The sequence below is a fragment of the Candoia aspera genome, chromosome 3 (assembly GCF_035149785.1).
Source record: "Candoia aspera isolate rCanAsp1 chromosome 3, rCanAsp1.hap2, whole genome shotgun sequence".
Lineage (NCBI taxonomy): Eukaryota > Metazoa > Chordata > Lepidosauria > Squamata > Boidae > Candoia > Candoia aspera.
The window spans coordinates 51549994-51621824 of NC_086155.1; the positions used below are offsets into that span (position 1 = coordinate 51549994).

The 71831-nt window shown below is 40.0% G+C and overlaps 3 protein-coding genes across 6 annotated transcripts in view; all 3 read left to right on the forward strand.

Annotated features, from left to right (window-relative positions):
* Positions 1–4820: 4820 nt before the first annotated feature.
* Positions 4821–16360, forward strand: LOC134493256 (EF-hand calcium-binding domain-containing protein 4B-like). Of its 2 annotated transcripts, XM_063297655.1 has the most exons (6): positions 4821–5983; positions 8864–8945; positions 10482–10596; positions 13032–13133; positions 13853–13929; positions 15357–16360. In XM_063297655.1, the coding sequence occupies exons 1-6, from the start codon at positions 4834–4836 to the stop codon at positions 15442–15444; spliced, it is 1614 nt and encodes a 537-aa protein (XP_063153725.1). In that variant the 5' UTR covers positions 4821–4833; the 3' UTR covers positions 15445–16360. The 2 variants fall into 2 exon arrangements, with proteins under 2 accessions (XP_063153725.1, XP_063153726.1); XM_063297656.1 differs by lacking the exon at positions 4821–5983 and having other exon boundaries at positions 8705–8945.
* Positions 16361–19445: 3085 nt separating this feature from the next.
* On the forward strand, positions 19446–47443 carry C3H6orf89 (chromosome 3 C6orf89 homolog). Of its 3 annotated transcripts, none has more exons than XM_063297658.1 (8): positions 19446–19555; positions 23262–23468; positions 24137–24302; positions 36177–36328; positions 36430–36569; positions 40965–41091; positions 42096–42219; positions 43238–47443. In XM_063297658.1, the coding sequence occupies exons 2-8, from the start codon at positions 23280–23282 to the stop codon at positions 43321–43323; spliced, it is 984 nt and encodes a 327-aa protein (XP_063153728.1). In that variant the 5' UTR covers positions 19446–19555; positions 23262–23279; the 3' UTR covers positions 43324–47443. The 3 variants fall into 3 exon arrangements, with proteins under 3 accessions (XP_063153728.1, XP_063153727.1, XP_063153729.1); XM_063297657.1 differs by having other exon boundaries at positions 19452–19625; XM_063297659.1 differs by lacking the exon at positions 19446–19555 and adding an exon at positions 19711–19729.
* An 11093-nt stretch (positions 47444–58536) lies between these two features.
* Positions 58537–71831, forward strand: part of PI16 (peptidase inhibitor 16) — a 21717-nt gene continuing 8422 nt past the window's right edge. The window contains exons 1-2 of the mRNA XM_063297650.1: positions 58537–58749; positions 70303–70521. Of these exons, the coding sequence (XP_063153720.1) occupies positions 58582–58749; positions 70303–70521 (387 nt within the window). The 5' untranslated portion in view covers positions 58537–58581. The remainder of the gene's footprint in view (positions 58750–70302; positions 70522–71831) is intronic.

Sequence of the window (71831 nt, forward strand, 5' to 3'; positions counted from 1 at the left end):
GCGGCATTGGTGCCTCTCTCTGGGTCTCCTCGCAAGGTACTCGTCCCGTCGCTCGGGGGGGAGGGCGGGGGGTTCTCCCTCGTTCGGGCTCCTGGATCCAGGCTCCGCCGTCGCCGTCGCCGCCCGCTTGGTCGTCCCTCCGCCTCTCAGCCTGGCGCATCTCCCGTCGTGGGGTGGGCTCCTGGGGCCGGACGCCGCCGCCGCCGAGGTTGTCCCGCCGTCTCACGTCCGGGCGCGCCTCCGCTCGTTGGGTGGCCTCCTGGGGTCGGGTCCCGCCGTGGTCGCCGCCATCCGCTGGGTCTCCACCCCGCCTCGCCTCCCGGTGCGCCTCAGGTCGTCGGTTGGGCTCCTTGGGTCGGGTTCCGCCGTCGCCGCCGTCCCACTCGCCCTGCCGCCTTTCGACCGGGGTTGCCTCTGCGCCTCCTCCGTCGCGGGGTCCCTGTGCCACCGTCAGCTGTTGGAGCATCTGCCGCACCGCCTGCATCCCCTCCTCCAACGCGCCGAGCCTCTCTGCCATCCCTGGCGTCCCGCCGGGGTTTTCGCCGCTCCGCTCGCCCTCGCCGTTGGCTGAGGTAGAGGACGGGTCGTCCCTCGATCCCGCCGCGGTGCCAGGCGCGCCCTCGCCTTCGAGCGCCCAGGGTGGCGGTTCGTCTCGCGCCTCCGTCGGGGTTGCCTGTAAGCTTGGAGAGGGTCCCCTCGTCTCGCCCCCGGTGCCTCGCGGGCTCCGGGGCACCGGGGTGGGTCCCTCCCCCGCTGCTTCCCCCCAGCTGAGTTCCATACCTACCGGGGCGTTGCATCGCCCGGACCTCAGCTGCATCCCGCCCTGCGAGAGCGGGGCTTCGTCGCCGGGCGCCGAAGGGTTGCGCCTCCTCGGTTCCTGGTTCTCCATGCCTGGCTGGGTCCCTCACAAACGAGTTGGATAGGTGCCAGGTGGAAAAAAAATTTTTTGGGGTTCCCGTTTTTATGTCAGGGCCAGCCTCGCTCCGCAATAAGACACAGACTCACTTAATGGGCATTAAGGATTTCTGGTTTATTGGAATGATAGCTGACAGAACGAAAAACGGGAACGGGGTAGGTAGGTGGGGGTGCCCCTTTTATACCCCCCTGTATTGCCCCGGGCTTCCCCACCCCTAAATGGCCTGATTGCCCTTGATGGTCTTCTTGATGGCTGTATGGGCGTTTTCCCCGGTCTCCTCTTTGTCTTCCTGCAACGGTTGAGTTCTTTGGGGCACCATGTGCTCCTCATCTCCACTCCTCTGACGTCTCTCTTTTCAGTTGCTGATGGGATCATGGGTGTGGGTGTCCTTGGGTGCTTGGTTTAATTCCTGAAAGATTATCTCCTTCCTCCTTTTCCTTAATGATCATGATCCACGTTGTGAGGCTCTTTGTGCCTTGCAACGAGGTCATGACAGTTCCTCACTGTCCGCCGGTACTACTCGCTCACTGCTAACACCAACATTTTCTTCTGAATTAACATTGGAGATGGTTTGCTGATAATAGCCAAGATTTATTTGGTCATTTAATTTAATAGGACACAACATCTGCTTTCATAAAGCCTCATTCCCTGTGTTTCTATGAGTCAATGTTTGCTTTGTGTATATCTTTTGATTAGAAGGAAACTCAGAATAGGTTCTCTTGCAAGTTAATTATTCTGCTTTGTGTCTGTATAAGGATTGATTCAGTGATCCAGTCAGTGAGGATGATGACAGCTTTTCTCATCTTTGCAGTATTGATACAAAAAAGCAGCAAGTCTTGTGACACTTTATTAATGTAACTTCTGTATTCCTGACTTCTGAAGTTTCTTAATGGCTAACAATTTTTAAAAAAAAATCATATAAAAGAACTCCAATCTTAGTAAACCCAGCATCCATAGCAATATTTCTTTCAGAGCTCTTAAAAGTGTAAAGATTAACACATTTATTCCTGCATAAGCTTTCATGGACTACAGTTGATTCATCATGTGTACGGAGTGTCATTTAGGTATTTACTTACTAATTTTTTTAAAAACCACAGGGCTGTTTTCAGATTATATCTAAGATGTTGAACTAAAAACTGCAATGATATGTATACAGAATAATAAACAGCATTCAGATAAAATATTTTTAAAACTCAGTTGCAGCACCAAGATTAAATAATAAAATTCTTTAAAAATCCCAGGCCGGTACTGGAAGGATAGTAATGTGGGTATCAAGAGTGCCTTCCAATAGAAGAGAATATATGTAGCTCAGGGTTGAACTGTGGAGTCCTTGATGCTCTCTGAGCTTGGTTATTTGCTTGCAGACATTTGTTTATTTAATTTTTATCCTGCCTTTATTATTTTTATAAATAACTCAAGGCGGGGAACATACCTAATACTCCTCCCTCCTCCTCTTTTCCCCACAACAACAACCCTGTGAGGTGAGTTGGGCTGAGAGAGAGTGACTGGCCCAAGGTCACCCAGCCGGCTTTCATGCCTAAGGTGGCACTAGAACTCATAGACTCCTGGTTTCTAGCCCAGCACCTTAACCACTAGATCAAACTGGCTCTCTTTCATTACCCAGCTAGGTAACATCATCAGTGCTGGTGGGTGTGGGGTTTGCTCCCTGTTTATATACAGTAGCTTGCCCTGCCAGTGTTGGAGAAAACCACACCTATACCAGTTTAGCTGAAGTATATGTCTAGGCCAGTGTTTCGCAACTTTAAGATTTGTGGACTTCAACTCCCAGAATTCCCTAGCCAGCATGCTGACTGGGGAATTCTGGAAGCTGAAGTCCACATATCTTAAAGTTGCCAAGGTTGAGAAACACTGATCTAGGCTTCTGCTATGCCTGTCTTTTGTAGCTGTAATCAATAAAGTTGTAGTCATCTTCAAAAAGTGTGTCTATTTTGTCTGATTCGTCCTATTGCCGTGCTACCTTCTAGAAATTATGCACATGGGTACTTCATGGTTTCATTTATTATGTCCAGAATGATTTTCAATCCTATACATACTTATCAGGAAGTATGTTTAATTGAATAGTATGATACTCATTTCTAGCTTCACAGGTGATTTTTAAGCTTTAATAAAGAATCTTAGGCAAATCCAAAATTCGTTGCAGAGAAATGAAGTGCGCTACTGAAAATGTTAGAAATTTCCTTATAGGAATTGCTTCTAATAGAAGAGGTCAGAATAATTTTCCCTTATGTTATTTTCTTATAAAGCATAATAAAACTTGAAAGACTTATTATTACTTGCTAGAGCAAGGAGTGTATGTGAAGTACTTTAATTCAGTGGAAGGTTATATTGCTGCTTCAGCTCTTAAAAAAGTCCTTGAGCTCTACTCTTTTGCATTTGTTCTCCATTGGTCCAAGTTACATCAGAAATAAAAAAGCTGCAGAACTGTCTCTTTAGAAGTTGGGGAAGCCAGAGTAGTAAGTCATGCAGAGTAGCATTAGCATTCTCCTCCATAACTGAATACAGAATGAATCTTAAATATTTTTCTTCTTTCCTTTCTTCCTTCACTAAGGATCCTGTGAATTTAGATGAGATAATCTGCTCTCAACAGGAGATGAACATGGAGTACAGTCTGAATGAGGATAAAGTGGACAGCTCTATACAACAGTAAGGGCCAAAATGCATCTATAACAGCTTTTATATGAAGATAGGATTGAAGGAAGGCAATGGTTTTCTGTATAGGTGGGATCAGGAGCTTCTAAGGCAAGAGTGAAGTGACAGGTGTACTTAAGAACTCAAAACCCAATTTGAATTCTCAGCCTCCATTATCCATTAACTCTGGTGTTAGAAAACAAAGGAAAGAGCAATTCAGAACACACTCTGTAGCTAACAAACAAAAACGCTTAAAACTTTTTAAATTAAATGAATCTTCTGCAAAAGTGGATATATTCGCTCCCAACCTTCCGGACGGGCTTGAAGACCTGGTTCTGCTGCCTCACCTGGGATGGGAAGGGCAATAGCTCTTCCTGGGGGTGGCTGGTGATGTACAGTTCTCCCTACAGAATGGAAATCTCCCACTTGAATTCTATATTTTTATTTTTATTATTTTAGTATTATAGCTGTTGATCTGGTGATTTTATGATGTGAGGTTTTAAGGTGAATTTTATTGTAAACTGCCCAGAGTCCCCCTTTTAGGGGGAGATGGGCGGTGATAGAAATGTGAGTAATAAAATGTGAATAATAAATAAATATATACCTTCAGTACAGAAAATCATTACTGGATGAACTGGGCTCAAAACTTCTTGCTACTACTGCTGCTGGTAGAAAATAGAAGCTCAGTTGTTTCTTTTCCATACTAATAGAGGTAGTCCTCGGTTAAGAACCACTTGTTCAGCGACTGTTTGAAGTTATGACAGTGCTGAACAAGTGGCGGTTATGACAGGTCCTTGAAGTTCCGGCTGTCCCAGCACCCCCATGGTCGCATGACTGGCTTCACATGGCTTCCCCACTGACTTTGGTTGTTGGGAAGCCAGCAGAAAGTTGTGAGGAGGTGCTCACTTAACGACCCACAATTCTCAGAATGACAGCAATGGGACTGCAGGGATTATCATTGCTAAGCGATGCGGTTGCATGATGTAGTGCTTTATGACCGCATTGCTTAGCAACAGAAATTCTGGTCCCAGTTGCCATTGTAACTCAAGGACTACCTGTACCATCATGGCAAGGAGAGTTAAACCTGGACTCATTCAATAGTAGAGAAGCTAAAGGATAATTAAGGCATGTAGGAACCCCATATTTCTGGTAGATAGTTTTGCATTATTTGAACTCAGTGTTCTCTAGGATCTGTGTCCTTATGAACACTCATGTCTTTTTCTGTGTATTGTTGATGATGTGACAGGGCATCTGATGATGTGACATCAATGACTGAAGCTAATGTAGAATCCAGTAGAAGAGTTATTTCCATTGAAGAGGATCCTTTGATAGAGCCTTTTGTAGATGATGATCAATACTTTCCACATGAGCTTTCAGACCAAAATTCTTTGTTTAAAGAGTTGAATGAGGCTATTGCAGCACTGAGCAAAATGTCTGGATCCCATTACCAAGAAATAGATGACTTTGGTTTTCAACAGCAAGAGCCCTTGGATCAAATTAAACATCATGAAAGTTCTCAACAAAATATAATGCTAAATAAAAGACCTCATTCTCCAGGAAAAGGATGCTCAACAAACAGTGCTGTACAAAATAGAGTTTCTGAAGTGCCTAGTGATCAGGCTACCTCAGAAGCAGGAAGTCTTCTTAGAGAAGGACCAGTTCATATACAAGTCAGAGATCTGGAGATGAAGAAAGCCAACATTTCTAAATTTAGAAAGGAAGTCAAAACGCCAAAGCTAATGCTGAGAGAAAGTTTTGTTTCCATGATTCAACCTCATGTTTATTCAGACTTGGCCACACAAGTCAGTGACTACAAGGAAAGCCTAGTAGAAAAGGGGATTCTGGTTTTAGAAGAGGTTACCCAACCTGAACATGAGAAGAAAATTTTAAAACACAGTGATAGCATCAAGGATCAGCAGCTGTCCACTGAAGAAAGTGTGGCAAACCAGTCTGCAGAAATGAAAATAGTAGGTAGAAAGATATCCCAGACGCAGCACCCTCTGCTGAAAAATATGCCACCAGAGTATTTTCTGCCCAGGGTAGCTCTACCCAAATTACATGCAGGGCATAATCCAAGCAGTCAATTACAGAATATGTTTGGGCCAGAAATGCAGACCCAACTTGCTGAAAGACTAGAGATGTGCTCATCAGAAGACCGAAGAGAAGGATGGATTGGTCCATCTGAGTGTAAGAAGAATCAAGAGGTCAGTGCAGAATTTAATGAAGAAACCAGTGTTAGACCAGAAGTTCGTGATTGCCAAATGAATAAAGAAACTTCTAAAGACACCGCAGTTCTGTATTCTCATCCAGATCACTTGTATAACGTGCTGTTTGTAGGAGACTCAAATGTTGGCAAAACTTCCTTTTTGAACAGGTTGCAAAATGATTCTTTTGATGGAAACGTGACTGCAACTATAGGTATGAATCATGTGCTTGAAAATAATGTGATAAATGTATGGGCCTTTCCTGTTGAAAAGTCTGTTTTGGCTTATTTGTTTCTTTGATTTTGCTTTGATTAGGCTTCTGCTAATAGGGCTATCAGATCTGGGATGCAGAAATCCAGATGACCAGTAGATGACAGCAAATGTATAGAAAACTCCAGCTCTGCGCTGTCAAGTAGTGGTCATCTGGATTTTTTTAGCCCTATTTCTTAGGCTTGTCTACAGAAAGGAGGAGCAGTGACACAGTTCTGCTTACAAACCTACTCTAACTCAGTGGATAAAAAATGGAATGGCTAAATATCGATAACAACAGAAACAATACCAATAATAAGAATAGTACTTTAATAACAGCAATAATAATAGTTGTTTTTATTGTTCAAAGGTAACTCAAGAGGATGCAAATAACTTTTAGTTGGAACTATTCTATAGCAAAGCAGGATTTTTTTAAAAGAAAAGATCAAAGTTTAAGATATAAGAAGCTAAACAACTCCTTGAGTATCTTGAATGATTTCTTGGGATTTTTTTTTTTTTAAATAGGCTTATTTTGTGCTTACAAAGAAGAAACTCTTTATAAATTGGTAGGTTTTGATATGTGCTGCGGGTTGCCTACTACTAATGCTGGCCCTACTTCCACCTCTTCCTACTGCCTCTGTCATAGTCCCCGATAATTAGCTTTCTCCACATAGGAGGCGTCTTCCAACTAGTATGGCCCTTTTAAGTGCCAGAATGTGCTGTATAATGATGCAGAGATAGAGTGAATTTATTTATTTTATTTATTATTCAAATTTAATTACCGCCCATCTCCCCCAAAAGGGGGAATCTGGGCGGTTTACAATAAAATCAAACTATAATCATAAATGTTAAAATCTCATAAAACCAGACACATTACAATTGCAATAAACACACATAAAATCCAAGAGGGTATAAAATTCCAAGCTGGTGGGAGGGCCTCTAGGGTGCGAGCCACCCCCAAGAATGGTTACCCACTTTCCCGCCCCTGGCAAGATGGCAGAACCAAGTTTTCAAGGCCTTCCGGAAGGTCAGGAGTGAAGGGGCCTGCCTCACCTCCGGGGGCAAGATGTTCCAAAGGGTGGGGGCCACTGCAGAGAAGGCACGTTTCCTGGACCCCACCAGATGATGTTCTCTTACAGGCGGGGTCTGTAACATGCCCCCTCTGGATGATCGGGTGGGGAGGGCCGATGTAATGGGGATGAGACGGTCCCTCAGGTAACCTGGCCCCATGCCATGTAGGACTTTAAAGGTGATAACCAACACCTTGAATTGGACCCGGAAGCAAACTGGCACCCAGCGCAGCTCATGCAGCAAAGGTGTTATATGTGCCGACCTAGGGGCACCAAAAATGGCCCACGCGGCTGCGTTCTGGACCAGCTGAAGCTTCTGGATACTCTTTAAGGGTAGCCCCATGTAAAGTGCATTGCAGTAGTCTATATGGGAGATGACCAGGGCATGAGTGACTGTTTGGAGGGCTTCTCGTTCCAGGAACGGGTGTAATTGGCGCACAACCCAAAGTTGCGCAAAGGCCCTCCTGGCCATGACTGCCACCTGCCCTTCGAGCAGGAGTTGTGAGTCCAGGAGAACCCCCAGATTATGCACTGAGTCTGTCTGGGGCAGTGCAACCCCATCCAGAACTAAAGATGACAATTTCCCGGAAGGCGAGGCGCCATCAATCCACAGCCACTCTGTCTTACCAGGGTTCAGCTGAAGCCTGTTGTTCCCCATCCAGACCCCCACAGACCCCAGGCACTGAGAAAGGGCAGTCACTGCATCACTTACCTCACCCGGGATGGAGATGTATAACTGGGTATCATTGGCATACTGATGATACCTCATCCTGCGGTGATGGATGATCTCACCCAGTGGTTTCATGTGGATGTTAAACAAGAGAGAGAACTGAACCCTGCGACACCCCACAATAGAGGGGTCGAGGGTCGGATCTCTCCTCTCCTATCATCACCAATTGGGATCGGCCTTGGAGGAAGGAGGTGAACCAGCGCAGAACTATGCCACCCATCCCCAACTCCCTGAGCTGTCCCAAAAGGATACCGTGGTTGATGGTATCAAAAGCCGCTGAGAGGTCAAGGAGAGCAAGGATGGATGCACTGCCTCCATCCCGCTCCCGCCAGAGATCATCCATAAGTGCGACCAATGTAGTTTCTGTCCCATATCCTGGCCCTAAACCTGACTGGAAGGTGTCCAGATAATCCGTTTCATCCAGAATCCTCTGGAGTTGTAATGCCACCACCTTCTCAACCACCTTCCCCAAAAAGGGGAGGCGGGAGACTGGACGAAAATTGTCCAGCACAGTTGGGTCCAGTGATGGCTTCTTGAGGGGGTGCACCAGTGCCTCCTTGAATTCCTTTTGTCTTTCACTTCTGTCACTTAAGTAGGACTTCTGATCAATAACGGAAAACATTACTTTTTCTGTATCTAATGTTCGTTCCTTCCTTGTATTATAATGAACCTGCCACAACTTCTTGCTTTAAGTTGAACTATAAACATTTTTAAAGTAAAACACATGCAGGACGTGCACCTTCTGTACATTACTCATTTCTCCTAATAGGGTTTTTCATAAGTTTCAATTTCCTTTTTTTTTTTGTTAAATAGTTAACATGAAAGAAAATCCAAAGTCATTCTGTGTCAGTTTTCTGAAGGCAAATAATGTTAGGTAAAATCTTGATTTTATTAATGCCTGCAAAATGATTGATCTTCAGTGTCCTATTCTTAACTGTAAAATTCCTGCTTGCATTCCTCAGGGTGTTTTGTTTTGTTTTGTTTTTTGATCCAGTTTGAGCCTTGACCTGAATTTCCTTGTAAATGGTTGCACTGTATTCTGCAGGAATGGACTATCGGATCAAAAACCTGCTTTTGGATAACAAACACTTTGCTTTACGTCTGTGGGACACAGCTGGCCAAGAAAGGTAGTATAACGACTGCATTTCAGAAAAATAAGGACAAAACATAGGGGACTTGGACTATGCTCAAGGCTTGTGTGGTTAGTGTTGATGGATGATGTTTGCTCCCAGAATTGTTATATGGCTTTATGACAGCAAAACCCTTTTTGAAGGCAAACTCCCATCAGCAGAAGATGATTCATGCAACCATTCATGTCATTTCAGCCAGTCAGTCCAATTGCTCAATCAGTGCAAGAAGCCAGATCATAGCATCTCTGCAAAAGTCTGTCGAAGCTTTATATGAATATATCATGAAAACATATTTGTTTCCCTGGGCAATTAGTTCCAATGTTGAACTGTCCGTACCTTTAGAATATTTTTCTAATTTTGTATCCTACCAGTCTTCCTGTAATTTGAGATCATCGTTCTATGTCTTTCATTGTGGGATAGAGACACTTTGTCAAGTGGTTGAAAAGTGCAGTCATAACTCCCTTATCTCAAGGCTAAACATACCCTGCTCCCTCAATCCCTTTTTATAAGACTTAGTTTCAGGTCCTTGATCATCCTTGTGGCTCCTCTTTGCCACTCTTCTGCTTTTTAAGAATCTTTGTTAAAGTGTGTTCCCCAGAACACTGTTATGTGTAGTACTTGTGAAGCCTTGACCATATACTTCCTGTGATTTGAAAATCATCCATTCATGCTAAAATTGCTGCATGATATATTTTGTGAAATCCATAGCTTTGGGTACTTTAAAAGATGGCTGTAATATCATAGTATGTGGATATATGCATAGAGCACTAACAACAACAACAACAACGACATATTAAACTTGTATGCTGCCTGACTGTCATGGCAAACAGTTCTGGGAATCCACTCTAATATACAGTCTCAAATTATAAGGCTGTGTTTATAGTCAGTTTGGTCTAGTGGTTAAGGCACCAGGCTAGAATCCAGGAGTCTGTGAGTTCTAGTCCCGCCTTAGGCATGAAAGCCGGCTGGGTGATCTTGGGCCAGGCACTCTCTCTCAGCCCAACTCACCTCACAGGGTTGCTGTTGGGAAAATAGGAGGAGGAAGGAGTATTAGGTATGTTCCTCACCTTGAGTTATTTATAAAAATAATAATAAAGGGATAAAAAAAATTTAAAAAATAAAATATTGCTATATTGTTATATGCCTTTGCTTGTATATGTGTGTTTTAATTTGCATACAGTTGTAACGTCTTCAAATTGCACTTCTGGTGACTACATGGGCCTGTGATTCTCTGGTAGTTGCCTGTCCAAGGTCAAGCTCTCTTAGCTTTATTGAGATCAGCCAAGTGGTGTTAGATACTATTGCCAGCGGAACACTCATGGTAGAATGGAAACTGCTGATACCTTTTATCTAAAGACCTTCTCCCCCCTATTTAAACACATTCTAAGTGTTGTTAAAAGTAAATTAGGTTTCAATAAATTGAAAAGACAACATATGATACATTATAGAGTTTAAAAAAAAACACGCAGATGCACCAATATGTACAGTATGAACACAGACACAGATTTGTGAAAAATACCTATTTTCTGACAGATATCACAGCATCACCAAGCAGTTTTTCCGAAAGGCAGATGGAGTGGTGCTGATGTATGACATCACCTCAGAATACAGTTTTGCAGATGTGCGGTACTGGCTGAACTGTGTCCAGGTAAAGCTTTATAAAGCTTTATAAACAGCTGTGTTCCACTGTTTAATCTTAGTTTTTTTTTTCATTTGGATCTTGATGATTCTCAGAAATTTGAAAACCTGTAGCTGAAAAAGGGCTAGTCAGTGGTGTGTGTGGTTACTTTAAGTCTGCATCTGATGATGTTTATTCCTTTTATAAATACATTTAGGATTGCAGCTTAATCTCTTACCAGGTTGCTCTAATGTAGTTCAGAGAGCATGTCGCATGGAGCAGCTGATGCATGGATATAATAGCAAAATCTTTTAAAAGCATGTGTGCTTGAAATTATTTTAGGTAGATTGTATTGTTAAAATAGTCATGGAGCAGAACTTTGAAATTTGTATATGTTATTTTTAAGTGTGGGTTAAGGTGCTTTTGGATTATACTTTTATTGTACATCCTCCTTGCCTTACTGAATTTTACAGGGTGTCGAAACATCCTTCTTAGTCAGTAATCCTTCTGTATTTTCCTACAACTTCAAAAAAAAAAATTAAGGACAGTAGCTTGTCTGATTCATTGCAATGAACAAAACAAATATTTAATACTTTTTTAATTACTTAGGCTGAATATGGACAGAGAATGTTCTATTTTGGAGCTAAAGGCACCTTTCCCTTATATATTATTTTATATCTCATATTTTATATCTTTTCATGGAAATAAATAAAAATTATAGTTACAGAAAATAAAAATAAAGTTTTTTAAAAGAAACCTTTTGTAATTCTTAAATTATTTGTGGTTCTTGAAACCATGAAATACCTATTTTAAGGCTTACACTATTTTCCCACTGTAAAATGGGAAGACATTGTCCATCAGTTTTTATCAGTCAAAGTTTGAGGATGCTACAAGAACTGGAAAAGAGAGGTCTTAAAGAATGCAAATTGCCATCTTCATTATACCTTAGTGATGTTACATGCACCTCACTGTGTATCTTACTTGTTTTTAAGGCATGGGCATTTATTTTATATTTTACATTCTCCCTTTCATTATATTTCATGTGTCTTTATGGTGGCTTTAGAATTTCGTATTTACAATATAGCATGTTGGCAATATCTGGTGGACAGAAGAACATATGCTTCTCCCAGAACTTCAAGGGAATTTTAAAATTGCTATATCTTTTTTAGTACAATTGGGTGGTAAAGATATTACTTGGAGCTAGAGTCTGTCCAGCAACATGTTATATAGCAGTTGATGAACTACTAGCTGGTTTTAGTTCAGCATACCTATACTGTATAAACCATGGCTTACTCTGTGTTGCTGTAGAAATTCAATTGTTTGTTGAATAAACCTTGGCTAAACAAATCATGGCATAGCATTATATCTAAAACCAATAAATGTGGCACCTGCATATTGCTGAACTAGTCACCCTTATGCTTCTGCATCCTGTTCATGAAGCTTTTTGGAAGACATTTGGTTTCCCTTTTCTATCAGTCAGTCAGCTTTATTACAGTCATTGACCAACTCAAAATTCAGAACAATTCTGAGACAGCAAATAAAAATAATGACAGAACTAATAATTATAAAATTGATGTGGTCAGAGTACAATGTGATTTACAAATGATAAAGCAAAACTTAGCCACATTCAGAGAAATACAGTCACAATGGTCGGACAATAATAACTGTAAATAAATTGAATCTGTGTGGTCTGGAAATCCGACTAGATAGGGAGGGAAGCTGTTGGCTGTAATAACCCTTTTCTGTTCACAATGTTCATCAGCAAAAACCTGCAGCCTCCCTATGAACTATTACAGAAGCCACCACTATGTCTTACTTTGTTATAACTTAAAGACAGTGAATTAAGAGAAACTCTGAAAGCAAATCCACAATTGGGCCTAGAGTTGGCTACACCGCAGTTAAGAGACTCAACCCATCACAGTGCTTCTGTTCATTATTTGTGTTCAGGTAGATACAGAATATTGGACCTAATAAGATCAAATTCTGCACAAGACATGCTCAGTTTCTCTGCCTATAAAATGGGAGCAGTTTAATTTAAAAAGATGTGATAATTTTTTGTTTATTTTATGGCATGTGCTAGACCAAACCTCACACTAAGCTATAATGTGTTTGGTTCAGGTTTACCTGTATTATGTGAAGTCAGCCATGGTTCGTAAGGCATGGTCTATGCTTTAACTGTGGTGTATGAAATGAACTACTGACAGTTATTCAATAAACCATTGTTAAAACAACTGTTTGTGAAACTAGCCATTGTTTTAAATAGTGTAAAAAGGTAATTAAAAGTAGATCTTTCCAGGTAAATGAGCAGGCTGTGTTTTTTTTAACGATTAGGAAACTTAATCCCAATAGGTTTTCCTTTATTACTGTCAGTAGGTTCATTCAAGGTATTTTGATTTCATTTCCTATATGAAATGTGTGCTTCCTCATAGTGTGCTTCCTCATTCCTATTGTGTGCTTCCTCATAGGAAGGAGCCGGGGAGGGAGTCATGGTCCTTCTGCTTGGGAACAAAACAGACTGCAATGCGGAAAGGAGAGTATCTGAGAAGGATGGAGCCCATTTGGCCAAGGTATACTCCTCAGCTTTTCTCTTATCATTTTAATTATTTTTCCATTGATGGTAAAAATAAACATTCATCCATTAATTTAATAAAAATATTAAATTAATCATAAGAAACTTGTTCAAATGTTGTGGATGGCCTTAGCCCTTTTATATGTGTTTGTCCAAGACTTACTCTCTGCAGGGAGAGAGGGGAAAATTTTGGTATGTCATAAGCCCTAGTTTCATGGCAAACTGAAACAGGCTACAACGATCTAAAAAAGGGTGGGGAGTTTCATTGGCATTTGTACCTGTACTTCATTGATATGGGCATATGTGGGTACAGCATGAATATATTGAAATTGAAATATTACTAGAATGTGCAAGTCTATACTGAAAGAGCTCATTTCAAGGTACTTGCAAAACTATAAATCAGTGATGGTATATATATTAATAGGTTTTAGGATTCATGTGGGTGATCTGATAGCTTATCCCAGTTCATTTCAATCAAATCAGTTGCCAATGACAAAACCATTTTTTTTTGATCCAGTGGGTAACTGCTCTGATTCAATCCATCGTTCTCTAAAGCAAGAATAGAAAAATTTGACAATGTTCAGTGTGATATTGCATCTTCCAGGTAAAATAGCAGGACGGGGAGTTGGATTCAGTTTTTGTGGTTAAGTATAACATTTGTCAGCTCAAAAAAGTATATGTTCCTTGTCATTGCTGTCTCTTACATTTTTGTGCCAGGCATGTCGACTCCTGTTTTATGAATGCAGTGCTGCTTCAGGTCACAATGTCACAGAATCCATAATCCATTTAGTCAGGTGAGTAATTAATGCCAGCTTTTACTTAGTTGTTACAGCACAAATCCATACATTTCTCATTCAAAAACATACAGCTACTGAGCTCTTCCTAAATAGTGAATGATTTAGTAAAACTTTGTTGAATATTCATTGTGGAGCATGATGATGACAGTTATACCCATAGTGTCAAGACTGATTAAGCAGGGGTTTTCAAACTTCCAGGGTGTGGAACCTGTTTGTTTTTTTTAAAAAAATCCTGGAAACCCTGATCAAGAGGTAAAGCTCTAGTGACAGAAATTGGCTGCATTTGAGTTAACATGTTTTGCCCTTAGTCTCCCACGGAACCCCATCAAGTTCTCATGGGATCCTAGGGTTTTACAGAAACCCTGGGCTTCACACATAATGAAACTAGTACAGAGAGGCCTGACTTGTATCAAACAATTTTTTGAGATGCACTGTTGGCATTTTATCATGATATATAACCAGGAAGCAAGGTAATGAAAATATTTAGGTCTAGTTTTTGTCCCACCAACAGGAGTATCTTCTAGATACAGTCTCCTGCAGCAGACTTCCCCCTGGCAGAATGGATGTGCTGACTCCCTCCCATTCCTTGCAATCAGGGCTGCAACTGGGGGGGGGGGACAAGCGGGGCATGTGCCCGGGGCACTGCGTTGGGGGGGTGCCAAAATGAGCACTGGGGGACGCCAAAATGGGCGTGGAATCCATGTTTGCCCCTGGTGGCACAGACCCTAGTTGCGGGCCTGCCTGCAATTGTTTGTGCTTTCCAAAATTAGGCTCTATAGAATTAGGGGACCCTCTAGAACAAAGTGGAGAGGGAAGTTGTGCTCCCATTACTAGCTGGATCACTTCAGAGAAAGTACGAAGCCCTTTCTGTAAACTGTGGCCAATGCCTAAATTCTGTCATTGATTCCTGAAATATTAAGTAGAAGCCTTTCTACTTAAATGTTCTTAATAGCTAGTGCTGGATTAGCTGCAATAGAAAAATAATTCCAAAATAATTAGGATCTAAACAGAAGATTGATAGATATGATGAACAGGGAGATGGAATGTCTTCTGTTTTTTGTTTTGCTTGTCATGAAAAATATACTGGTCACCAATAAATGCCTGTAACCTTTATGTAGGCACATGCCACTCAATAATCTTGCTAAGAAAATGAATTTTCCAAGTATAAACTACAGGAGATCCAGCCCCAAAGATTCTATACATAAATAATGTATGGTGATTATATACAAATTATGTAATTATAGGCAAAGTATTATGTGATGAGTTTAGAATGAGTAAAGTAGTGCTTCCATGTGTGAGTAGACTGTTTTTATTTAAGGGGAGAGTGTGTGTGAAAGAGACCTGTGATGGTCTTGGAAATTTTTGAAAATCTTTTGGATTATGCAAAATAGTATACAGACTATTTTTTTCTATGTTTATGATAGGTTGATGAAAACTCAGGAAGACCAATTAAAACAGAAGGTTCTAGAATTGCCAGTGCCACTTAAAAATAAGAGAAGTTGTTGTTTATAAAGTGGAAAAGACTAATGACTATCGATCCTTGTGTCTACTGTGTGACTGTGTATACTGTTTGTCCTCTTGAATCTGGGTTGAATACAACTTGTATGGCATAGGAAGTTTTGCCACTTCAGATGAAAACTGAGGATGGTCATCGTTCTGCAGATTTCAGACTTTGAGCCACTCTGGATCCCTGTCTTGTTCTTTCCACTAGAGATTCTCAAACTTTTCTCCATAGGAAATTTGCAGAACAATTGTGAAGTTAACTCTATTTCCTCTGCATTTAGCCATCTTATTCAATAGATCTGGCCTAGGATCTGTGACTTTTATAATAATGGTACAGCTGACTAGGTTGCCCCTTAAAATGTATCTGTTAAAGAGGCTATTATTAGTGTTCTGCCGTAGGGGCTGAGATGTTCATAAAAGGGACTGGTATTGAAAACAATGCCGGTGCTGGAAAAAAAAAGTTTATTTCAGACGAGTTATGCACATGTTTTGGATTGTAGAAAAGAACAGCAATAAATACTGCTTTTTGGAAAAACAGTGGGAAAACTATTGCACTTTGAGATAACAACATATAAAATAAGCTATGTTTTAGCACAGAGTTTCCTCTGCTTATTAGTAAGGTTTTGTGGGTCTTCCATGATTTCAAATTGACGGTAAAGAAGATCTTAATGTGTGGAAGCTATCTCTGTTGCTTATTATTCTATTATGCATATAATTATATCACAGTGTGGATTTTCCTGTTTATGACATCCTTGTGCTGACAAATGTAACATTGGCATAAGAATGATAAGGCATACATATATTATGTTACCTTTAATGTTCCTTTTACACTATACCAATTACATGTTTAAGTATAATATGATCTCCATGTTTATACAGTTGCAGTTCATAGATACTTTAAATAAATAAAATACACTGTTCCTAATATACAGTTCAGATTCTTCTCTCCATAGGATTTCAATGACATGGAGAGAGAGAGAGAGCTACCTACAGATTTATTCTACCCTTACCATTGTGTTTTAATTTGTTCCCTGCCAGTGATGTCCTCAGGGTGTGGTCAAAAAAGTTGGTTAAGGTGATTAAGGTGGAGCTTTGCACTTATCTCCTAGAGACTCTTGGATATCTGTATAGTAGTTTTCTTGGATGTATGGAAGCTGTTTGCATTGTCTTCTTATATGATTTTAAAAAAAATTTACTTCCTAGCCTGGCTTACAGCCTCGGGACTTCCTGGGCAGTCCCTCATCCAGATACTAACCCAGTCTGATCCTGTTTAGCTTTTTTTGAGAGCAGCAAAGTTGGTTAGTGTGGCTGCCAGTTATTGGCAAAAACATACCAGAATGTAACCCTGTGACCCACTGTCAAAAATGAGCTCTAGGCTATTAGTAACAATCCTAGATAAATTCATCAATATTGGACTCAGTTATTCAACTCCAGTATTGTGTTGATTGATTTGAAACATCCACAGTAACATTTTCCTAAACTAATTCCAAAGCAGTTTATGTTCCTGAAAGATTTTTCTTTAAAAAAATTGTAACAATTTACTAGGATACAAGCAGAACATTAAATCTTTGTTTTAATTTTTAGTGAGTCATCCATTAGCCAAAGATAACTTTTGCTCTTTTCTGTCTGCTCTTTGTGTTTTTTCTCCACCATCTGTAAATAGTCCTGAATGCAGGGAAAAGGGCTCTCAAGAAAACTGCCAATTGTGTACAAAAGGTATCACTTTTCTTGCTTCAGATATCAAATTGCTACAACAGAAAGCACATGTGTCTTATGATCAACCTTGTTTGAACTGTCTCCACCAGATGGCAGCAACACAATTTAAAATTTATCACTTGTGTTAACAAGCTTGGGCCAATTTGAATTTCTTCCAGAATCTTTAATTTGAAAATCAACAACAGTGAAATGAGATCCTAATCAAAACAGCTATTTTAAAAGCAAGTTGAACTAGTAACAAGAAAAATCCTATACTGATAATAAATCATCCTACAAACAAGAGTGAAACAACAGTGACAAAACACAGAGATAAGTACAATAATTAGAACAATAAATGGTATCTCATGTTTCATTTTGAGTTTCATTTCAAGTGAGTTTACGGTCAAGAGTTAAAATTTCATGCAACCACACAAAAATCATCTTAAGAAAATACTGAGCTCCACTTCTCTAAAATATTGTATTACTGATTTATATATATGTTAGATACATGTTGTAACATCTGTATGTTGTAACATATACATTTCCTCCAGGAGATCAAGGCACCATGACCCAAAGTGACCTAGCAAGCTTTTGTAGCTAAGGATAGACTTAGACCTAATTCTGCTGGACATTCAATACCCAGGCCTGCAACTAGGGTCTGTGTCACCTGGGGCAAACATGGATTCTGCGCCCATTTTGGTGCCCCCCCAGCACTCATTTTGACGCCCCCTAGTGCAGCACCCGGGGCACATGCCCCGCTTGCCCCCCCAGTTGTGGCCCTGTCAATACCTTATCCAACCAACCCCTTAACCAGTAGGCTATATTGGCTTGCTATTAATATTCTAGGCTGTTAGGGCTTTGCAGGATTGTTACATGGTCCCAATGAAGAAATTCAAGACTCCCAGACTAGCATGAATTAAATGGAAGATCAAGTCTTTAAAGAAGGGGAGGGAACAACACTGGAAAATGGTGAAATGGATAAAATATTACCTATGATGCAGTATATCATAGAAAGCTAAATTGATGAGACAAGGGAATGATGGAAGATAGTGTACAGGTAGGCAAGAAAACGGACACAGAATTAGAATTTAGGATGAAGCTGCAGATGGCATCATGATTCTGTCAGTATATTTGAACTGGATTTTTAAAAAATTTGTGCTGGGGAGTATTAAAATTATTTGTAGTGTTTCAAAGAGTGGGAAGGAAAATGGTGCAATTTTGTATTTTATTTAGTCTTGTATGGTACAAGGAGGGAAGGATTTTTATTAATCTTAAAGCTTTTCATCCCTTCAACCTTAATCACCTTGTCCAGCATAAGACGTTAGAATCTTGACGAGGAACTTTCTCACTGCCACCACTCACAGGCCTGCAACTAGGGTCTGTGTCACCCGGGGCAAACATGGATTCCACACTGATTTTGGCACACACCCCAGCGCTCATTTTGGCGCCCCCCCCCAGCGCAGCGACCCAGGCACATGCCCCACTTGCCCCCACAGTTGCGTCCCTGACCACTCTCATTCCCCACCCTCTCAAAAGCAGCTAGAAACTATCTCACAATCATTATTTTGGTTGCTTTCAAAATGCTGAGTGCAAAGTGACTTCATTTAACCTTTTGCTGGTTCTGGATGAACAAAGATGCACAGTGCACACCTTAGGACTGCATTAATCATGAGATGTGGGAACCATTGCAGGTACTCCCAAGACCTCAACCCTGTGCCATTTTATGTCCCCCTTTTTAACATTCATTCATTCATTCATTCAATTGGCGTTTGCGCTCATGATCTTGAATGGACTAGCCCCCCTAAGCTTTTCTCTGTACACTGGGTTGCAGTTTTATGGAGTTCTGTAAATCTGAGTTCCGCCACTCATCTGAAAAAGCAGTTGCCTCTTGAAGGTACTTTGCCTTTGTTATTTCCACTTATGCGCCACTCAGGAGTTGCCTCTTTGCTTTCGATCCTATCAGCCTCGCCGGGCACTAGGAATTTATTCCCAGTTAGGCGCGTGGGCACCGATACAAATGGCATTCACAGGGCGCACCAACTTAGTAACAATAGTTACCTAACCCCATTTTCTGGAGACAGGAAGCTAAATGTGGTTTGTGGTTCAGTGTGTGGCGCCAGAAAGAGGCTGCCACCTTAGGGGCTCATAGTTGCAGGAAGGGGTATCTCGAGGGGGCTGTTTGCGAGAGCGGCAAAAGAAAAGTCCGAGTAGTGCTTTGGGCACCGAACTGAACGGCAGATTCTTGATCTCGCAGCGAAATTACTGCGGCGAATGTGCTGCTGCGAATTTGAGGCCGCGCTCCGCCCGACTCCGGAAGCAGGAAGCACCGAGCGCCGCTGCTGGACTCGCTCGGACGGGCTCTCGAGTCCATGTTGGTTGCACGCGACTCGGCAGCACCGCAGGACCCGTCTGGGCGGTTCATGGGGTGAGAAGGCGTTCGCGCGCTCGAGAAGCGGGAGAGTCGTCGCCAAGTTTGGACGGAGGCTCTCACCCGGGTGGGGAGTGATATTTGCAGATTGTGTCACTTGGGGGAGAAGGCGTTCGCGCGCTCGAGAAGCGGGAGAGTCGTCGCCAACTTTGGACGGAGGCTCTCACCCGGGTGGGGAGTGATATTTGCAGATTGTGTCACTTGGGGGATCCGGGGTGGGGATGGGGAGGGGTAGGAGGTCCGCGTGGAAGGGGTAAGAATCAAGTCGCTAGCCCTGCGCGAGGCAAGGAGGGTAGGAGTGGTTGAATTGGCAAGTAAAATGGCTTTTTGAGGACTCCCGGCTGCTGCCTTGTGGCCAAATGAATTATAGGGCAGCCTGCAAGCACGTAATACTGTACGCGCGTACTGGGAATGAGCCCCGTTTGAGGTTGTAAGGGTTGACTTCCGAGGAGACATGTATTTGATCAAGATTGCACTGCTAGAAAGCAAAAGGGAACCAGGTGGAATGGAAAAATACAAGCTCCTTTTTCACTGACTGCCAATGGAAGTCAAGGGAAGGAATTGTAGGGTGACTATAAATCTCAGAAATGGTGACCCTAAATTCATGTTAGATTCTTCTAACATGCTGTAGTCTATGCTAAAAACTGAGAATGTTTTTGTATTGAGATTTTTCTTTCTCTGAACAATGCCACCTGATTGAGGAAAGTTCTAATGCATTAGGTAGATAATGGAAATCGTGCAGGTGAATTTTACAAGGCTTTTCCTTTATGTGATGTTACTTAGCACTAGCTTGTACAGAAGCACAAAAATAAACATATATAATAGTCTGGATGGTGCACAGAGTATTTTTAATAAAGTACTCCCTTTAATATCTAGTATAATTTAAATTCTTGGTGCTGATGTTAACCCATTTAGCTTAATGCATTCAGACAGTCCAGTACAACAGTGTTACAGGACTCCAGCAAAGAACATAGTGGATTTATTGTAATCTCAGGATCACACCTCAGTGTTGTTCTGTTCTATAAAGCTGTACATTCCAGTTGGTCCTTTTGACATGGTCATGTAATATATGAAATAGCACTGAATAGCTTGTGGACATTTTGCATATATGTAACATAATAAAAAAAAATCTTATGAGCATCAATAGCAGCTGGCATCAAAAAAAACTGCGGCAATGTGGACTGAGAATCCTCTTGCCTTCCAGATGACACTGGCTTATAGTTGCCATCGTTCCTGACTGGCCAGGCTGGAGGCGGTCAATATAGTCCAACAATATGGTGTGTGTGTGTGTGTATGTACAGAATTTCCTATTTTTGCTGTAAGATTATCTCATGGTACACTTACTTGAGTGCCAATTTTCTCAATATAGTTGACCTACTTCAGGAATATTCTGTATTATTTTCCACAAGGAGCAGTCAAGTGCCTGAGGTTTATTGTGAAATAAGCAGGCAAGGTAATATTAAATGCTCTACGTACGTCTGACTGAGATCTGTATCTGTCAGAGGGCGTTGGCATCTAAAGCATTTCAATTCTCACTGCTGAGCTTTAGGAACAGTAGACATGTCCGTGGGTGGTTCTGTTTTGTTTTTTGTTTGCTTTTAGAACACATGTGAGTGGCCTGGAATTACAAGATGGCAACAGAGGGGATAGAGTCTAATACTGCAGGCACAATAGCAGGGCTGGCTAACCCACAGACAACCTGAGAGCTGCCTGCAATCCCCAACACCGTTTGCAACCCTGGGACACCTGACTATCATGCCACCGAAATTCAGTGGCAAAGGGACCGATTTTCCAGCTATGCAGCTTTCATCCAACTTTGGGTTTGGGGGCAGTTTTAAGTGTGGGAGGCAAAGTATTCCCAAGCCCTTTGTGGGACCTGATAATAGCTCGGAAGGCTGAGTTTTATCCCCAATTCAAAAGAAGTAGTCCCCTCCTGCTTTATAGTCTTTTTGTTTTTCAATTCCAGCATTTGCTGTAGTGCTCAGAGCTGTTACAGAAGCTGAATAAAGTGAAGCTCATTTTTTTCTTTCCTCATTTTTACATTTTCAGTGTTTTAAGTAAGCCAAATAAATAAATAAGTGAAACAACAATCTCCTGTTATTTATTTTATTAGATTTATTTCCCACCTTTCATTCAGGAGCTTAAGATACCCTACATAATAGCCCTTCCTTGTGTTTTCCCAACAACAGCCACCCATTGTGCATTTTGCAGAGATGATTGTTATTAGCTGTGTTTAGAAAATCGTTTTGTTTCATTCAGACATTGCATAGGAAAGGAGACTAGCGGCAGAATATAGTCTTTTCAAAAGAGTTGAAAATATTGTGGAACAGACATCGTGTATATGGGGTATACATATGCTTATTTTTTATTCCACTGCCATATCTAAAACAGAGTTAAAGGCATTTGTACTGGAAGTGATGTTTGAATAAATATATATCCACATGAAATTCTGCTCCTGTTGTAATGTTTTTTCCTCAGAAAACAGAATCACATCTGCAGAAGTCACGTGCGTCATATCCATGTTATTTGATACTCATAAATAGCATATTTTTTAAACAAAAGAAAGAAAATATTGTATTACTGCATTTTGTAAAAGTAAATAGAACATTTGACAAAAGCAGGGACGTGGAATCTTACTCCTCTGTGCATCTTGTTTTCTTTGGGAATTACACTGATGCTGATTATTTGCACAGATGCTTGCTGCAAGGGGCAGATGTCTAACTCTAGGCCTATTTCTTATCTTCTCAGCATCATATAGGGAAGAGAAAGTCAGAAGATTAAAACAGTGATGAAAACATTATTTTGAAATAGTAATGCTACATCCATTAACACACTGTTCTCTCCTATTGATATTTAGACCATTTTGGTCTTTTTCCTTCATAGAAATAAAGTGTATTTTACTCTAGTGCATGATTGCATGGTGTTATCAGACACCAGGACCTTGAAGAGTCCTATAAGAAGGACTTAATGTTCTAAATATTTTCTCTCCTCCGAAAACGTGTTATCAGATTTTTGGTTGTTCAAATATGGGCTGGTCTTGGTATTAAATTTCCAAGAATACCATAAATAAAGCAATATCCCATGGTAAAAGAAACAATGACTGAGTTTGGATAAATGGCACTTGGTTTGAAACATTTTTCGTATAATTATTAAGCAATATTCTTCATTTGCATGTTTCGAGTATTCATTAAGTAGAGATAGTGTGGATCATATCTGTGTCTGTTAAATTGCGAGTATATATATACCATTGCTTTTGAAGTAGTGAAATTGCTTTGCATTCTGAACTTCTGACTCCTACAGTTCGCTATTTCTTTATTGTTTTTTATAAAGTAGGACAACATCCCATTTCTATTCTTTGCTCCATATCAACCATTATTCATAGGCATGAAAAAGCTGCAGTGCATCTCCAGAAACTTAAGAGAGGTGCAGTAATTCTCAGTGTGCCAACACTGTTTAGTATAAACAAAAGAACACAACATTTTAGTTTTAGAGTATCTGTTTGTGATTACTGGGATGAATAAAGTGGCTTTATTTCATTTACTGATGCCTTGATTCCATTAATTATATGTTTGAACAAACTAGGCTTGGTACTCGCACAGCCAGATTTGCAGTCCTGCTAGAAAGAACATGCTGTATTTTCTGTCATTTTCCTTGAGGCACTGGAACAGCTTCTTTCTTAACTGTGTTGAATTTTCCCTAATAGGATTTTTCATCAGAGGACATGGAGCTTTCTACCAGTGAACTTAGCATTTACGATAAACTTTCGGAGACTATTGACTTGGTGAGACAGACTGGTTACCAGTGTGGTATGTCTGAAAAGGCCATTGAGAAATTCATCAAACAACTCTTAGAAAAAAATGAACCACAAAGGGGACCTCCACGCTTTCCTCTTTTAATGGTTCTCTATAAGGTAATGCAGTTTTGGATTCTCCATGTCCTTGTAGAAAGTGTACTGCAGTTTGAAATCTACATAGGATGAAATGCCATAGTCACATCAGATCTGGTTAGATCCATGGTTCTCAAACTTTAGGGTACTGGGAACCCCTATAATAATTTAATTTGTGCAACCTCTCTTTTCCTATAAATAACACCAATGATTTCATTGGTGTTAGGATTGGATAAGAAATAAATATATTACTTATTTTTATTAATGACATGGTAATCTATCATAAAATATCACAGAGGATCCCAAATGTTGCAAAACTACAATTGCCTACTGTGGATTTTACAGGCAAAACGAGGAGCAAAGGCCAAGTTGTGTTTTGATAGTGCTCCTGCCACTGAAGCTTTGAGTCAGCTTGCCAGGGCAAAGCTGGGTGGTAAGCCAAAGTGAATTTTAGGCAGTGCACTCATGTTGCTTGCACAAGCCTGACCAGGTTTGAAAATAAACCAACAAACTAAAGTGACTCCCTCTCCCCCAATGAGGGTCCCCAGTGGGCCCTGACCCACAGTTTGAGAAGCCCCTGGTTAAATAAAAGTTTGCATCAGCAGTCATTTGTGCTATCATGCTTATTGTATGGGAGAAATGTTAGAAGGCATTAGTAGTGCTAATAATCTTATCTTTATCTTCTCTTGCAGGGATTGGTTACCCTGGGAGTAGTTTTATTAACGGCATACTTCATGATCCAGCCATACACCCTTTCACCATCTGAAAATACACTCACCAAAACCCATCCATGGGGTTCCCTCATTCATCATATCCGGTTGCTGCCATTACCTATTACCAAGAAATACATGCTGGAGAGTAAGGCAGTTATCTAAATATTTATTTCATCATAAAAATAAAGTAGCAGGGTACTTTACTGGTAACACATATGATAAATGCAGATGACATAAAGAAATAAAAATCACTATTCAGTTCTCCATTTTTGAAATAACACTGCATTCTGCTTTTTGTAAAAAGCAAAAGGAGAATAACTATTAAAGTCAAATCTGCTAGCAGTAAGCACCTTGATTCTACCACACTCTTCTTTTTGTAACAAAACTTAGCAAATTAGCTCCAGTGACCATGTTCTGATGTTTTGTGCACTACACGGTGTGGCAATCCATTAAGGTGTTTTTCCTTATGCTAAAACTATTTCCTGATTGGTCTTAAAAGGACAGACAGAGACTCATTTTGAGGATTTATACATTTAGGTGTGTTGATTATTGATGAGTAGCTAGTTTAATTCAATTCTGCATTTTTGAACAGTGGAATCTAACCTGTTATCACTGAAATCTATAATGAATTTGTATCTCTCAAAACTTATTCAGAGTTACACTTATGCCATTTCTAGTCCAGTTTGTACAAGATGTTAAAAAAAAGAAATAACTTTAGAAAGGTTAAATTTCCAATATGTTTTACTCAAGCTTTATTTATACATAGACTTGAAAAGACTTGATTTGGTAGTTACTTTATTTCCTGCTTTTCGTGAAATCTCTCTCTCTCTCTCTCTCCAGCCTACTCCAAAGCACAATTCCTATTTTTTTCCCTGATGGGTGTCAGTATGATTGAGAGACTACTGTAGCAGTGGAAGCTTTTCTTGATATACTTTACTTATCACACAGTTTTTAAAAGAATTATTCTGGCATATCTGCTCACAGCTTTAATGGAACACAAGAAAAACTTATATTATTTTTTCCATCAATTCTATCAAGCTTTCAAGTCCTGGAAAACTTGGTTTTCCACCATTCTTCTTTATGCATATGGGTAAATTATATGATCACTGTAGTATAACTTCATTATATTACTGTTTACCAATGCATATAAACATGTTAATCTTGGAGAGTTGATTTACCACTTGGCAACATTTTGTTTGTACTTGGACTGTGACAACTAAGTCAAAGGGTTCAGAAAGAGGATCTGTCCAAGAAGCAATTAATTGCACTGGGGAGCAGGTGATGTACTTTTCAGTGATTGAAATGTACAAGGAAGGCACTGTAAAAGCACCTTGGAATAAATTAGTCAGCTGCTTGCATTGCTTGCAAGAAGGTCATAACATAACACTGATATAATAAGCCACCAAGACGTAATACAAACATGGGTAAAACTGTCTGAATTGAACATAGCTGAAAAGTCATTACAACTGTAGTGCCTTCTCAATTAGGATAAACAGAAACATTATCAGTTTAGAATGTTGCATTCACACATAATCAGGGAAAAAGTTTATTCCTAGGAATATTGGCTACTTAAACTGTCACAAATCAGAAGAAAAATTAAACAAGTTTCCTGCTCTTAGTGACTCATTTGAATAGGATTACATTCTACGTATCATAGTGGCACTTGTATGGACTGTTGGATGTTCATAGTAATAAAACACACACACCAGATTCTGGTTTGTATCTTTTGCTTCAGAAAACATACCCTAATTGTTTTCATAATTTCTATTTCTGGTGCCACTCTCTAAACATATTGAAGATAAATGTTTTCAAATCACCTCTGTCTTTAAAGAGGAGATTATTTGTTACATGGAAACAGAAGAAGAATTCAACTTCTATTGTACAGTTTCTGCTGCCTGCTTGGAAAGGTAGGGTGTATCTGGAATTGCACAGAAGGAGCAGCAGTAGCAAAAAGGGCAACTATATTATACTGTTTTATTCTGTTCCTTCTGCTGTTGATTTGTTATATTCTGGTCAGTGATTAATAAAGAACTGAACTGAACTAAAACAGCAACTATGAAGGAGAAAAGGGCAGTATGAAAAATGTTAAGTAACTTGTCTGTTTGAAGGGATAGCCCCTGCTTACCACTTTTCATTCAAGCAACATACAACATTCAGGTTCTGTTAGACATGTTTATATGTAACATATACCATATAAAGTCAAATTTTATTCATCACATCTTGGAAGGAAGTCCTATTTTGTTCATTGTGGCATAATGCTAGTAGGCATATCAAGGATTGCAGCCCAAATTGACTACTATTATAAATACCGTGTTTTTTTGAGAATTGATTTTGCCCCCTTATGTGAGAAGTGAGATCAGAGGTGATGTGTAATTCTGTATATTAAGGCAATTATTATTCAGGTTGTCTAAAGGATTAACTCATTCCTTATTGAACAGGCATATACAGCTGTTTTTCTAACATGTTATGTGAGTAATCTCCAAATGTGTGATAGAATCCATAGATCTTATTTTGTGATACAAATAAATGAGAGAAAAACCTGCTCCCTCAGCTCTTTTTAGATGTTTTTAGTTATCTGCCACAAAGCATTTAATGGTGTTTGCTGTTATGCATCACCAAGATACTTAGCAAAAGGCCAGAGTGTTTTAACTCTGTTTGAACTGGACAGTAAATTATGGTTCTCCATTTTCATTCTGTTAGCTTCTCAGAAGAAGCTGCTGCTGCTTCATAAATTAGCATTATATGGAGATATTACAGCCATCTTTGAAAGAAACAGCAGGGGAGAAGTCACTTCATAGCTGCTACAAATGCTGTTGTTTTCTTGCCATTAATGTTTGGGAGGTGTTCAAGTTAGCAGAAAAAAGGCAGGATTGTGTAATGCCTGAAGTGGGAGCTCCCTTTGCTATATTTTCGTTGTCTTTGAACATCCCATCAAAAGTGTTGAAAGCTCTGTGGTCTGGAATCAGAAACCTTGGGCGTCATAATCCAGAACTCCTTGTGAAAAGCGTGGTCGGTCTAATTCATTCAAGGGGTCAGAATCAGAATTGCAATTTGTACTTCAGTTCTCTCCCTTGTTTCTGGGGAAAAAGGCCTGTCCTTCTATCACATTTAAATGTATTTCAGATGTGGTGATGCACACATACTGTCAATTTTATAAATCCCAAAGAGAAGTAGACTTGTTTGAGGACTTAATTTAAACTTTAAAAGGTGAAGACTGACACTTGATTTTGAAGGTGTTCTTTAAGATCATATGCCAGCAGTATACAGCAGATACAAGACAGAATTAATTACGTATTTTGACATGCATGCACCTCCCTCGATGAAATTGCTTGGAAAATGTGAAACAGGAATTGTCAGGTGAAAAATAGTGCTGGCTCCTAGCAAGAGTCTCAGATATTTTTAGAGGTGTCTGATTTAATAGGATAGGGGAAAATGCCAATGAAGCATTTTAGGTTGGCCCATGAGCAGAGTTCCTTGTGGGCAGTAAGCTGTAACTGAAATCTGAAGGATTGTGGTTTGAGAGGAGTTAAGAGTGGTTTTGGTTTTTGTTTGGTTTTGCTTTTTTGTTTTGCATTTCAGAGCCCTTGAACAATACTTCCAAGTCCTAATTTATGAGCAAGGGTGGGGTCAGCAATATCTATTCAGCTGGAAAAGTTTTCAGCAATAATCTCTTTCTTTGGCAGCTGCCTTTAGCCTGAGGTGTTTGACTCTCAGCCAGTTTCCAGGGCCTTCTCCTACTAAATCCATTTGGATCATCTCAGTTAGGTCTGTTCTAGAGCATGCACAGAGATTCCCATTGCAAATGAATATGTTCTTTCTAAGACCCACCAGGAAATAATATTGCCCCAAGAGGATGTTGTCCTCTTGCATAAACCCAGCTGCAGCATCCTTCCACCACTCTGGTGTGAACTGTAGCCTGATGCCTCAGAGCTATCATCAGGGTTTAAAATGCTGCCAAGCATGCTGAATTTCATTGTAAACAGCCCTTCTTCTTCTTATAATCTGAAGCCTAATAACAGACACATGTATTGGGACATAGTTTTTCATGAACAGCCTGCCCTTTTAAAGATGGGCGGTGCAAGTTCCTTGTAACATATTTTAGCAGTTGTTCAGCAGGAGAATTGTTTGCTTGTAAGTTCTGACAGCAGATACATTATTGTGGGAATCTGGAAAACTGAAAGCTCTTCTTCTGCATTTAGGATCATTTACTGTATTTATCAGGCTTATAGATGGCTCTACATGAGTGATTCTTTGGAATATTGCCCGTCTTAGTCTAAAGTAAGGGTTGCTGTGCAGTGCTTAGTTGAGATGAGATTTATTCTAAAAGTTGTTAGCAGTTTTAAGTCAACACTTGAACATTCTGTAACAGTTTATTATTAAGCTGTTCACTACATACTAAAAATCTGGTGCTTGGAAAACAACTTTTGTAGTTGGGATTTGAAAATACGTTTGCTATATTTCTAGGTCACTCTGAAAAATAGTCTAAGATAATGGTTTCCCAAAAGTGCAGGCAGGTCTGCCCTCTTTAAGGTGATTACAATTCCTCTGTATTCCTTTCTTTGTTGGCCCTCTGCTGACCTACCTGGTCCAAATTTAGGGGTCAAGGAACTCTATTCTGAACACGGAATATTTTTTAGATGTGAGTGCATGGAGTATGGCTTCTAATTTTGGCATGGGGATGAGTGGGTTTGCCAGCCTGAGAAGAAGCTTTCCTTCATTCATTGCTTCAGAATTGTAAGCATCATAATCATATAGCAGCCATCTGTGTGGCAAAATAAATGCAGTTTTATGTCTAGTTTGCAGTGAGCTATGACTGCTGTTCTAACCAGCCGAGGTGATTTGAGGCTAACAGTACTAACCTCTTGTGACTTTTGAAATTGAGATTTAAGAATGTTGTGGTTTTAATTAACTCCTCATGTCTGAGCCTTATGTATTGAGTTTCCAGCCTTTGTCTGAAATTTTAAGAGCTAAAAGAAAGAAAGGAGTCAGAGAGTTTGTAGAAATTGTTAAATCTACATAACACAAAAAGTCTGAATCTTTGCTGTAGCCACTAAATGACTTCAACATCCTATTCCTCTGAGATGGCCATACCAAGAGCATCAAATTCAACTCTTTCTGCTGATGTATGTCTTCTTTTACATTCTGCCAGTGCCTGAAAATTATAAGTGAAAGGAATAATGTCACCAAATTGTTTTGCTTACAGTATTTATGTACTGCTTTCCATTTTAAAAAATCAATGCAGTTTACTTATAAATCATAGTTAACATATTAAAAACAGAAACATGATAAAGCAGTCGAAAGATGGTATAGATGTAAAACCAACAATGAATAAATAATAATTAGGGCAGGTGATAAAAAAAGAAGGACGAAGAGAGGGCTAAGAAAATAATTTAGTCTTAATTTTTGGTGAAAATGCTTCACTATGCGATTGGGATTGATTAGGTCAGTCCCTTCAGTGGCAGTGAATACATTGTTGGAAGACCTGAAGGGCCAGGTTAGGGACAGATCGTTGTGAAGAAAATCAATCTACAGTATATGGTCACTAGAGTTGACACCAACTTAGTGGTGTGTCTGTCCCTCTTTCAGGTTCAGCAGTTCACATTTCTCCTCAGTTCAGTGGACTTTCTAAGTTCAGTGACTCAGTCACTCTGTAGTCCTAAAAGTGAAGAATTTATATCTTCAAGGGCTCAGTGACTTAGATGATGTGTTGACCTTGCAAAATTTGGATTAGTTGTTATGTTTAATGAAGGCAAGAACCATGTTCTACTTTGGAATGAATCTGAATTATTTAATTTTTCTAATTGAAAGATAAAATTTATTTTAATGCTTTTCACACCATTTCTTCTGGCAGAATAATCACTCCATACTTTATAATCATGTTTAAATTTTATAACCAAAGTGTATCTATTAATGTGTGTTAATGCAGTGCAATGACTGAACTGAAGACAGCAATTAAAAGCACAGCATGGCTATATAGAGTTTGCAAAATTTCTTTGGCTTTTTTGAGCAGTTCAGATTGTTGCAGGCTATACTATTTTTTTTTACCCCTGCAGGTTCTGTGTTCATAATTCTTATGATGTCTGGCAAACCTTGGCTGTTCTCAAAAAGCTAAGCTGGGTAGGACCTGGCTGACCAGGAGATGAACTCAGCTAGGGAGAGTCTCTCCTTTTTATATTACCTTAGTTTATCCTTGTGCTACATTTGTTCAACAACATACATGTGGTAAAGATAGCTATAGCCATATACTGGTTCCATTTTTGAGCAGCAAATGTTTTTCCTCTGGAAGTAAGAGAACACTTTGGCATGGAAAGGCCCTCTGCAGCAGAGCATTTGCACCTAGTCATGCCAAGAAAAAGTATGGACTGTTACTGAAGCTGTGCAGGGTGGGATACATATTACAGTTTCTGCTGCTTGGGTAATTGAACTCTGAGCCAACCTTTGGAAAACGTGGTGTGGTCATGGAATTATTGGGCTTACTCAGTTCCTAATATGCAGAACAGTTCTAAAGTTGAGGTTACTTGAGCAAATGTGTAGCAAGATTTAAGCCATATGGTATTAACATTGGTTTAGAATGAACTTTATTACTGTGATAAGAGCATTTGGCTAGGAGTTGTAGATGATTACCAGTTCTGGCTTGTTTGTCCAGTGTATAGGATTCTGGGTAATATTCTTTACCTGTTCTAGAGCAGAAACAGCCACATTTATTCACACCTCAATCAGTGGCCTGAGGAGTGGGATCTTTCAGTGGTTCTTGTTGAAGCACAAGTATCTCACATTATTTTTGAATTTCCTTCAGTTTTGAAAACAATTTTTTTTTAATATAGGTCTGACAAATGTCAGATCAAAATCCCCTTGTGGTGCCAAAATGTTTAATATATAATAAAATCATAAAATTGTGAATTGGAAGGGGCTATTTAAGCCCTCAAGTCCAACTCCCTGCTCTGTACAGGAATCCAGATTAAAGTATTTTTACACCTCACACTGTCACACACAGTCTCCCAGAACACACTGAAGGAATGACCTTTTCTGGCCTTCTGTTATCCCTCTTATTGAATTGCTCTCACAAACTTGTTACTTTCCCTGTTTTGTTGCTTAGTAAGATATAGTTATCTGAAATGTTATTTAAGTAATGGATATATGTATATCCTACCTTTCTGCTCCATTTAATAGGAGTTCTGAGGTCACTCATAAAAAATACTTCAAGCACAATTAAAGAATAAATATGAACAAAAGTTAAATCCCCATTAGCACAGTCCCCACCCAGTCACCGGTGAACAGAGCTAACTAGGAAGTAATAGAGGGGAGTGGGAAATTTTAATTATTTGTGTCAAATGCACAATTGAAACAAAATAAGATTTACTAGCATTGAAATGCCAACAGAGAAAACCAATGATATTCTGGAAATTCAGGGTGAAGTTCAGGTAGGTAGGTAGATAGAGAATTTACTTTGGCAAACTTCAAGAGTATATAAAAACAAGATGAAATCTATGCTTTCTAGAAACACTGGCACAGTAATATAGAATAGAGTGTTCTATTCAGCTAAAACAGGATAAGGAAGAAAGTTACTTTGCCTATTATGTGTCAGATGTTGTCCAGGATGAAAAAAGCTATGATGACAGATAACAGTTGTACCTTAATCACCATAAGGGATGCTACATACTCAAAACACTAGAGTGATGTTAAAGTCAGTAATGTCTAGACCAGGGTGGGAACCTGAGGGCTGTCTTTATATTTCCAGAACGTGTGGTTCTTCTCTCACTTTTTGTCCCTCAAAGTCTAGACAAGGGGTGGGGAACCTGTGACCCTCCAGATGGTGCTGAACTGCAACTTTTAGCTTCCCTTGCTTTTGGCCAAGTTGACTGAGGCTATTGAGAATTTGACATCTGGAGGCTAAAGATTCCCCACCCAGGCAGAGTTTGAGATTCATACTCTTAATCTAGGATGGTGGAGAGAAGAAGCCAGAGTTCTAAAAGCCCTGGCATGACCAACTCTTATTGCTGAATAGAAAGTATATGTATGTGCTGACTTTTCTGCAGGTGTGTGTTAGAGAAGCATATTTTAGAATACTGAAAATCCGTAGATATAAAACAATTGAGAAGGGTTGATCTTTACACAAAGCTGTGATCAGTGGAATGAAGGAAAAAATTCACCCTTCACTAGCGCTCTTTTACTCATCCCTTGACCCTAGCCAAGGATAATTACTTTTACAACTGTACATTTTATTGCATGTACTTTTAACTACAGCATGAAACAGTTTTGGTACTTTTCTGAAAATCTACAAGCTGATCACATACAAAGCATGCTACACTGAAAACCCCAATAACCCTTGAGTGTGCCTGAGTGGAGTGATAATCTAAAAGGAATGCAGGAGTCTAAATGAAAAAATAGAAGAATACTTTTATAAAGATCCAATTCATTTCCCTTGTGTATTTCTGTAGTTACATTGTCTTTGCCCAGACAATTATTTCTCTGTCACCCCTTCCTTCTCTGTCCAAATTCTAACAATGCCTTCCCTTTCCACTACACTTGTGAAGTTTGCCACCTCTCAACAGTAAAGTTCAGATTATTTTTTAAATAAATAAATGGCTGTTTAGAATCCTACTTGGCTTTAACACAAGTGGTTTATTATGGCAGACAAAAACGTCCAACTGTGAGGTCTAGTTTAAGGTATAACCAAACAAGTTGAGTAAAATTTTTGAAACACTTTTCAAAGACTAACAGATTAGAAACGTTTTAATGGCCTCTTTTATCGTGAATTTCCATTGTTTGGTCCTAGCATGCATTTAGACTACAATAGAAATAGCAATAGAAACTGAAATTTGTCACAGATGATAAGTCTTTAGCCACTTGGTATCTGTCATGTTCACTGTTCCAATGTGCCTGGTACATCGTAACACTTCACATGTCATTTACTGATTGCGTGTTTGATTTACAGGGAAAGGAGGTTTCCATTGCCCGGACTGTTATCTCTGGGTTGAGGGAATGGAATGTGTTTGGGTTTTCTCAAATGTTCAAGGTTGCTTTCCCAGGATGGGTGAAGACGGTTACTGGCACCTGGGAGGGGGTGGTTGGAACGGCTGGGTGGGGGGAGGTGTTACGTTTTGAGCCGAGGGTTCTTAATTTGTATTTGGCGCGCTTTTGCTCATTCTCAGCTTCCTCTGTAGTTGCATACTAATCCTTCAATAAATCAGATTTCCTAAAGTTATACTTGTGAGTCTAGTTCAATTAGGTTAGGCAACCATTACATAAAGCTGAGAATCCTTAAGCCTTTACCGCTAACATCTATCCAGAGCAACCTGTGAAGAACTAAAGTTAGCGATGACTGAGCCTATTCCTTACTCGGGGGAAAGCGAGTATTCGGATGCTGGGGAGCCGGATTCCACGGCCAAGCGAAGTGGAAAAGCGCCCACCCCGGAGTCGGAGGACTTATCAGGGGTTTCGAGTCCCAGTCCTGCGAATGGGAAGGCTGTGAAATCCAAAGTGGTTAAGAAAGCAGAAGAAGCGCTGGCTGAACAGGTGATGTGGGATGAGGAGCAGGGAGACCTACCAGGCACGTCAAAGACGTCTTGGAAGCTGAAGTACCCGTTGTCCCCGAATGTAGCCAGGGCCAGTGTGAGAGGGTCGGAGGACTCTGGAACCCCGGTGAGAGCACAAGGGTGGGAAGCCAGGTTACAATCCCTAGAAGAAATGATGCTGAAGATATCATTGGCTTTGTGGGACCCAGTCAGAGAGAGAGGGGAGCACCATTCCCGACAGTCGTCCCCCTCTTCTCCCCCTTCCCCGGGGGTGAGGATGAGAGATCGGAGAAGGCATCCAGCAGGTTCACCATCTGGCAGTCCCAGACGGTCGTCCCCATCGCCCCCTCGGCATGCAGAGGACCGAGGAAGAAGAGCGGAAAGAGGGGAGAAGAGACATCCAAAGGTCAGGATTTCAAAGTCCCCTCCCCCCAGACGGAAGATCGATGGGGTCCAAGAGGAAGGCTGGGCAGAAGGAGAGGAAGAAGAGCCCGCTGGGTGCCAGATATAGGGAGTTTATGGTCAAGTTTGATGACCCCACGAAGTTGTCGTTCTTCTTGACAAATGCTAAGAGCTATATGGAGGAGTTTGGGACGCTGTTCCCTTCTGAGAGGGCTAAGATAAATGCTGTGGCCACCAAACTGGAAGGCAGGGCAGCTGATTGGTTCGTACAGTTAACTGAAATGGAGGCCCTAGAATTGGACGAGTTCGAGGAGTTCTTGTGGGCGCTCAAATTGCATTTTGCCGACCCGTTGGCAAAGGAGAAAGCCAAGGTGGCCCTGAGGGAGTTGATCCAGGGATCAAGGTCTGTTGCGGACTACACCTTAGAGTTCCAAGCTCTAGCTGCAAAGGTGGACGATTGGTCGCAGACGACTTTGATAGAAATGTTCAAGGATGGTCTGCGACCCGAGTTGTTGAGGTGGTTGTTGGGGAGAGCAGATCCCACCACCCTATATGACTGGATACAGCTGGCAGGGAACGTGGAGCAAGCCCATGCGAAGTTTGCTCAAAGTAAGAGGGGTCCCAAGCAGATGGCCATGATGAGAGCTGCCAAGCCCATGGGCACCGCAGCCCGAGCAGGGCGAACGGCGTGGCAGGAAGAGAGGGAGAGCCGCTATGCGAAGGGGCAGTGCCTCCAATGTGGGAAGGAAGGTCACCGAGCGGCAGCATGCCCGAAAGGGAAACCTGAGGAGCGCCAGGGAAAATCGTCGGGAAAGTCACCCTCCTTCCCCAGAAAGATGAAGGCGGTGGCTATTTAGCACTATCTTTGCTAAATAGTTTTCCGAATCTCTTCCTTTTTTATTAAAGTTATACATGATGAATAGGAAAGACATGTCTTTTCAGAAGTACACACTGAAGATGTTTTTTTAAAAATATCTGTCAGAGAAATGCAAGGTTATGATCAAGTATCCTTTTCTAAAGGTTTTAATGTGACTTTTCCAAACAGATCATATTATGATTGTTTTAGTATACATCCAGTTGTAGCACTTCAAGAATTCAGATTAACAAGCTGTAAAGAATTAACTACTGTAATTTGTTATGCCATGGGAGAGAAAATCTTTCCCAAAAGAATAACAGTGGAAGAGGCTTCTTTTTTCTCTCTCCTTAAATACACTTCTGGATATTATTAGCTTCTTGCAAAAGGGTAAGAGATCCATATAGGATATAATCTTTCTAATATGCAAAGAGCTCTGTGTTGAATGAGTTATTTAAGTACTCCGTTATTAACAAAACATTGGACCATTACAAGATAAAACCTTATTTATCTTAGGTTGTTGTGTAGTATTACAACAAGGCCACTTGAGCTAAGCTGCTTTAGTCAAAGGAAAGGATTTCCCAAAAGGATTGTTAAGTGTTGTCATTTCATTGCAGCAGTGCAATTATTCTAGTCCCACCTTAGGCATGACAGCTGGCTGGGTGCCCTTGGGCCAGTCACTCTCTCTCAGCCCAACTCACCTCACAGGGTGGTTGTTGTGGGGAAAGGAGGAGGAGGAAGGAGTATGAGGTATGTTCCCCACCTTGAGTTATTTATAAAAATAATGAGGGATAGAAAATAGATAAATAAAATAAAAATAAATCATTGCTTTAATTAAATTGATTAGGAATCATTGCCCTGATACCTAAATATAGTTTGCATGTAATTAAGATATACTCTTCAGTTTTACATTTGATTATCAAAAGTGTGTGTATGTATGTGTGTGTGTATATATCTGTATATATTTACATCTATATATATATCTTAATCATGGATCCAGCGTTATCAGAGGTTACCAAGTTCTAAGGGCAACTGGAAAGTAGACTATGAAATATGGCACTTGGCTTATTTCTGATGTGGCCCAGTAAAGGTTTTTCCTTCATGAATTAGCCTTGGAAAATATTGGTTATCACCTGATACTCCACAGCAGGGTTAGCAGTGAAGTATCAATGATTGGAATCTGTTGCTATTTGCTCAAGTGAAATTTTGAATGAAGTTCATAAATCTCTTCTATCCTTTCTCTCCAAAGAATGTCCAGAGTGGTGGGGCTTAGACTGTAGACGGAATATGTCTCTAATGGCCAAGTGCTCTTGCTGCTGTTCCATGAAAACTCTTGTGGCTCCAGTTGACCTCAGGCATCTATCAGAAAAAATCCTGCAAGGGCAGCCTCTCTTGATCAAGGTAGCTTAATGGGGGGGGGCAGCGCTGGCACATGGTGGCAAACTCCTTGGGCGTATGGAAAGACATTTAATAAAAGGGCAATGTCATCCTTTTCTCATCAGACAGGACAGTATCGTTCTTATGCTGAAATGAAACATTTGCAGTTCCTCTACCCCGAATTGACAGATTTTGTGATACAAGAGGAGGCAGCTGAGTTATGGAACAGCCATTCAAGGCAGCAACCTCCATTTCCTGTTTTCCGGTGAGTTTGAACTATTAGAGGTCTCCTGCCTCCCTAGAACTAGCTCAGCCATAGCCCCAGCTGACATTCAGTGATGCAACTTTCAGGGGCCCCAAAGAGCAAGGAATAGGGATGAGGTGTAGCACTAGAAAAGAGGATGGGTTGTTGCCATCCCCATAATTTTCTTATTTATTCTTTGAATGATCTCTCCTGATTGAAATAGAGAAGTCCTGTCAATACACTGATTTTAAAAAATTGGGATGTGAATACTAGTGGTAGACTATGAAACTCAACAAAATGATTGTTTCCTCTCATTCTGGAGAATCTTGCACTTTAGAGGCTATACTAAGCCTATGTAGCAGCTGCTAAGTGTTACTGTAGGGTATATAACAAGTGCTTATTTTGCTGTGGATTAGAGGTTTCTGTGAATCCTGTAATCAGCATTGTGTGGAACATGCCCATCTATGGAGGGATAGTGGATCATTCTCTGTGCAGATTGGAGGCTGCAAAAACCTTTGACTCCTGTCTACAACAGAGATTACTGTTACCTTACTGATGGGCTTCAGTACATATTTACTGAACTGTTCCGATGATTTCTGGATTCTAATCTGTCCAAGAAATGCAAAAATTCTGGAAATTTTGAAACAAAATTTCTGTGTTTTTTTTAAAGGAATTTTTGAGGAAATTAAAATTTATGCAGTACTTAATTCTTAACATCTATTATAACTATGGAGTAAGGGTGTGCAAGATGTTCTGTGCATGGAACAACTGGTTTGGGATGGTCCGTGCATAGAAAAAACACACAAGGATTTGGATGTTTCTTCCAGACAGAATCCCCAGTGGGGGGGGGGGTATTCGAGCAGAAGCTGGAAAGTGGCTGTTCCAGACAGAGTGTTTTGTGTGTTCTGTTCTGTTTTAGCTGCTACGATTGGATGTTGTCTTGTCTCTTGCAGTTGAATTTTGAATTCGAATAACTGGAAAGTTGCTATCTTTGCTGGGGTCTTTTGCACATATTTCTGTGGGGAACCTGTGGGTTAATAAATGTGATGTCTTCATCATGTTGGGGGGGGAGAGGTTGGACAAGATCTTTTGTGCCTGTGACTCAGTTGGAGTATTTTTGGATGTGGACCTGATACTTTTCTGAAAGAGTACAAAACCCATGTCCCAAAATAGCTCAATTGATAGTCACGGGCATGGAAGAGGGGGGCAGGGGTGAAGCAAGAGGGAACTCTCCTGATGCACCACTTTCAGAGAACGCAGCCTTTCAGAAGAGCGTTCAGAAATATTCCAGCTGGCAGGCACAGATGAGGAACGGGTGAAGCCCAGGAGATCTGTCCTGCTCTTTCTCCATGGCTATGACTTGTCAATCAGGCTAACAGATGCAGGGGAGGGATGCAGGGCAAAGCATGAAGAAACTGTCAATAGCAAGCAAGTCAATCTTGGAGCAGTACTGCAAGGGAGTCGCAGTCCTGGCAGAGAGTGATTGTGGGTGCTGGTATCTGGAGGTAGCCTATGGAATAGGCAAAATGACACTCTCAACACACCCTCCCCCCAAGGAATAAAAGGATTAAAAATATGGTCAGTATTTTTTGGCAGTAGCAGAACCAGCAATGCATAGCTGGCAAAACCTGATTCTCTTTCTCAGTTTAAAATGACTGCTTGGGTAGAACAGGTCTATTCCTCCTTCAAAACAGTGTTCAGTCTCTGTAGATAAGGACCTAACATAAAGCTAGCAGGTGTTTTGGCCAGGTATGCGTGCAGCTGCCTCTGTGGAAGCCAGGAGTCTTGTATCTCATGCAGCTTAAGCTAAATGGGCACGGAAGGCAGATCCCAGCAGCCAGCAGGGAGGAGGCACAGACAGTATACAGCAGCCTAAGGCAGCCTGTAGATACCGAAAACTAAATCCCAACTCTGCTGCCACCTAATGGTCATCCAGCTTTTACTAGCCAAAGAAGTTCCTTCTGAGACTGAATCCCACTGTTTTTTATGGATGGAACATCTGAAACTGTTGTTCAAACCCAGAACAGTGAAATTGTTCCGGATTTATTTTCATCCAGACTGCCACCAGCTTGGAAAGCAGTCCAGTGAATTTCCAGAATGCGAGTTTAAAACAAAACACATTTTCCATTTTGTGTATTTGCCACTCTAAAGTTATTTGTTAGATTATAAAATGTATTATAATTTATTTTGTTTATATACAATACAAACATTTGGTGTATAAAATTAGAAAGCATATTAAAACATAGTTTATGAAGACAGTAAATATATAGTTTTCGAAATTACTGCGAATGTATTTTTGGTTTTTGTTATAAATGGAGTATGGAACTACAAGCTGCTGAACTTTAAGAAATGTAGCATCTTTTTTCCTGTTTAGGAGCTGCAGGAAGGCAAAAAGCAAAACACCAGAAGAAAATGTTAATATTGTAGTATTTTTTTTAAAAAAAGTTTTGCGTTCTGCATTTTGTCTTCCACTGTATCAGACAGATACTGAAAGCACCATTTTTCAAAAAGCACATGGAGAAAGAAAAGAGGGGGGAAACCAAGATGCAGAGTAAGCATTTTGCCAGAAGAAATGTTATTTAATCGGTAGGGTTGTATACTCTTGAAAATGATATGGAAGAAGTGTGTCAGACATCATGCAAATACAGCAGCTGCCCATGACCCTGCAAAAAGATTCTACTGCTTTAAGAGTTGCTTTAATGAGTCAGTTATTTAAGGAGCAACATGTTTTTTCAAGCTTGTGGAAGCTTGGAAAAGGAGATGGCTACTTTAACTGATAGCAGAGAAATACTGTACTTGTGCTCAGTGGTTTCAGTGTATGTGTGAGAGTCAAGATGGCGGCTGTGATTGCATATGGCCACCATTTTGATTCTTTTATCCCCCCCCCCCATGTCCTCTCTGTGCTTACATAAGACTAAAGCACTTCTTTCAAATCATTTGCAAACTGTACACAGCCCTATTAATCACCAGAGTACTATTGTCATCACCAGGTTCAAAAATTAATTTTTTAAAATTTTTATCTGATTATAATTTTGATGGGCTTCTGAAAACTGAAGGCTTAGCTATACTAAGACAAACTTATGTAGTGTTTCACATGTTAATATGTTTCTTGATTTTGTTTGACAGTTTTCAAACAACGACCAATATCATTCTCAACATAATCATATTATGTGTAATTTCAAATGAAATATTTCATAGTCCTTCTCCTCTATATGCCCAATTTTTCTGAAAACAACCAGAAGTCCTAGAAAAAGGAAAAGGGATTTTCCCCCCCTAAATTTCCATTTCCCCCCCTAGGCTTTTACATCTCTAGTTTGCCCTTCAATGAATTTATTTCATTGTTTCCATTCTCTGAAGTGTCTCTTTATGTAGTTTCTTGGCTTAAGGCAGGAGTTTTCAATTTTTTTTTCCAGCTGTGAAACTTCTTAGTTTTTGGGGAAAAAATTGTAGAACCCCTGATCAAAAGGCAGAGATCTAGTGATAGAAGATTGAACATTGAGGTTCATTCAAGTGAACTTTTTTTTTTTTGCCCTTAATTTTTTAGGGAGCCCCATCAAGTTCTTGCGGAATCCTAGATTCCATTGAACACAGTTTGAGAAGCCTTTTGAAAATCTGTGTTTGTTTGAAAGTTCAGTTCAAGGTTTAATTTCTTGTTACAATAAAATGTGATGGCATTTGTTACCAGCACACCGGTCTTTTTCCTTCATGTTTGTTAGTCTTCCAGTTGACGTGCTTTCTGGCATTGGGTTGGAAGAATGTGATGGTTTGTATAAATATTGCAGGACCATAATGGTTTATGCTTTGAGTCATGTTTGGGCATTCCGTATTTGTGAAATACAGTGTTCCCTATCCAGTGCTGTATTTTTTAATGAACTTGTGATGGACAGTTCGGGTGCACAGTATCTCAGTATGAATCATGACAGGTCTCCACACTGGGATTTCTCATTTTTCCCTGCCCTCCATTTTCCTAGAATGATGAGTAAATTAGGATTCCCAAAGCCTTTCCCATGTGGCTTTAGTTAATGCTGGACTAGGTGACGCCTTTCTTTGTTTTCCTTCTTCAGCATTTTATTTGCTAATGAACTTGACTTTTTTTTCCTTTCAGACAGAAACTTTAAGATTATATCTGATCATAGATGACACCAGTCTCCTGATTCCCTGCCTGTATTATTTTCTTGGAGAAGATAGGTGATCTGAAGTTAGCTAAAGAAGGTCCACTTTCTAATCCAAATGCCGTTGAATACCCAGTACGCTATCTGCTTGTGTGTGTGTGTGTGTGTGAGTGTGATGTCTGCCAAATTAAGTCAGACATAGTTCTTTAGGATGGCAAATAAAGACTCTTTTGAAGTGGTTTAGAACTCAGTAGCAGTGCCATTGTGAGGTACCTGCTTTCTTATTCTCTAAAATGTCCCATAGGCAAAACCCTCTGAATAAATCTCAGATTCTGCAAGAGATTTTTCCCATCTTCTCTTCCCTGCTGTTTCCAAAGGCCATTTCTCTAAAAAGCTGTTTTCTCATCCACCATCCAAGGCTTCAAGATAAGGTTTGTGTTTAATGTTAAAATATTTCTGTACAGTACTTCTTTTTCAAATACAGTTTTACATCAAGAACATTTGGCTAAAATATGTTATTTTTTTAAAAGCATTTATACTCTGTATTTAAGTTTAAAAGGCTCTGATAATGGTTTACACAGTAGTAAAAACTAGAAGGTCTCATGCCCTCAGATCAAGAATCAAAAAAGATGTGAGATTGAAAGAAGAAAGAAAGCAAGTTGGGGAAGGAAAAAAGAGACATGTTCTTAGTGCTAACATTATTCTAAAAGGGTCAGTGGGGAAGGAAATGGCTGCCAGAGAGGGTAGAAGACATCATCATCTTCAGGATAGATAGGTCTGTTCTTCTTCCTCATGGAACTGTTATTCCTCCGGTGAGGAGAGAGGAATGGTCTTTAGCCCAGCTGGTTATAGCAATAGAAAGAAGGAGATTCCGATGCTGGGCTGCTCTTTTTTCTTGTAAGGCGGGCTGTTTAAAACACAGACATGTCCAAAACCCAGTAAATAGCCAACTCTTCAAGACAGATGGAATGTGTGGTCGTCAGTCAGCAGATTGGTAGCCCTCCTGTGTTTTGGAGGCTATTGGCTGAGAAAGCCCTGACCACTTGTTGCTGCTATTCAAACCTATAAGATGGGCAACAGGGGTGACTAATTTGGTGTATATTGTCACATGCACATAGAAAAGGGATGGGACTGGGATATGCATAGATTGCAGCATTGTGCCTGCTGTCTTGCAGATTTCAACTCCACCCTGCCAATGCCACTGGCTAGCATCAAGCTTCAGATCTGCTTGGTTGACAGGATGATGGTTATGGGGGCCTACTTTTTTTTTGCTCTGGCTGTTTTGATGATTCAGAGGAGCTCTAGAGTAAAAACCATTATCTGTGCCTTCACTTTCTCTAAATTTAGTTTTATGATGTTTTCTTTCTTTCCAGTAAAACTCTGAACAGTCCTGGGTGATAATAAAATGGAAGCCTCTTCCTCTTTTATTTTTCAGACATACAGACTGCAGGGCACCTTTGTAGTAGGAAGTGGTCGGCTCATCTTATATGTTATGCCTTCCCTCTTGTGCAGAGAACACTGCAAGACATTGATGGTAGAGCTGGAAGCTGGAGATATTGGTGAGAATTGATTCAGCAGTAGGAGCTTATTTTACAAGCAGCAAATGTAGCTGTAACTGTTTGGTAACTGTTGTAACTGTTAATGCTGGAAAAAAGCAAGCCATGGCTTGTAGCTCATGACATTTTGCCCTGCTAGATGTTTTAAGCTTTATGATGCAGTAAAAGAGAAAATATAGTCCACACCCTATCTGTTGGGAAAAACATGAACTCTGTATACACTATGTGGTATTCTAAATTGGCTTTCCACCCTAGAAGACTGCATTTGGCATTATAGGAAGTTTGTGTACAGTCTGTTGCAGCAGCCAAAAGGCAAAGTGCTGTTTATGGGAAGGCTACAATATAGCAAATAACGTTGTTTCACTGCTGTACAAGGCTGGGGCAGACCAAACTTGATTAATCACTGCAGTTCAAAGAAGAGAATGTAGAACTGGGGCAACAACAGGAAAATGCTTATATACAAATACTATATTAGGATGTGGCAAAATAAATTCAGGTAGGCAAAGCATGGGCAGTCTTTTCAGGCACCGGCCATCCATTCTTTTTTAAAAATTACATGAACTTTTATTCTCTAGATCTCATTCAAGGATGTCGGGGTCTCACAGGTTTTGGGCCATTTTGGGGTGGGTTGGGGTGAATTCATGCCCTCTAGAGGTGAGATGGATGTACTGGTGTCTGTTTATGTTTTGTGGTGGACTCTTGATGAATGATCTGTTTTACTGAAGCCACTTGATGAAACTGTTTCTATGAAAACATATGCTGAAATAATTTGTTAGTCATTGAGACTACCAAAGGAATCTTGCTTAAGCCTTACAAACTGCTTTTCTTTAAGCGGTACCCTATTGTTAGGACCAAAAAATCTTTATGGATGATTTACTATTATGTAAGATACTGGCAAGAAAGCTTGATGAAGTACTTACATACCATGGAAATAGAGTGAAGGAATGTTTCAGGGCACCATCAGCTCCAATAACATACAATAATAAATCATAATAATCTTATTGTTGTTTTTCTTCCAAAGGTTTTACAAATGTAGATTATTGGACAACAAGTTTTAACTCCAGAGGATCTGAACCTGTTGTTGTTTGTGATGGATCTGCCAGTTAAAAACTCAAGGTGTAAGAACTCAATATCAGGCACAAAAGATACGGGGATAATACTGCTACAGTTTCCAGTGTTAAGTTTTCCCTTCTCATCTGCAGTGAAGAAAGCCATGCACTTTTAAAAGGACATTTTATTCAAGGTCACTGGCTTGTCTTTCAGATGTTTTGGTAGAAACTGGAAGACCTCTTTTCTCTAGCTTTTTGCAGAGTTATTCTTGAAAGCTGACTGATGGATTTTATGGAGGGAAAGTTCTATAAAGTACTCTTTGTGAACATCGTTCCTTTTGACACTGCAGAAAGAGTTATCTCAAAATATTTCTTTCCAGACATCCTGGAGGAGGTAATGTCAGAGCTGCTGATGAATCTGTCTCTGGATCATTGCTTTAAAAGAGCAAACTACTGAAATACTGTGGAAGCTGAGAAATTAAAATGTCTCTTGAGAAAAGCATTTGCTCAGGTTCTTATCCTGTGTTACAGTTTGAATGCGGAAATTTGGTCCACAGTTTCATTTTTTCCCACTGTGTTGTGATGGCACATCTTCATAATATTCTTTCCAGTAAAAAAAGAAAATCATGTTATCTTTTCACCTAAGAACACAGTGTGACTTTATGTAGTCATTGTCAAAAGTGTGTGGCTGAGGTGGGGTTTGTATGCTAGACAGAGAAAAGCATCCTGCAAATTTATTTTTCCATCTCCTTTCATGAATAAATATGTATTATTGCTGCTTTTCCCTGGACTAAGTCAGTAGACTGTCAAATTCATTTTTTTTCAAAAATGAGTAATAAGTGCATCAAAGAGCCAAATTTGTCAGAGGGCTGACTTGGTGAGAATGGTGAGCATCTTCTGAAAATTAAGCCTTTGGAGGTTGTCTGGGTTGGACACTCCAAATCAGTCACCATTTTAGTTTGTTCTTACCATGGCTGAAAGCACTTTCTAAAATTTTCATTTGAATTTCTCCAGTTCTTTTTACAATTGAAGTTGTTAATTTGTGGGCAGGTTTGGAATGTGCATTGTTTAATGTGTGCCATGAATATGTTTGCCATTCTCCCTGAGCATTAATTTTCTCTTTCTTCAGCATTTTCTTAGAATACATGTTTAATTCTTGACCCCCTTCCCGGCTTTTTGCATTTTCTCATGCTTCTTGTGAACTCATCTATCTAGCATCTTTAGAGGGGATTACTTTCCAGCATGTGTTGTCTGAAATTGTAGTGGTGTTTCCCTTGAGTGAATTTTTAGGTTCCTGTTGTGTTAAGATAATTTGCAGATGTGTCAGGCTGAAGTCAGGCCAGCAGTGATGCTAGTGTGCATATTTGAACATGTTTATGTGCTTTGGGGGATTCTTTTATTAAAATGCAACCTTCCCAATAAGAAGCAGAATTGTATTAATTTGTAAAGAAAGGACTAGAGTAACATCTTTGTTTTTTTAAAAATCTTTCAGTTGATTATTAATTGTTCAGCAGATTAACAGTTAAAGGACCCTGTGGGAATCATGACCCCACTCTCATAGGCATAGTGCAAATAGACAAACATTGTTTATTTCCTTCTGTTTCTGACTGCAAACATGCATAACTAATTGGGGTATTGAGAGACTAAATTGGCAATGAAGTTAGTCTTAGGGATCTGTAAAGGATCTGTGAATAAATAAGTGATAGCATTATGAAGCTTAAATTTTTAGAAGGTGGGAACTAAATCTGCATCACTGCTGTTTAAGTGCTTGTTTTCACCTTTTTTTAAAAAACAGAAATTTCACCTTATAACTTCACTTTAGGTCGGTATAGAAAAAAGAAAACTTCTTTGTATCAGGGCTATGTGTTTTACTAAGGGTGTGTGTGTGATGATAGCTGTATAAGTGGACAAATGTGTTGTTTGCTTTTTCATTAATGTTTCCTATATCCTCTTTATGAGAATAAGCCCCATTAAATTTAATGGCACTTGCTTCTCAGAAAGCATGTATAGATAATGGATGAAAAACCTCAGTCTGTTTGTGTGTGTGTGTGTGTCTGTGCCTCCTAAGTGGAATTCCTTGCTTGATTTCTCTACACTTCGGGTTTTTTTCTCTAGAAGGTTTCTAAATTCTTCATTCATTTTTTACCAGGAATGAATATAGATCCATCTACCCAAAGAATACTGTTTTTTAATTGCATATTGATCATATTTTTGCTTTTTATACAAATAATTCAGAAGAAAAAAAAATCCAAAGCATTTCAGAAGATGACAAAGGCCACTTAAATCTATAAAATTATGGATTTTATTTATGTTTTGGTAGTGAAATATCGATATTTAAGAGTTTATGTCAGTGATGCTCACTGTTTAACAATGTGCTGGACAGCAGGGAATTGATGAGTATTATGTCAATCTGAGGGTCTCTGGAGAACAGTTGTTTAAAGGTACAAATATTTCCATAAGATGGTTTGTTTTTTTCACTCTCAAATACAGCCCAGGATATTGTTAGCATATTGGACAGGGGATAATACATCTATCCTACTTTTGGACTCTGGTTTTCCACGTGCACTTTTGTCTTTGTATTGGCTTCCAGATCTGGGTCTAGGAGGTGCTGTGAACATGTCCAAGTCTCATTCCCTCTGGAGTTTACATCATTTGTTTTCAAACTTCCAGTACATTTTCTCCTTTTTTTCTACAAGCTGCAAGGAATTAAAAACAGAAGTAATTGCTCAAGAGGAATCTGAGATCCAAGTTCTCTGATTTTCAGCTGATTAAGAGCATTTACTTAGATAAGACCTTTAGATGTTTCATTTGGAATGCATACTACTATTGGAAGGCAGGCCAAGGCTGTTAAAGAGCATATGACAATGAATATGTATGTATGTATGTATGTATGTATGTATACTTCACTGCTGTTTTCAGCACTTTTGCCACTCAGTAATATTCTCCTGTTGCATGATATTGAAAGATTTTTTGCAGAAAATGTTTTAGATTTCCTGTCCAATATTCACTGTATATGTTGGTTGACCTGTTCTTTGCCTCTTCTGGAGAAGCAACCTAGTTGCTCTGTTGCGCTACAGTTATTTACAAAACATTAAATTCTGTGAGTGCAGTCCTAAAGATGGCATTGGCTGGTGTGTTTCTTGGCTAGGTTCAGTGGCCAAGATACAGATTTTGTTTGCCAGTTGCATAGTGATGAAAGATTTTCCTTTGCCATTGGTGAATTGAAGTGATACAATGGTTTGCAGAAATGAGTAGGATTAAGCAACATTTATTGAGGCTTGCCCATGTGTCTAAACGCACCCACATCCATGGATACTTGGTGTTCAGATCACAACAGGGTCCTCCTACCCACAAATAGCAGCTTTAAGATTCCTACCCTGGGATCAAGGTAGGACCTAGAGCAAACAGGCTTCATAAAATTTTGTAAGCAATTTCAAGGAAATCGTAAGGGTGTTTCTGTTGCACACAGTGGGAGAAGTTGCAGATAATTATTTATAGTTGTAGGAGGAAAGTTGTGTGTTCAAAGGGAATGGCAATTTTGTGTAACTCTGACAGAGCTGATAGGGGTTAGGCCTTCCTGGAGCCACTGTTTGTCTACAAAGACAAAATCTTCACTAGAAATTCAGCTACCATTGAATGGAAGGCATTTGCATCTCAGAATATTTCTCTGGTTTCCTTTTTTTCATTTATTAGGGAATGTACAGTTTAGCAAAGCCTGGAAGGGATGACTTTTTAAAGAAACAAAATTATCTGCTCTTTTACTGGTTAAGGGAAATACTCACGTTTCTTGTTTTAAAGACTTGAGTATTTTTTAATATCATTTGTCCATGTACAGAATAGTGTTAATGTGTCTCACTGCTATATTATAAAAGCTCAGGGGTGCCTGGGAAGTAGTTATTTGTTTGTGTATATTGAATATCCATGTACTCCAAATTATGGAACTTTTCATATAAATGAATGTAAATATGCAATTCATGCAGAGTTTTATGAACAATTATAAAGTAATATATTGTAACTTTTTGTAAATATTGGGAAATGGCTGTAAAGAATGTAAATAAATCAGATTTATATGTTGAAAGTAGAGGTCAATTTTTACTTTTTGCAATTAAATACAATTGTTGATGCACTTTGCCCCATATGGCTTTTTCCTTTGTTAAATAAATAATGTTCTGTCAAAAGCTCCTGTGTATATATGCTACATCATGAGGTAATTAAATTGGTGTGGGGAAATATGATTTAGCAATATGCCATCTGCCAAGAAGGGGGAAAAGTATCAATTTAATTGCCCAGGAAATATGCTTACACACACAAACACACACACACAAAATTTTTATACAGGTTATTTGGTTGCCTAATTTTGACTACAATGTTTATGGCTCTGGGATTTTTTGAATAAAGAGGGGTTAGAAAAAGAAGTATAGATTATGGACTCCTGGAAGAGGAGAATATTCCATGGATAAACATAGTTTCCAAAGCATGGGTGCCTTTGGGGAAGATGCTTTGAAAATATAGGGCAGATACCATCCATCTTGGCATCACTGCTGATATTTTTTATGCAAGAATTAGATATGGGAAAGAATCTATATCAAGTAAGCAATTTGCTTTGTTTACCTCTTGAAAGATACAGTGCAGGATATCAATGGTATTTGACTCCTAGCAATTTTTTAAATAAAATATATTTTCAAATGCTACTGAAATGAATAAGTGAACTGAGAAGGATGTGACCATTTTTTTAAAGGGAGACCCTAACTTTATAGGTCTTTATAAACTTAAAGTCACATTGAACTGTGCCTGAGAAACAGTGAGGATTCAGTGCAAACTCAGGAACAATAAAGTACCATGTTGTTGATGTGCCACAAAGGCAAGAGAACAGACTGTTACGTTTAACTCCAACTAAGATTTCTAACTAATCATCAAAGTGATCTCATGTGATATTATTACACTAATTTAAACTCAAAAGTTATGCATTATTGTCATTACTAGATATGAATTGAGCATACATGAATACTGTGCAACTCTCTCCCCACATGGAACAAGTGAACTTCACTGTAACTTGAATTTTCAGTGCACACAATTAGATTCATGTTATGAAGATGGACTAGCATCTCTTGTAAGCATCTTTAAAATGGGTAATGCTAAGTATATTGAAACATTAGTGTGCATTCACTTCCTAATGAAGATTGAATTCTACCCTGCTCCTTGCTTTCAAATCTGAAGAAACAGTGGAATGTCTGTCACTACATACAGTGCTAAAATGTTAATCTTCACTGGAAGTATAGTTCTGATTGTTCGGTATGAAATGTCTCACTTTCAGAGTTTTCAGATAAAAGGACTTTGGGTATAACAAAATTTTATGGAGAGAGAAAGCTAGTATTGTTTATCCTTTCCACATCTTTCTAGAGAGAAACAGTCTCTTTTAGTAATGAGAATACTATGAGCCATGTGTACATCAAGTTCTATCTCATTTATTTGGAAGCGATCTAATGACGATATTTGGGATATGCCCTCATTGAAAGACAGATGCAAATGTTAACTTTCAGATTTTCTAATGAGTAGGGTGTGTAGAACTATGCTTGTATCCCATTTCATGCTTCTACATCATGTGTAGAAACACTGCAGTTTTGATAGTACAATAAGGTCCGTTTTTTATATATTTATGTGGGCAATTTTAACATGGAACAATACTTCACCTTTTAGGCAAGCAAATAATTTTTACAACTTGAATATGTTAATCTCCTAAATCTACACACAAGGGTCTTGTGACAATATTAAGATCTTGGGTGAAATTGCCATGCACATAGATAAGCTCACATCTGCCTACTGTGGTTCTTGGCACTATTCTAAAATATCTGGCTTGAGTTGTCATTTCTTTGGATATTCTGAAATAGTTGCATTGCAGCTGTGAGCCAGTAGGACATTCATATGTTCCTAATGTTTTTATGCACAGGAATCCAGGGCCTCATTGAAGGTCCGTCATCTTGGCTCTTACGACTGCATTGTGTCAAAACTTAAAGCACATGCAGCTGTTACGTAGCTATATCTTCTGCAGATGTAGCAAGGTATATTGTAGTCAGATTGTATATTCTGGATTAAAGCACTTAATAATAATGAGAGACAAATTCTTTATGCACTTATCTTAAGATTTGTTAACAGACCCCATAAAGGATAAATTTGCCAGTCTGGGTGGGAAGTTGTCATTCTGTAATTGGGAACTACAAATGTTAGTTCCAAAATGAAAAATGTAGATGGTATGCCAGAATGAAACAACTGCTTTCCCAACCACTTTTCATTGCTAGCATATTAGTTCACTACAGTACATGCACAATGTTAATTTCATCCAGGTGCATATAAATGTGCCAAACACTGAATAGTGAAATCAAGCTAATTCAGGATCCTGTAGTCTCAATGGGAAACTGATAAAATGACGATGCTACTGGGGAATTTATTACAGGTATATGATAAAAGTTTTCCTATAATCAGTAACATGGAGGATTATGGTCCAGGTTATTAGAAGGCATCTCATTGTTTTCTCTGGTGTAGAGTACAAAATGCAGTAGATACAGTTGGTGTCTGAATTCTTTTCTTTTGATTTGGCTTACCTAAGTTAGGTAAACCCAGCCATTGACAGTTTTGTAAATCATGGTTTATGGGTTAGTGCATGGGGTATATCTGACCAATTATTGCCAGTGGTTGCAACACAAATGGAAATTCCCTACACTCTACTTGAAAGGGAATGGAAACCTCAATTTACAATACTATTACATGCCTTCACTATATTTAAATATGAGACTTTTAAAACAAAATCTCTTTTTAATAAATGAGGGCAAAATTAGAAGGGAATTGGAGTGCTTACATTGCTCCCATGTTGAAACTCGTATATAGGTCTTGGAGAATTGCAAAACAAACATTACTGATGTAAAGAAAAATTCAGGATTCTTATAACATAGGGGCTTGGGGTATGTGCATATGGGACTTTCCATATGTTTGTTTAGATGTTTTAATAAACATGGGATGTGCACACAAAAAGACTGCTAAGACCTGGCTGATCTAGAAAGCCTTTGGGAACTGATGGAATGGTGGATCCCCTCCCTGCCATAAGTAATTATTGCTGCTAGGACTTTTTACCTTGAAGTGTCATGGTTATTTTCTAATTATATATGTTCTTATTATTTATATCCTGCCTTTAAAGAATATTTTCCAGCTCACAAAGGTAAACATTAAACACTTCAAAGGCAAGATGAAAACAGCAATTTAATGACACATCAGAAAATAAACAACAGCCAACAAAAGGTACTATTATAAAATGTTTATTTCTCAAATACTTTCTGGTCCTAAAAATTTGTTGGAAAGTGAGAAAGAGTAGGGAGCATGACAGAACCCTCTTGATAGGGAATTTTACAACTATAGAGCCAGTGAGGATTATCTGGACCCTTTTCAGTTCGGATTCAGGTCTTGAATTGGGATGGAAGCCACATTGGTCACTTTTGTGGATAACCTCTGGTGGGCCCAGGATAGGAGGAGTGCAGTACCCTGGTGCCAAGTGGAGATCTTGGTATAGTTCTGGGCTATGGAGTTTTCTTCTATTGGAGTTCTGGGCTAGTTAGGGCTGGACTGTGCTGTATTGCAACGAGTCTTCCTGCATGGCCAGTTTCAGTCATTTGGAGCAAGGAGAAAGATCAAGCTATTGGGTGCTCCATTTTGGAATACTGCATTGGTCCTTTCTCTTTTTCTGTGTAACATCTACGTGAAGGCACTGGAGGAGGTATTGATATACTGATGAAACCCCATTATTCATTGTCACCCTAGGCCAGGCAGGGATGCAATTGAGATCTTGTCTTTGTTCCTGTCTTACTGTCTGTGGATTGGAGCGGCATATAAACCTGGATGAGTAAGTAACAAAACAAGCCTGTCTCCCAAAGACTAACAAAATGAACTTTGGTTAATAAGCCAGATTTTCCTTCATATAAACCTGTAGTTTGAGGATTATGCAAAGAAAGTCTAACAAGCAAACTATGTATATTGCATTAAGCCACAGTCTGACACTTTGGGACATGTTCTTCAAGGTTTGAGGTATGGGGAGAGAGGAGAACCAGGTCTAAGGTTGGTTGGAGAGTTTAAACCCCTCCTGATGAAGTCTCGGCACTGTTAAGGACTTGTGGTTATCCCAGTGTAGGCATTTTGAATCACTTCAGAATTGGCCAAAAACGAATTCCTTTCCTGGGTTAATGTGCTACAAAGCCCAGATGATCAGGACAAAGCAGATATCTTAGTGGAATTACATCAGATCCCAAATGCTGAGCAACCCTTCTGTTCCATTCCGTTGGTCATTTAGTGTCTTTGCTAGGGCTGGCAATTTCTTAAAGCAAATTATTACCCAAGAAGCTCCTAACTATTTGTCTTTCTGGCTTACTATGTTTTACTGACTTACATTGTGCTTCTTTGCTAAGACTAAGACATTTCTCTAGTTTCACTTTAATGTGCCTGCAAATAAACACCATTTCCCTCAATCCTGCTTTCTTTTTATGGTCAAAGGGTAACCATAAGCAGGAGACACGCCAATGTCATTTTAAGACATTTTACTAAAAGCAGGAGTCAGCAAATCTTTATGAACAGAATAAAATCATAAAGCAATTCAAGGAATACATGAAACAGAGCATCAACATTTCAAATTCCAGGGTATAACCAAGTTGCCAGTAGAATAACTAGGAGACCAGTCAGATATTGCCTGTTGAAATAGGATGCAGACCTGCTGAAGCTGGGGTATGCTGCAAGTTCAGCACATGTCTAGATCACACAGGAACCATGGAAGCTGTCTCTCTTCCTTTCCATGCCCACTGCCTGATCTTTTGCCTTTTTAGACTCCAGGTTGCTGATATCTTTCCCTTGATTCTAGGCTTTGATCAGTTCTGGTCTTTGCTTGCTTCAGGCTTTTTCTGAAGGCAGTTCTGCAGGGCAGACCAACTTGCTGGCCTCCCATGCTGCCCCTGGCTCTTCTGGAAGCCAACTTTCACAGTTCTAGTCCATATTGCAGAGGTTTGGCAGTGGGGCTGGGTTGGTGCTCAGTCCTCCAGATGGGGGGTGGGGGAGTGGGTTACCATGCAGGATCTGACTGGCTGTGCCCCTGCTTCTTGCTCTTCCCATTCATGTGGGGAAGGCAAGCCTCACTGGCTGTCCCCTGGGTGGCAGGTCACCCAGTGTCTGCCTTTTCCTTTTGGGGATTGTACCCTCTTCACTAGTCCCCCTTCGTTTGCTTTGCTTTTCCAGATGTTTGCACACATGGGTGCCTTCATACTCCTTTCCCACATTCTCTTCTTTGATGCTAATGCTAATGCAGACCGTTTCTTTTTTCCTTTTATTCTCCCATTGTTGTCCTGCTGCTACAAGGATCAAAGCAAAGAGGAAGAGCCATTCCTGGGGCTGGTTAGTTCCCTAGCCCTGCAGGGACCAACCTTATCCCTTATGGGCTGAATTGATCTGCCCTTATTTGGATTTTATTGTATTTTATATTGTATTTTATATTTATTGGAATATTAGTATTATTTATAATTTTATTGAATTTTAAATTGTTTTTACTGTGAACTGCCCAGGGTCCCCCATGTGGGGGAGGTGGGCGGTGATAAAAATCTGATAAATAAATAAATAATAAATAAAGAGAACAGACTTCTGTAGAAATTTTGTATCAAGAAAAAAACCTGATGGTTGAGCTTCACGGATGCAAAGTAGCATTCATTGGAACTGTGTCACTTCCTTCCAATGTCCCTGTGCTGCAACTTAAACATTTTAGGAAAAAAATGGCAAGGGAAGTTTTGCAGTACTGTTGGCAGGGGGTGGGAAAGCAAGAAGAATTTGCTTTACCCCCATTCTGGGCAAAAATGGTGCCCACTGGGAGATGTAAGGGTTGAAAGGAGCAAGGAGCTTCTAGAGGGGATAGGAAAACTTGTGACAAAGAAAGTTTATTGAATTAAACAGGCTGATGTTGGATCAACTACAAGATAAAAAAAAAACAGCTGGTGACCAGTGGAGAACATAGCAACCCAGGACAAAATGGCTGCAGAGGACAGTGACCAGCCATTGCAGAGAGGAGATGTACTAGGCGTTGTAGCCAGCTGTATCTAGGTGTAAACCAGTGTTTCTCAACCTTAGCAACTTTAATTGTGTGGCCTTCAACCCCCAGAATTCCCCAGCCAGCCATGCTGGCTGGGGAATTCTAGGGGTTGAAGGCCACACATCTTAAAGTTGTCAAGGTTGAGAAACACTGGTCTAAACCATCCACTTGGAAGGCTTAAAATGGCTTAGGATGGAAAACAGCAATTTTGAAGTGGGACAGAGGGCATCCATTTGCAATAGGCTGGAAGTCAGTGGAGGATGACATCCATTCTAGCACTCAGCAAGTGGTGGGTGGCCCATTCTGCGAATGGCGCAAGCAGAAAGGGCAGATCTGTCTTTAGCCAGGGTGGATAATTCAGGGCAGCCATGAAATACCTGAGTATTGCAGTGGGCCTGCTCTGGTTTGGTGGGTAGCATAGTTGGGGTCGGAGAACTGAGACAGAGGTCACATCACAGTCCCCTCCCAACGTCTTGTCTGTTTTATGACCCTGGCTGTGTCCTTATTTGCAGTTCTGCAGACTCTGTGTCTCCTCAGCCATTTATCTGGGTTCTGACTTTTATGCTCACTAGAACTTAATACAAACATAAGCAAGGCCAGAAAGAGGAAAAGAACAACAATCCTGTCTCTCATTACAAAATGCAGCTTCATGTTTCAGAGTTCAGCAAACCTCATAAAGCAATTCAAAATTATAGCAAAAACACTATATTGGCAAATATGGGGAAAATTCAGAAATTCCTAACAGTATACACATTCAAAAATCTTAACTATCTGGCTGTTTAAACTGTATGCTTTGAGGGAGGGGAGTGAACTATAAAGAGGACTATAGTTTGTAGGGCTGGAACTTACTCCATTCTCCCTATGTATGGCACTACTATCATGATTGATGATGTTATAGTATTAATTGTGTAGTGCCAAAATGTGCGTAAGCTAGTCTGTAACCTGGCATGCAGTTACTCACTGGTGAGGAAAGGATATCAAACAACTTTTCAGGAAGTCACTTCTGCTCTGATTGGTGTCAATTGTTCTATTGTTCTCTTCATCCCTCTATAATATTTCTTCCCCATTTGTCCTGGACTGCCAATTCACCTGCTTGTTTATCATCTTGGCCTTTTTCATTCATGTAATTCTGGTTGGATGAAGTGCTGCAAGCAAGAATCTCAAGTAGCTGTTTCTGAATATCCAATTGTTTTCTACTATTAAGGAATTTTCAAGATCTTCCCTGAGCTATTTTTATTTTGTAGAATGAAGCCAGTTTGGTGTAGTGGTTAAGGCACCAAGCTAGAATCCAGGAGACCACGAGTTCTAGTTCCATCTTAGGCACGAAGCCAACTGGTGACTTTAGACCAGTCACTCTCTCTCTGCCCTAGGAAGGAGGCAATGGCAAACCACTTCTGAATTTGTGTCTACTGCAGTGAAAAGGCTTGTTTCAATGTAATGAAACCTAAATTTCATATATTATACTATGTCATAATGCATTTGCTGAATCTTGGTTTGAGGTATGAGCTCGGTCATTGTGGTTTGCAAATCATGGATTATGGTTTAGGGTTACACATGAACCAAGCTACCACAGCTTGTTCAACAGTGTCCAATGAATCTATCCAGTACGGTGGATGCATGTTCCAAACTGCTAGGTTGGGTATGGCACTACAGTGCTCCTTAAAGCATCTAGTAAATTGATCTCACACTGAGAGGCCTGATTAGATGGAATTCAGTTTTTGTTTTCCATGCAATCCCACTTAAAGCCAAAACTGGTGGTTATTATCTCTTAATAATTATATTGAGGGTCATTAGGAAAGGACATCTATTTAGCCCCTAGAACCTAGAAGATTTCTGAGTGGCTTGTGGACATCAGAGATGGAGTAGTGTCCTTAATTTGGAAAAGCACAAGCAGTTTCCCCCAAAGGTGGCTTTCACTTAGCTCTCCCATTTTCTAAGTTGGGCATCAGCATTGAGAAGAAGAAAACAGGAAGAAAGGAAGTGACCTGAGAGATCCCGATGATCTCTCTCCAGTCATCCTCTCTGCAATGAATGCATGCTGAAACCCAAAAAGTTAATGCATCTCTCTGTGTGATTATTGCCTTCCACCCCCCTCCCCCTCCCCCTCCCCCCTGATTTTCCTTTTCCCAATCCTTTTTTCCTAGTTCTTCTTCCACCACAAGATTTGGCTTCAGGACTGCATGGTTAGGTGCCACCTTTTGGGTTTCAGGATTGATACAGGATTCTTTAAGTTCTGTATTTCTGGACTTCGGCAGGAAGATCCAAAGTACCTTCCTATTTCCCTGGGCTGGGCTGGAGGGAGAAGTCCTGGGTAGAAAGGCTAAGACTATCCAGAAAAAGACAATGGCAAATCACTTTAATGCTGCCAGGAAAACTATGTGATGATGCCCATGAAGTTGGAACTCAACTTGAAAGAGATTTACCTTTACTTTTGTATAATCTTCAAGAAATCTGGAACTCTCTCTGAGCTGTTCTCACATTCATGGCAGTTGATTTGTTGGAGAACAATTAGAACTCCTTAATGTATACAATCTCTGTGCAGTTCAAAATATGTCAAAAGAGTATTAGCTGTAGGAGTAAATACTGCATGGACAAATTGTTCTGCATGGTGAAGAACTCTCTGTTAACTTTTATTTCCACTGTCAGAAATTGCATAGTGTGATGGGACTCACAATTAGTTTTGCAGGATCATGCATCTTTGCATCTGCCTTTTTGACCACTGTGGCCACTATGACATTGGCTAGATTACTATGTTCAATTTATATGTTTTCAGTCCTACTGATGAACCAAATTTTAGATACTACGACAGCTGCTTCCCAACTTCCTGATTTCTCCAACTAGCTGGTTTTAGCGTAGATTCCAATTTCTTCAGTCTTACATCAAGTGCTGCTTACAATATTGATAAATCAGGTGAGTTATGTAGATAATGGAGAAGAAGACCATGAGAAGCTTATTTTCAAACAAACACAAATATATATTATGAGGATTTGACTTTCCCCTGGACTGTATGTGTCCTAAAAATAAACTTATTAAAATAATGCTGCTTTATCTTTTAGGCTGCACTGAAACTGAAAGGATTTTCTAATGGAATTATCTTGAATACAGTTAGTTAATGACCTTATTTTTGAATAAAAACTTGGAGCTTAATTATCAATCCTAATAGTGTACAAATTGCTTTCTTTTAATTATACATCTGCTAGCTTGTTTATGTGTGTAAGGGGTCTATAAAAACAAATTAACTAGGTATTGTACAAGCAGGTTATGAATAATCTAAGTCACACTCATTTTAATGGTTTTATTTTACATGTAAATAAGTCATGATCCAGCCCATTAGTATTCATTGCACTTCACAAGTAATTGTTATTGTATATTATGGGAAGCTGACAGTCTTGGCATTGTCTGAACTTTCCTTATAGATTTACAGCCAAAGTCCTCATTGATTTCAATGATTCAAAGAGCATAGCTGAATCTGGATCTAGCCAATTATTTGGCAGATAGTCTTTATGCAGAATGCAAATAGACATAACAGTTAGACAGTACTGATTATGATAACCTAATTCCATGATCAGGGCTAGTTCCACTGTAATTATTTTATTTATTTGTTCTTAGGCACGAAAGCCGGCTGGGTGACCTTGGGCCAGTCACTCTCTCTTGGCCCAACTCACCCCCAGGGTGGTTGTTGTGGGGAAAATAGGAGGAGGAAGGAGTATTAGGTATGTTCCCCCCCCCCCCTTGAGTTATTTATAAAAGTAATGAAGGCAGGATAAAAAAAATCTAACCCCACTCCCACAACCAACTAACTTTTATTTAAATGCACAGCATTTAAATGCTATGGTTCTTGCAAATAATGCTAGGTAGCAGGATTCGTACTTTATGCAGCATTGAAAAACCAGAAATGGTATCAATATACGTTCCTTTGCCCAAGGATGGGAACTATGCAGTCCTCAGACTTAAAAAAAGGAAAAGAAAAGAAATACATAAGCCAGCTAGCCATGAATGAAGGGAGGAGGCACCGTTGCTGCCTTGAGAAGAATTGGAGGGGAAAACCTGGGAAGCAGAGCTTTGAAAGCAATTAAGCAAAGCTATTAAAGTAACTGACTGAGCCCCTGCTGCTCATCACCCGCAGCTTCATGGGAAACACCTCCCAAGAGCCTGTGGCACAGAGCCCTCAACTATGCAACGTTGAAAACTCTAGTGGATGTTTTCACAGGTATGTGTTTAGTTGCAATCAATGTTTTTGAATTTTCCTTTGGGGAAACCTAACAAGTGATATGTGGAACTATGTTTGATCCATGTGAGTTGCAACATGTAACAAGTGTATCTGTATTAGATGAAAAAAAAACATTTGGAAATATTAGTAACTATATTTTAGCCATGTCTACACAAACTCAGGAAGGATGGGCAGAAGGATGGTCTCTTGTTGAATTATTGCAGCCCATTTATCTTTTTGTTCTCTGTTTCCAAAGGATGTCAGAATAATGTACACTACCCGCCCCTCTTCAGTCCAGTGTGGATTGCTGTTGTGAATGCAAAACTGTCACCAATATTTTTCCAGCATACTACATGTGTGGCAAACTGCTACCTATTTGTTATTTGCATTCCATAATACCCACATACTCAAAAGGATTGTTCAGGCTTATCTGTTAGCCTAGCCACATTTCCTGAGCCTGAGATCAGTAGGATCAACCATGGTCTGAAAGGACCACAGGGCTGAGTAACTTTAGCAATGGCTTTGATCCCATTTTTTTTTTAAGAAGCCAGTATGATTGCATCACTGCATGGAATCCCTGTGTCCAAAGAGATTTTCCCAATAAATGAAGATATTCTGGTGGGCAGTTTACTGTTAAATTGTTTGGAGAAGAACTTGGGGAGAGTATGGGTTGTATGCGCACTCACTCCAGTGGGCTAAATTTTAGGGCTAATGATGTGTCAAGCAGGATTACAGCAGCATGGTCCCCCCAAGCAAGCTGCTCTTACCAATTTGATCAAACAGCCATGATTTTCCTGACTGTCCCTGAAGGGCCATCCTTCTTCTTCCATCAGTGATCCTATGTAAGATGGGTGTGTTCCCTCTATGGCTCTGAAAGGCATTTCTAGTAAAAAGATAAATATCCTCCTTGCAATTCTTGGGCTTTGGGTGTTCCTTACTCTGGGAAAGGATTTAAAGCTGTCTGCCAGACCCGTGGGCTGTTACAACAAGACAGTGCCACAATGCTGAGCTCAGGCCTGTGGATTCCCCTCCTCTCCCTCCTCCTCCTATTGCTCTCAGCGATGGAGCTGAGCTGGTCCTTTACAGATGAGGAAAAGCAGCAGATTGTGGACCAGCACAACCTGCATCGGTCCATGGTTTCTCCTTCAGCTGCAAACATGCTGAAAATGGTAAGTTTGGTGGGGTGGGGGAATTCAGAGATTTCTATCTCTTATCCTACCATGAATATATAGCAGCTTTTCTTGGGTGTTATAAAAATGAACTTTTTAAAAAAAAAAATCCCTTTTTTATGGTACCCCTGTATTCACTTGGTGAAGGAAAGAAAGGTGAGAAATTTGAATTCAGTGGCCAGTTAAATGGCCTTTGCAAACACGCCTAGTGTCTCCTGGTGTACTTTACAAGTTAATCGCTTTTTAAAACAATTGGGACCTATTTGTGTGCAAGGGTGCGTGTGTGGGGGTTTTGTATAGTTTTTCTGTTCATAAGTCAATGTTCTCTATCTGGAATACACAGAAAACTAACCTTTCTTCTGGAACTTTTAAATGGAATGATGCTCTGCTTCTTATCAAATTCCTGCTGTGGATTAGAGCAATGATAAGCTATTTTGTGTGAATCTAAGGTAAGGAAGCCAATGTGGGCCACAGCTACAGGAGTTCTGTACCAAGTTATGATACTAGAGCTGCAAAAACTTGGGCAGGTTTTCTTTTTCTGTATAGCGATTGGATTACAATTCTATCCAGAACATCATCTGGGCTTTCACAGGTGGTGGTGGTGGCGGTGATGGATGAAAGTGTGTGGTGTTTTTTTTCCTTTTGGAAGCTATGGTTTCAGCACATGTAACTCATTACTTGCTGGGGATACAAAGCAGGCTTCTTGTACCCAGCTGTGCTACTGTTCTAGGAAACAGTAATCAAACAGGAATTTGGTATTGCTGATTATATTATTTTCTTTCCTCCATGTCTGCCTATCAGCCAGCTGCAACTTCATTACTATTAATGAAGGTCCTGTTTGTAACAAGTATGATGATACCTGCAATGTCACTGATGACAAGGTGAAGAACATATTGACCCATGTCCCACTACACTTGCACATATTTTTTTTGTATTTTTATAAATGTCCCCCATTTACTGTTCAGACTGATTTCTCCCCCTCCCCCCCTTTTTTGGTTGGGAAGGGTACAAGATGCAGATTTAGACTTTTAAAGTCATAGTGAAGCAAAAAAGAATCTCAGGATCTGATTTGCTTGCTGCCTTCCTGTAGTGAAGGCTGGAGCATCTCCTAGATACTAGAGGTGTTTGTAAATGAAGGCAAACTGCACTGTTGAGACTTCAAGTAGCCAGTGATTGAAAACTAGCAGCCCATTTTGAGACTAAGATCATGTTGCCCTGTCACCGAATAGGATGACAATTGTTTCTGGAGAGCAGTAATAGATGATGTCACCCTCTATTAATCTCTCACTCACCCTTAAAGCAATTTCAGGAGACATTTTCCTGATCCACTTCCAAAATACACTTTTCCATGTTATGTCACCTTGAGCTCCTGCCCATTTTTGATTAGTGTGCTTCAATTCATTCAAGTTAACTCCAGCAGTTCATTGGCTCCTGTGATGAGGCAGAAACACCCCTTCAACTGAATCAGTGCTTACCATGCTCTTTAAAAACTTTTAGAGCTGCATTTTATCTTAAATTCTGTAATAGCACAATGACTATAATATTTTCCTTATTTAAAAAAGGTTGCTGGTTTGAAATCCGGCAGAACATTTTTTAAAAATTACATCTGAGGTAACACACACACACCCTGGTCCCAAAAAGCCCATAGTTATTTGGATTATGTGGAAGCTGAGGTGAAACCCTCCTACTTTGAGTAACCAAAAAATGATGAAATGATACACCACTAGAATTTTCTCTATAACTAAAAAAAAAAAAACACAAGGAAAAGTAGCAAACTCAGGGAAATGAAAACATTAATTTTTAAAAAATCTGCTTGGTTTCAAATGATCAGCCTTTTATTTGCAAGGCAAGGATTATAGCCATTGTGCTATTATAGCATTTATAATAAAGGAAGATTTAGAAAGCAATAGGACAGGATGGCAAGATTTTAAAAAGGTGTTATACTTGCATGCATGTTCATTTTGATGCTTTAACTTTGTGGTATGTATATACGTGCGTGCGTGCACATTTTTTAAAATTTATGTATATGTACAATTTTTGCACACATGTATAAAAGTGTATATGTCCAGAAAGACCTACACATAGAAAGGAAGGTGACCAGTCAATGCTTTCCCAGAACAGAAAGACAGGACAGCACAGCAGCAGGGAAACTGTCTGACAGGAGAATGTAGTAGCCTGCATTTGGACTGAATACCTTGCAAGTTGTTCAAATTTCTCAGTCTGGACCCAATTTTCTTAAGCCTTTCTAGAATTAAGGGGGCATGAGCACAGGACCGAAGCAGTTGAACAGTAAGTGCAAACATACCCTAAATCCACCCTCTTTAAGCTGTATTGAGGGAGAGCTGCGTCAACAGAGAGCTTTGAGCAGGTATGAGTGAGGTAAGAAAAATATGGAGGGGGAGGCTTGGTTGAGGAGAAATCAATAGTTTGCCAGAAAATTAATTCAAGTCGAGATGATTTGCAGAGGGGATTTGAGTAAGAAATTAAGTTGGAGTAAATTAAAGGGGCAACGACTAGTGTTTGCTAATGGCTGTGGCTCCAACCACACCTCTGCCTTGCAGGCTGTGTGGTTTTCAGCAGGTCAGTTCCCAGGAGTCAAAGTGTTTCTGCAGTGGAGTCCTGAGATCAGGAGTCCTCAGTCCTGACTCTTTTTGATGACAAGTGAAAGTAGAAGGGGGGTGGAAGATTACAGGTCAGTGGCAGATTTTGGGGGCTGTCTTCTCACTGCTGTGATTCATCATGAAAGGAGGAAAATATAAAACATTCATCCAGGAGGCATAATCTCTTGGTGATTGAAAGCGACATTTTTTAAAGATATTTTCTATTCCTCCTTTATTATTTTTATAAATAACTCAAGGCGGGGAACATACCTAATACTCCTTCCTCCTCCTCTTTTCCCCACAACAACAACCCTGTGAGGTGGGTTGGGCTGAGAGAGAGTGACCGGCCCAACGTCACCCGGCTGGCTTTCAGGCCAAAGGTGGGACTGGAACTCACAGTCTCCTGGTCTCTAGGGTGGGTGAATCACATCACAAACATAGGTGGTGCTAGATTTTTCCATTTTTTTCCAGTTTTGGGGGGAAACTGGGACCATGGGTTGTTGGGACATTTCTTTGATTTTTCTAAATAAATAAATATATATATATATATATATATATATATATATATAATTATTATATAATTATTATAAAAGAAATAAACTTTCTCAGGATAACATAAACACCATATGAAGGCAAGGACAGAGAACAGTGCAATAGACTAAATAAAAACCAGGAGCCACAGTAGTAATGGCAGTTAATGTGGCATAAAATTGCAATAATTAAGTGGTAAGAACCCCCCTCCCCAAGTTCTAAAAAAACAAAATGTATTGAGACTTTTTTTAATTGTGTGAAGCCTATTTTAGGTCTTACACTAAACCACTGAAATTCAGTAGTGTAGTTAGATTAGCGTGGGCCATAAAAAAAGGGTGTGAAGGCACAAGCTGCATATTAGTAGGATAATGTCTTCCCTGACTAGCCCAGGTAGCAATCTAATACCCACAGTTTCTGAAAAGGAGAAAAACTGCTTCTCTGGATCAATCCTTTCCTTTTATTAGAACTAAATGTAGTAAGTGTGGCTGACAAGGACATTTGCACACACCTAAAAGGGGGCAGGGCTTCGACTATGTGGTCCTGCTTGCCATCTTGACTTTGTTGGCCCCAGTCGCTGACAGTTATCTTTTGTTCCCTTCTTGCCCTAAAGCATGAGAAAGACCTATAATGGTGCTACTTTTTGCTGAAGGGTTTTGTGAAGGTGTGGTAGCTGTGGGTGTATTGCATTTGGTTCATGACGCTTGCCAACCAGATGGGGATAGTTGCTAGAATTCCAAATGAAGTCATGTCAGTTCAGGTAATCAGGTAACATTTGTGCCTAAATAATGCTTCTAATACCAGCCTTTATGTGAGGTGGCCCCATTTTCATAGTAATAATTTGCTCTCCTCCAATGCAGCACTGCCAGTTCTTGGGACAGTGCTTTTTGCTAATGCTGCTTCCCTCATTCCAAAACATGCCTGTGAGGTGGTTATCTTGTCAATCTGTATCAGAGTTATTTATTTTTTAGGGCTGGACTTCCATGGTCAGATCCTCTTCCTGTTATGATTTCCCACTCCAAAGTCACACTTTTTATTTTGTTTGGGTCAGTAAGTGCTAGTTGTCATGGAAATACTTACATTCAGCTGTGCTTGCCAAACCATATTTAATGGAATGAGAAATGCAGCTGTTAGAGCCCTGCATCTGGCTGTGAATTACAAAAAGGGGATAAAGCACCCAGTCTGGATCTGCATCAGCATCTGGATGATCACCTCTCCGTTCATCTGAGTTTAAAACAATTTCATTTGCAATCATCATGCTAGAATTGGAGCAAGATTATCCAGTAGTTGATTAATCTGTTTAATATGAAAACATTATTTATCCAGCTGACTGGAACAGAGAGTGGAATGTAAGAGAATACCTGTAGCCCACAGTAATTCTGTTGCACCAGTTGTGGAACAAGGACTTCCATGAGGGGAAGGGAGCCAAAAATGTCAAGATCACAGCCATGACCACCCAAATGAAGGCTTCATCTTTTTTTTTTACATCATGCATGTGCAAGGCTAGTAAGAAAGGGAGGCTTTGATTACATGGTTGCAGCTGCTATCTTGATGTTTTGGCCGCACCCACCCCTGTTCTAAAAGTGTATGTGCTGCATGGGTGAACAAGACACTGAAGGGAAGCCAAAAGGGTCTTGGAGGAGGACCTTCACCAGCCATCCTTACTGCTTTTGGAATTTTGGGAAGTGGCAGTGGTTACGTGAGCTAAATCTTGTGGAATAGTACTGTAAAATGTTATTTTTAAAATAAAGAATAAAAAATCAATCAGAACATTTCGGAACAGCGTCATTCTATTTTTCTGCACCTTCCGTCCTTCAGCCAAGTTTTCATTCATTTATCCACTGTCTGAATGTATATTTAAAACATTAAATTACACATGTTTGAAATGTGAGGATGGCTTTATTGAATTTGGAAATCTTTGGGATAGTTCATTTACTTTCTGGTTTCTTCTGTGATTATTCTGTCTAAATGATAATAGATTTTGCTTGGACCCTCATTTCTATAAAGATGGTTTAGCTGATTATGTCTTTTATTGGGACCCAAGACTGCAAATGTTGTTTGTGCGAGGATGGATTCTTCTGAAAAGTCCCTGTTATGGTACCTCCTTCTCATAATTAAATTTACCAGCCAAATCTGGGTATGGGTCGATGCTCAGTCTGCATTACGGCCCCTGCTGTCCCTGATTGGTTGTTTCCTGCATCTTGCCATTCTCATCCATGCAGGGAAGGCAAGTTTTATGAGTCGGCCTTGCAGGGTAAACCAGGTAAGAACCACAATGAGATGAGCTAATTCTGCTTTATTATAAAACTACATTGACCAAATCTTACAAGTATGAAAGTACAATTCCGCCCCCAGTCTCCTTTATAGCCCAAAAACTAGGGGAGGGTCTCTTCTGACCCTCTTGCCTCACCATCTAGCTGTGGGCTACGCCCTCTCTTATCTGACCGTTCCCTTGGCAAAGCGTCTCTTTGCCAAGTCTCCCAAGGTCTTTCCCACATACCATTACATATGAGCTGGACCCTCTGTGGGTGGTTTACCAATACTTAGCATTTTCTTTTCAGTATTGTTCCCTCCTTACTAGTCCCCATTTTTTCCTTTGCTTTCCTGGATGTTTGTACATCCCCTTCCCACATTCTCTCCACTGACAGGAACACAGACCCTTTCTTTCTCTACTTGTACCATCATGGTGCTGATGTTACACTGATCAAAGCAAAGAGAACAGGTTGCTCTTTCATTCTTCCATTCTACTATAGGTCCATAGAAACTGTGGCAAAGAAGAACTGATGGTTCAGCTTGCCTACATTGTAACTTAAACATTTAGAAAAAAAGGGAAAGGAAGTTTTGTAGTACTGTGGGTAAGGGTTGGGAAAGCAGGGGAATCATGCTTCCCACAGCCTGAGCAGAAACATGGGACAATGAAAGTTCATTGACTTAAACAGGCTGTTGTTAGATCAAACCATATATATATATATATATATATATATAGAGAGAGAGAGAGAGAGAGAGAGAGAGAGTGTCAACCATCAGAAAACATAACTGACTGATAGCCCAGGAAAACAGGGTTGTCCAGATCAGCGACCAAGTGCACTGGAGGGGAGGGGAGGGGGTGTGCCAGGTACTGTAGCCAGTTGCAGCTGGGGCTTAGGGTAGAAAACATCTGAGTTTCAAAACACGGGTGGGGGTGCATTTGCAATTAGGTGGGAGTGAGTGGAAAGTGACATCTGTTCCTGTTCTCAAGGAGTAGTGGGTGGCCCATACTGGGGATGGGGCAAGCAGAAAGTATGGATCTGCCCTAAGTCTCCTGACAGCCTCCCTCCCTGAACTGAATATTTGAATGATTGCATATTTTGAACTCTACCCAAATGCTGCCCTACCCTTTCTGGATCCCTGTAGAGCATCCTTCTGTAATAAGTAGAGGAGATAGAGAGAGATGATAGATAGTGATGATAGAGATGATAGATATAGATAGATAGATAATAGTCTGGAAGATGAACTGTAGGAACCCAGGCCACTGCAGTGCAGTTTACATGTGAAGGAGACCCATCTGGAATGTGAGATGATTGTGCAAGTGTTAATTTTTTAAAGTCCTGCATTTGTAAATATGAATTTCAGACTTCTCAGGCAGCTCCTGATCACATTTCTTAAACTAAGATCTATCTATCAATGTAGCAGCAGAAGTGGAAGTGATTGAAGGAGACTGTTTAGACTAGATTGCTCAAAACCATATGTGGAGTTAGCCACACTTTTTCAAGTCTTCTCTGCAAACCAAAACGGAAAATTCCCTTGGTAAAATAATGGCTCTGCTAGCTCTCGGAGGGGCATTTTCCAATTTCCTCACTCCTGTGTCCAATAATAATCTTGCTAGGTCTGCACTAGCCAACCTGTTCCTTCCTCAATCTTCTGGGTTTTCTTATCTTTCCTGTCCTGGTGGTCCTTGTGCAATCAGTGACTGGTTGCTCTCCAACCTCCCATATGTCAGGTCCCAGCTGGATGCTCATCTTCCCCACAAGATGAACAAGTTGATCAGCCTTTCAACTCAGAAATGGAAAGACCAAGCCCCAGTACCATCAAAGCGAGCACAGATGCTGCCCTCCTGCTCTTAACCCTGATATACAGTAGAGCACTGTTTCTCAACCTTGGCCGCTTGAAGATGTGTGGACTTCAACTCCCAGAATTCCGCAGCCAGCATGGCTGGCTGGGGAATTCTGGAAGTTGAAGTTCACACATCAAGCGGCCAAGGTTGAGAAACACTTCAGTAGAGATTCTGACCTGGAATTGGAAGCTAAGCTTCCAGCCCATGGGAATGGCAGTGACAGTGTGGGGAGAACCAGAAGATCATCAGGCAAAGGAGTGGCCACTTTCAAAGGAAGGCACTTGATGGGAGCTGCTTTGCAAGTCTGACCTCATAAATTAGAGTTGTTTAGCTTCAGTGGAACCTGGGTGGGGAATAAAGAGCCTTAGGCATTTAAGGGCTCCCCAGAAAGGAGATATTCTGCTAGAAGTATTTCCATGGTGCCCTATAGCTGTGAGATATGTGTATTCCTCACTCTTGAACTGGTTTTAGCAACTCTGACTGATTCCCTCTTGGAAACTAACTCTGGTATTTGACTATTACACTTGGACCGAACATCTTGCATCTCAGACTGACTCAGGTACAATCTGACCCTTTGCGACTCGGATGAAAAGCCAACACCTAATTTACCAGCACATACTGCCCTTGGTGCATTTCCTAGTTTATGACTGACCCATTTATTTTCTTCTGGAGTCCAGTTTACCAGGTCTTGACAAAAAGTTTAATCTTCCCTCCCCGTTTTTTACATTTTTAAATAGGCCAGCATGTTGTTTGATCACATGCTTTGCTGCACAGTGTGTGTGCCCAAGTAAGCATTATGAAAATAAGTGGAAAAGAGATGGATCAGCTCCATATGTGGCTACCCACGATAAATGTTAATGTGCCTGTTTCCTGCGGCGGCTGCTGCTTCCTCAGATGGATGTGAACTGAGCAGGCTATAGGCAGTAGTCTTGCATCCCACAGCCGGGGCCTAGCAAAGGCTTGCATCAGGAGCATCTGTAGGGGATGTGGTCAAAAAAGTCAAAATGGCAGCAGTTACTCCATGATTAAAAATCTGCCACTCTTCCATATGTGTTGCATGTGTAATGCACATAAGAAAGGGGAAGGGCTTTAATTGTGTGGTTGTAGTTGCTATTTTGGGCTTTTTTGACACCCTCTACCATGGATACTCTAGCCTATATGAAGGAGCAGACTAAGCTTGAACTGTTCGTCTGCTGCTGCATCACTTCTTTATTTGTGGCTTAAAAAGATGCATGTGCATGGAGACTTGGGTACGTGTGTGTGTGTGTGTTTATATATAGTTTGTGCAAGCATAAATATTTAAAAATAACATTACTTAAGAGCAATCTGAAGAGGTCAGGATTCTTGTTCTGATGTACAGTATATTGTAGTTCTTGGTCTCTTTCTATGCACACTTTAACAATGGAGAATTGTAAAAATCCCTTCTTCTCCAGGAATTTGCATCTTCAAATACCTGTAAAAAAACCTGGGTAGAAATGCCAGTTACTTCAAACACAAAGCCCTGAAGAAATGGCCTCACCTGCTACTGGTTACAACCTCAGATGATTGAAACTCTAAATATTGTTCAACAATCCAAGGCATTTTTATAAATGCTTATTTTATTAAAGACACAATAAGATTTAGGACCACCAATTTTATACTAGACTAAGTATGGGAAGCTTTTCTCTCTCTCAAGTATCCACCCCAAGGTCAACTTTTGACTCAACAAATTTGAGTCCAAATCCCCCCTAGTATCTCCTCATGCCATGCCTTTCTTCCTCCCTGCTCAGCCCAGCATCCAGCGAGTAAACATATAGACTTTGTTCCTTTGCCACTATGAAAACAGGATAATCAGAAATAAGAAAAGTTTTCTACATCCGGGTTGCCCAAGCTGGTTCTCTGCAGGTTTTCTTACTTGGAATACCTCTTGTCCCTGACCACTGGCAGGGTTGATGGGAGCTGTGGAGGGGCCCATATTGGAGAAGACTGTTCTAGAGCAGCAGGAACAACCTTTTAGTGGTGGGGGTGGATTAGACTGCAGTGTTCAGATCTTGGTAGTCCTGGAATTGGTCAACTTTCAGCCTTTGAACTGGCTATTTATTGATGGAAAGGAAAGAGCAGGCAATACAGTTCCGTGTGGTCTATGTTCAACTCATTTAAAAAGGGAGCTGCAGAATTTTGTATAAAGATGTAACTTACTGTCTTGTACTGCGTAGGAATAGATGCATTTCATTATTATTGTATCCTTTCCCCTTTCCTATTACATTTTATTAGAAGAGTTGTATCTTGTTGCCATTTAGTGGCCATTTGGATCTTTACAGCCCAAATATGGTAGCCCTATGTTTAGGCAAGAGGGATATTGTGGAAATGGCGGGTCAACCGTAGGCTTCTGTAGAGAATGGTAATTCCCTGAAGTATAGGATCCATTGCCTTTGGTTATTCCTCTTTAGATTTTTTTTCCCTTACAAAACTGGGTAAGCATCAGACACTCTGAAATTACTGTATGCATTGAGATACAAAATCCCATCAAGGAAAAATCTATAGTCCATAGAAATCTAGTACAAACTGATGAGATCCCACCTTTCAACACATATTAGTCTGTGGAACTGACAGTGTGAATCCTGCCTAACATATATAACTGTGACCATGATTTACAGAATGATATGGCCTGTACCAGAAGACACATTCATCACAGGGATGCAAATCCTATGTTAAATGTCAAGTCTAGACCAGTGTTATATTACATACTTGAAAGATTAAAGCACATTTCATTCCCCTCTTGACTAAATTGATGACAGCACTCTGCATTGCAAATGAGTTCTTTCAGGAAGTCTTCTTAGAACTTCTGCAACTGAATCTATGCCTTTGCTTGCCTATTTTGCATCAGAGCTTAGAGACACTTGGAACTATATAACAGAATAAGGTCCAAAACTCAGAACTAACTTGAGTTGTGTACCATAGTATTCTCTAGTCATTCTCCATACATGAAAGTTCTTCCTGCTTGACAACTGCTTCTAAAGTAGCCTAAGGAGCACAGCTGGATAAGAAGGGCCTGTCTATCACTATACAGGAGGGATCAGTTGACAAGCAGCTGTTGGACTCTATTAAGTAACAAGTATGCCAGATGTTTGCATTGGCTCTAGCCTAGCACAGCTGTTCAACTAGGCCTGTTGCGGCAGGGAGAGTTTGCATGTTTACTATCCTTTCCTCTTCATGGGAAAAGGGGATTCATACCAGCTACTGGCCTGAGAATCTTTTTCCACATTATGTCAAATGAGGTGGCAGCCTGTGAGTTTTTGGACTGAAGCCCTCTCTGATGGGTATGCAAACTTATTGCATTGAGATAGCATTTTTAAATGCATCACAACCCTATGCATAAAACCCTGCCTGGATGTAATGGCCTAGTTCACCACAAGTGTTAACCTCAATCCTTTTTCCTTTCCTTTCCTTTTTTTTGGGGGGTGTGGGGGCTGTGTACTACTTTACTCCATATGATGAAGGTGCCATGGAGACATTAAAAATATTTCCCAGCTGTAGTCCAGAATTATTAGTCCACCTCATTGTTACCACCTCATTCAGCAAGTTTTCAATCAACCCACTTGATAGATTTGGCACTGTGTAAGTTTGCATTATGTACCATGCAGTATAAAGGAAAGATATTGAAATATTTTTAAAATGTGCCATGGTTGTTTTATAAATGTATTGAATATAAAAATATTTTGATGTTGACACTGCCTGTGTTGCATGACATGACGTAGAAACAAATATGCTTATCAAGTAAGGAAAATCAAAACCCACTGAATCTCAGTATTATAGCTCTTGTTGCACATATTTCTGTATGGTACTTATGTCTGAAAACTCATCTTCTCTTCACATCCTCTCAGCTTCCTTATTTCAGCAATAAAATGAAGAAGGGAGCAATTATGTGGTAATTTAATAATCTTGCATTCTGATTTACAGACATACTTACCTTTGGCTGGAATTTATAAATGTTGCTAGAGGAATTTAGGAACCAGAATTCATTGTGTTCAATAGCCAGAAATTATTATGGTTGTATCCACAAGTAGCTTCAGCTTTCCAAGAGTCTCTGAGCAACCTGGAATGTGGTGTATATGAACTAATTTGGATGGATAATATTCTACGTACAAAATGCAAATGATTTCCAGCTGAAACTGGAAACAACTATCTAGATTCTTGACCCCATTTTTCTACTCCCTCAACCTGGCATCAAGCCTGCCTATTGCTATGAAGCCTGGGACTCTGACCATTTTTCTGGGGTGAGTATTCATTGCTGTACTTTGCCCATCTGTGGGATGATGACGTTGATGGCATTTTGGATTATTGTGATTTCAGCGCTGGGATTCAGAACTGGAAGCCTTTGCCAAGAACTATTCAACAAAATGCATTTGGGAACATAATAAAGAACGGGGCCACCGAGGCGAGAATCTTTTTGCCATGAGTGGAAGACTGGATCTGGAGAGGGCAATGGATGACTGGTATAATGAGTACCAATATTATAATATCAGCACATTGACGTGTGAAGAGGGGCAAATGTGTGGTCATTACACCCAGGTATCTAATTATATCTAATTATATCTTATATTATAGATGCTTAGAGTCAACACCTAGGAAATGGTGTATCATTGTGGTACTTACTGAAATGAAGAGTCCCCATAGTGATAGAGAGCTTATAAGGGGTAGAAAGATAGAAGGTATTATATAGAGTGCAGCATAGGCAGTGATTATAAGTGAGTGGACTTCTTACTTTGATTGTCTTAGGTTCTGACTTCAGTTTTAATTCCCAGCCAAGATTGTGGTAGAGAAGTTGTTCCCTTAGTCTTGTGAGAGGCATCTTATGCAACTCATCAGTTACTGACTTCTCTTTTCCATTTTAAAAGAGCTTGGATGCACACAGCACTGATTAGATTAGTTATATTGTAATTTTTAACAAAACAAGAAACCCTCTTCCATTAACTGTGAGTTGGATCCACACTTGACTTCAACTCTAATGAATGAATAATGAGTCCTGTTGCTTTTCAGTGGTACTGAAACCTGATGACATGTTCTGAATTCAGCTGAATAACTCCAACCAGTTGTTGCTGTTGGGGAAATGTCAGCCTTTTCCAAGTTAAAAACTTGTACTGATGATGCTTTTTTTTAACTACTGGGAAGCTCATTTTCATGTCCCTCTGTTGGATAGCCTTGAAGCTCCCAGCTTGCCTGCATGCAGATTTGAGCTTGGCTCTTCCCAGTCCTGATGGATTGTTTTCATTTTATATTGCTCTTCTGTTTGTTGGGAACAATTCATTAAAATGCTAATACAGTATTTCAATAGGATGTGTGGCATGCATAAAACTCCTGCCATTCCCCTCTATGCTTTATCTTCACAATGTATTCACAATGAAGTAGGCAGGCTGCGCGGAGTGACTGACTCAAAGTCACCCATCATGCTTCAAGGCTGACTGAGTATTTGAACCCAGAACTCCCCTAATCTAACATTGAGGTTGTTGCTGAATGGAAGGGAGCAGTTGCTTCCACACCTCCTTTCAAAAACAGTTTAAGTGCACAGGACACTGCATAATGTCAATTTGTATATAAAGGAAAATAATACAATGGACTAGGGCTTGGAAATTTCTGATCCTCTAGGACTTTTATTATCTGTAACCTGGCCTGATGTGAATGAGCATCCAACAAAAATCTAGATGGCCACTAGCATCCCTACCCTTGTAATAAGACAAATTGGATTGAACTACAAGGCACATGCGCATCCTGTGATAAAAGATTCATTGTAGAATGGCCAATGGCAAATAGTGAGTTGAGGATGGAGAGAGGAATTGTTGCATGCCACTCCACTCATGGAGAGATATTTGATTAAACACCAT

Coding starts and splice junctions, on each gene's coding strand:
- LOC134493256 (XM_063297655.1), top strand. CDS start 4,834: ATGACTGAAGCTAATGTAGAATCCAGTAGAAGAGTTATTTCCATTGAA. Junction 8,946..10,481: donor GACACAGCTGGCCAAGAAAG/GTAGTATAACGA, acceptor ATTTTCTGACAG/ATATCACAGCATCACCAAGC. Junction 10,597..13,031: donor ACTGGCTGAACTGTGTCCAG/GTAAAGCTTTAT, acceptor GCTTCCTCATAG/GAAGGAGCCGGGGAGGGAGT.
- C3H6orf89 (XM_063297658.1), top strand. CDS start 23,280: ATGGAGCTTTCTACCAGTGAACTTAGCATTTACGATAAACTTTCGGAG. Junction 23,469..24,136: donor TTTTAATGGTTCTCTATAAG/GTAATGCAGTTT, acceptor CTTCTCTTGCAG/GGATTGGTTACCCTGGGAGT. Junction 36,329..36,429: donor GGCAGCCTCTCTTGATCAAG/GTAGCTTAATGG, acceptor TTTTCTCATCAG/ACAGGACAGTATCGTTCTTA.